Here is a 69,447-nt window from a genome sequence, read left to right as displayed (position 1 = left end):
TCCTACAACTAAGAAGTTAATCGTAAAATGATGTTATTCCGGAAGAAGTTTAGAGCTATAAAACAGTTGAAATTTTAATAGTTGTAGGAGAAGTTTATAAGAAATATGATATATTACCTGTTGTTAAGACCTCGTATGAATCTTTTCATATTTGAATGATTCTAATTTAAGATATTCTAGTGATATTGTAATATCTCTAAAAGAATTTTATAGTCTTTCATATATATATATATGATTTTATGTTTTGCTTTAAAATTTACTTGTTTTAAAGTTGTAATTCAGAAAAAAGAATGAGTACAAGTAGTGAAAGACAAACTATACTCTATTAAAAAAAAAACTGAGAGTTAATAAATTTGCCCCTACGAAACGAATATATTGGACTTAAATGGGAATATAAGATAAAATTTAATATTTATGGCTTACTATAAAAATATATTTAGTAGCCAAAGGATATTCTCAAATTTCATGTATTGACTTTATAGAAATTTTTTTCTCTAATTATTAAAATTGATACAATTAGAATAGTATTAGTATTGGTAGTCCAGAAAAAATAATAGGTTTATCAGTTTGATATTAAATCAATATTCTTTAATGAAAAGTTGTAAGAGGAGGTTTATGTAAAGCCGGTCGAAGGATTTAAAATTAAAGGACAAAAATATATAAATTAGATATAATATTATATGATTTGAAAAAAGTACCGTGAGCATGGTATAACATAATTGACAAGTACTTTCTTCAACATAATTTTAAAAATAATTTAAGTGAGTCAACTTTATATATAAAAGCCCAAGATATGAAAATCCTTATTATTTGTTTGTATAAGAAATATATGATTTATATTAAAAATATTATATATACTTGTTGAATTTAAGAAATATATGATGTTAGAATTTGAAATGACTTATCTCGGGCTTTTATATTATTTTCTAGAAATAAAAAATATTTAATATGCAAATAAATTTCTTTTACCAAAAAAATATACTAAAGATTTATTAAAAATATTTCATATAATAACTTGTCAACAAATGAATACTCTAATAAATATAAATAATAAACTTATGTAGATGATGCAGCTAAAAAATAGATGAAACAAAAATAATATATAAGTTTAATTGGATGGTTAATTTATCTCATATATTTAAGGTCAAATATTATATTTGTAATTAGTTTATTATCTAGATTCATGCATAAACCTAGCAAGTATTACTTTAAGACAACTAAAAGGGTTCCTAAATAAAAGATTTTAAGTTATATTCTTATACAAATAACACTTTATGATTTATATCGAGTCTTAGTTTAGAGATAATTTAACGGACAATAAAAATGTAAGAATGTATTGATAGACGATATATGTGTTATACAAGTCAAATATAAGTGATGACACGTGTGACATGATACATATTCTTTTTACTTAATATATATTTGATATTTTTTTCACTTTATATTGTCTGTTACATATATTGTGATATTCATGGATATGTGGGAATCGAATCATGATGAGATTATGATCATGAGACCGATTTACCTTTAAACACAGACCTTAAATAATCTCGATCATAGTTTACTCGAGAGAGACTGGTGTGCTGTATACTCGTTCATATGGAGGCGGTTAGTCTCATAGTTGCTCGTGTGAGGACATTAGGGATATAGTGCAAGTGCTAATTGGAGAATGAGTTTACTAATCGATCCTGTTGTGGGAAATAACTTTTTAAGCCGTGGCCTCGAGGCCGACGCGACTTGTTCGGGGGTCCGAATGGCAGGGGTTTTGCGTAGCGTCCCTCGAGGTCTCCCGGCGATCGGTCGCGGTGATCGGGTTGGGATGTCGCACCGGGTGGAGAGCTTCACCGCAATGTCGAGAAGAGGCAACCCCGTCTTCGCACCTGCACACAGGTCGGGTCGGAAGCTCGGCCCGACCCCTCCGACGATCAAGTCAGTGAGGTAGAGGGGGTTTAGGGTGAAGGAGTGCCTCTCTCTGTATGTGTTGTGGCTGTGTTCGCCCCCCCTGTTTGTCTAGAACTCCGGGGTATTTATGGATGAGCTCGATATTACCTGATGTGGCTGCCAGCAGGGGCAGGACCGTACCTCCAATGGCGTCTGACATTGCCACAGGGGTGGCGTGGAGAACCGACTACCGCAGGGCATGGGCGAGCCTCGGTCGACGTCCTCCTCTGCCTCGGCCGAGCGCGCGGGGTCAGATGGTTGGATCGTTGACCGGGGGCGGGTCACGCTGGCGCATATCAAGTCGGTGTTAATGCCCATTTCCTCGGGCAATGTGTCACCCAGGTACGGCTGACGTCATGGCGCATCACATCGCCACTTTTACCTATATCAGATCCGCTCATAGAATGTTGAATGATTGATAATACCTCATTATCAGACAATGATTTCGTCATCCTAGTGGTGTATTTGATCTAGACTTGAGACACCAAGGATGTCCTGTATGAATACTCTACTCTTTGATACATGACTTATAAGCTTAGAAGTTTTAGATCTAGTATAGCTGGTCATCGGGAATGGTAGCCAACCTTATGAGGGCTATTAAATATTGATAGAGGATCATCCACTCTCGGTGTCATGAGAGGAATATCTTATGTATTTTGTATGAATACTCTACTCTTTGATACATCCACTCTCGGTGTCATGAGAGGAATATCTTGAGATACCAAGGATGTCCTGAATACTCTACTCTTTGATACATGACTTATAAGCTTAGAAGTTCTAAATCTAGCATAGCCAGTCATCGAAAATGGTAGCCAACCTTATAAGGGCTATTAAATATCGATAGAAGATCATCCACTCTCGGTGTCATGAGAGGAATATCTTATGTATTCTTATTCAGACAATTCCCTAATCAGGGTCATTCGAATTGAGAGAGAAAGAGTTCTCCAGGAGAATCTGATTAGAGCGAGGCTCAAGTAGAAACTGTATGGACCTGACAGCACAATACATGAAAAACGATCTCTGGGATATTAGATGAATGAGGGACTATAGATACACGGTAACTGAGGATAAACAAGTCCAATAAATTGGATTCCCCTATATCATCATGAAACTACGGTGTAGTGACATAGTACATTTGCAATCGATGAGTCGAGTGAATTATTATAGAGATAATAATTCACAGAGTCAGAAAGAGTTTTGATAGGTTTAACTCATGACCAACTCGATATCGAGCCTAGAAGGTCATACACATATGCTAGATATTGCCACGAATAAATATTCAGATATGAGATATCTACTAGAGCCCCTATCTTTTTAGATATCCAATAAGCTCCTAAATTATTGGATCCTATGGATGAGATCCAATAAGAGCCAATGAGAGATTATTGGGTAGAGATCTACTAATCTAATAAGTTTGGGTAGTTGGATGAAGATCCAATACCCAATAGGGTAAGATTCATTATGGTAAGTTTATAGAGACCTCTATAAATAGGAGGGAACCAAAGGGCCATAGGCCAAACACCTTTTAGTTGCTGCCTCCTATTCTCCTCTCCCCCTCTCCTCATCAGTCAATAGCCTTTGTTTAGGGTATGTGGACAGCAAGAAAGGCTAGCCCCTTCTTGATCTTATGGTGCGCGTGAAGAGGAGGATTACGCAGCGATTCAGTTTATAGATCTAGACTACACTCTTTTTCTCTATTAAAAGGTGTTTTAGAAAGGGCTTTTGACATCAAAATTATTGACGCAAAAGTGACAGGGCAGCAATTATTATTACCCTATAGGATAGCTAAGAGCTCTCAAGGGAGCCCTTAACTTAGCCACCTACAACAGACTAAGAGCAGCCATGCTGCTCTCGACTTGAGTAAGGAAGACCCCCCGCAGCTAAGTTTCCTAGCTACAGGGGCACCCCTTATGGCCAGGGTTTCTTAGCCACTAAGGAGACCCTAGCGATCAAGATTCCTGGCCACATGGGGCAAATGGACAATTAGGTTTCCTAGCCACCCAAGGCTACCCTGTAACCAGAGTTTTCTAACTGTAGAGGGCTCATTGTGCTAGTTATAGGTGCCCTACAAGCCAATCACGTGAGTGATGCCACGTGTGACATGATATGTATTCTTTTTGCTGATTATATTTTAATATTTTATCACTTTATATTATATTTATATTTATATTATATTATATTATATTATATATATATATATATATATATATATATATATATATATATATATATATATATATATATATATATATATATATATATAGTGATATGTATGGATCTGTGTAATGGGAATGATGAGAACACGATTATGAGACCGATTCACCTTTAAACATAGACCCTAAATAATCATGATCATAAGTTACTTGAAAGAGACATCAAGATAACCGGATAGATTGATGTGTTGTATACTTGTCCATATGATGGAAGCAACTAGTCTCATAGCTGCTCATGTGGGGACACTAAGGATACAGTGCAAGTGCTCATTGGAGAATGAGTTCACTAATTGATCCGCTCACGAAATGTTGGATGATTGATGATGCCTTATTGTCAAACAACGATTCCGTAGTCCCAATAGTATATCTGATCCTTAAACTTGAGACACCAAGGATGTCATGTATGAGTACTTCATTCTTTGATACTAGGCTTATAGGTTTGGAAGTTTCAAATCTAGTACAACCAGTTATTGGGAGTGGTAGCCAACCTTATAAGGGCTATTGAGTGTCGATAGATGATCATCCACTCTCGGTATCATAAGAGGAATATCATATATGATCTTACTCAAACAAATCCTTTGAGAGAGAAAGAGTTCTCTAGGAGAATCCGATTAGAGCGAGACTCGAGAAGAAATTATATAGGCTTGACAACACTATGCCCGATATATGGTCTCTGGGATATTAGATGGTCTTTGGGATATACGGCAACTGAGGATAGATAGGTCCAAAGAATTGGATTCTCTTATATCGTTTTGGATTCCCCTATATCGTTTGGGGACTACGACGTAGTGGCCTAGTACGTCCGCAGTCGATGAGTCGATTGAATTAGTATGGAGATAATAATTTAGTAAACTAGAAAGAGTTCTAACAGGTATGACTCACGGCCAGCTCGATATTGAGCATAGAGGGTCACACACATATGGTAGGTGTTGCGACGAATAGAGGTTCAGATATGAGATATCCGTTAAAGCCCATATCTTATTGGATATCCAATAAGCCCCTAAATTATTGGATCCTATCGATGAGATCCAATAAGAGTCAATGAGAGATTATTGTGTAGAGATCCACTAATCTAAGAGGCTTGAGTAGTTGGATAGAGATCCAATACCCAATAGGGCAATATCCATTATGATAAATTTATAGGACTTCTATAAATAAGAGGGAACTAAAGGGCCATAGGTCAGACCTCATTTGGCTACCACCTCATATTCTTTTCTCCCCCTCTCCTCCTCAGCTAGTAGCTCCTGTTTGAGGCATGTACATAACAAGAAGGGCCAACCTCTTCTTGATCTCGTAGTACGCGTAAAGAGGAGATTTGTGCAACGATTTTAGGAACGTCTTTGTAGCCTCTACCATGTAGATCACTGCTAGACAGAAGAAACAGTTGACCTCCATCATCCTCTCTCACGGATCTACAAGTTTTTAGGAATATACGATCTTTCTAAATAATATACATCTCTTAACATGCATAATTGTTTGTTTTAGATGTTTTTGCACATCAATTTTCACACGATAATAAGAAACTATTTTTTATGGAAATCTATTTTTTTTGTTTTTTATCATTTCGTTGCGCATGTGATACTACCATATGTTTTCTAATAGTACGATGCAACTATAAGTACAATATATTAAATAATTTGACTTCAAAAAATTCTAACAAATCTTAAAGATAAATAAGATGAACTAAAATCTACAAGGATAACAAGTCAACTATTATAATAATAAATAATCTTATTTTCCATGGGTGTACTAAACGCATAAGTTTGACATTGCTTCGTTCATTAAGGAAAATTTTAAATGGACTATTAAGATCAACTTGTCAATATTTTTACAAAAGCTTTAGTATTATTTTTTTGTTATAATTATTTTGAATTAAAGGAGTGTAATAAAATTAATTCAAATAGTTATTATTAAATATAATAAAAGATAAAAAAAAATTATATTAAAATAAATAGATGAGTGATTGGTTTTTTATCAAGTAAATAAAGAGGCAGTCAGAACATAAAAATCCTAAGTGCTAACTTAACCATCGAATCAACAATTCTCATGATAAATGATCGGAGTACAAACTTTTAAGTGCATCTGCTGAGAATCTTATCCTTCTTTTTCTTCTTTTATACACACTACCAGTATTTTATGTGACTGAACAAAGTACAAAATTACAAGGCATGTTGAAAGGATTGTCTGGCTTATCCAAGTCAGAAATGTCAAATTTTGGCAAAGAACTCATTAAAAATATTGGTCTTCCACTCACCCATTCTAAATACTGTCCTTGAAATCCGTGGACAGTTTGGACAGAGTAATGACTTTCACATTTTAATCGTACAGTCTGAAAGTGATTGAGATCCAACCTCGTAAAAATCAAATCTTGTCCTCATTTACAGACATGTTTAGAATAATGTACTGCACAGACATGTCTTATCTGAGCTTAAAGGTTTAAGTTCTTCAATAAATTATTGTCTGAAAGAACAATAATAACAAAGCAAGAACAGAAGTGTAAGAAAAACCCCCTCAATTTAAGCATTCAGATCAGGTCTCTTACCGCGATGAAACACTGCCTACAAGAAATGATTAATAGAGTTCTTTGCTTAACATTTTCCGTACTTATGGAACAAAAAATTTGCAAAATTTTAAAGAATGTCGAGTGACAAGGTCAATTAAACTGTCGCATACGCTTCAGATTGTTCGGAAACTGAAGAGTATGAAGAACAATAAAGATGGTTCAAATAAGCTGAGCAATGCTACTACTCAGCTGGACTAGCAACAAGATCTATAATACGGATGTGGTAAAATGGAGAAAGGGGGAAGCCATCTTCTACCTGCTTTTATGATTTCATTTAGAGTTATGGAAGTTCCAAAAATTTGTCTAACTTCTTCCTGCCAGACACCCTCGCTTTCCTCTCTGACATGATAAACTCTTAATCATCATGGTCATACACGCATCCTATGCAACTGTGACTTCATGCTTGTACTTTCCACTGCTTCAACACAGCTGCCCATAAGCATTGCTATGGCAAGTCCTTTCAACGACTCCAAAGTCTAGGTCTTTGTTCTTTTGTGAAAGGACGCCAACCCACATGATCCTAACGAGGAGTGAGGAAGGGAAGACCAGTAAAACAGGAGAAAGAGAACTACAGCATGTCCCACGCTACAGAAACCTTAGCGATGATCCAAGCTGAAGTCAATTTTTATTTTCAGAAATGAGTGGTACGACGATCACATCAACCTTGTGGAATTTCCTTACCAAGAAATCGCAATAGGGTACGGAAACACTGAGACACAGCATGGGCAAGCAAAAGTTTCAAGAACTCTACTTTTCTAACCAATTTCTACACTTGCATAGCCAATTAATGAATAGATCTGATTAGCTTAGTTTCCCAGCTAGCCTTTATTATAACTGGATACCAACAAGGCAAACAAATAACAATAAAGAAAACCAAATCACCATTCTTCTATTCCAGTGAAGAGGGAGGAAAGGGACCATATTACCTTCACCATGATCGTCGGCATTGAGAGCGATGCAGACGTACTTCACGACCCCAATCAAAGTAAGAGTCCAGAACATGATGCCGTATATACCCAAGTAGTCCTGCTCAGTGGGGGACTTCAAGTTCATGGAAGGATACACATAGAGAGGTGAAGTGACAAGGCCACCGAAAACAACTCCGAGAGTCCTGTAAGCCAAAACCATGTCCTTCCATCTGCCACCGTTCTGTCCACACAAAAACACTTGCTCTTTTCAGGATTATGAAATATCCAGCAAACGAGAGCAGCCAAAGCATGCGACCAAACAGTTGGATACGCAAACCAATCTAAAATCGAATAAACATCACAAGCTTCAAAGCGAGAGTCCATTAAAACAAAATCGCAACGGGAACACAGAGTGGACTATCTTTTCTTTTCTTCCTTCGTATAGGAATCTGGGAAGATTTGCGTTGAACAAGTAAAGATCAATGAAATCGGAAAGAAAGTGGGGGAACACCACTGGGACTGAGTCACAAAACTAATCAATCGAAGGATGCTGAGAAAACAGGAAAGGGAGAGTTTCGGCGAAAGAAGCCATGGCTCACATATCTATCGGCTCCATGGACGCGACGCCCGTCGGAGGAACCACCGCCGACGTGGAGGCGGCTGGGTAGGGGTACGCCCGTCTCCAAATCCATAAGAGCGGGAAACGTTAGGGCGAATGCGAGGACGAGGCACCGGTTCCGCAAGAAATAGAGTCCTCCATACCGGAAGCTGGTAGGAGAGGGCCCACCGGTGGGCGAGGGGGAGGTACTGAAGGCGGTTGTATTGGTGGCGCTATGGTCGAGAGGAAAGCGGGTCTCCTTCTCTCCCACATACGATTCACGAGCGCAGCCGATAGCCAAGACCTACAAAGAAACAAATGCCAACGAAACGCAATGAAAGTGTACTGTTTTTTGTATTTTTAATATCAGGCAGTAATTTTTTATTTTTCCCAAATCATCTTATTTTTGAAATGACAAGATTACCCCCCCAAATAAACAAACACTTTTGTCCTCCTTTCTTTTCTATATATTATTTTTAATCCGGTCCAAGAGTGGATTAGACAAGCAATCGAGATTAAGGACAATTGTATAAACGTGATGATGAAATATAATTTCTTTTCCATATTTTTTTATATAAGTTGGATACAAACGTTTGTGTTGTTTTTATTTTTCAAAAGAAAAACTAATATTATTTTATGATTCTAATAAAAGAGCATATGACAACTCACACGTGAAGAATTCCTCTAACAAAAAAAAAAAACAAAATAGATTTATTTATGTTAGCTTTCTTTGCAGCTTATTATATGGATGGAAATAATGTGAAACAATGATTGAACTTAGTTGCGTCATGTCTTTGCCATCCACAATGATATGATGTAATACATGATGTCGGTGTCACCTGTACGGTTGTAAATCGAATTGGATTCTCAACCAAATAAAGTCTTATTAGGGGTGAAAGTGTTTTTGAGAACGATTGGTTTCGGTTTTGAAATCGTCGATTTTGATTTTTCAAAATCAAAAATCAAAATTGAATCACTTAGATTTTGATTATTTTAATTAATTATTCTTATTTTTTATTAAAAAAATTATAATAATATTATTAATTTTTTTAAAAAAATGTACAACTATAATGAGTGTAGTAACATAAAAAAAAAATTGATATAAAAAATATAAAACTGTAAAAATTATAATCAGCCTCTACTTTTAATTGCAAACTACTGTTTCATTTCATATCCAATTACTTGTTGTAGACATAAAAAGTCTGCTGTGTAGTAATAATTCCTATGGTGAAAATTTAAATGGTTTATCCAATATCTTGCTCATTTTTTATGGGATTACATCCCAATGTTCCATATCTTTGTCAAGGAGATCTCTTTTTATTATTTTTATTATAGAAAAAAATCATAAATTAATTAGGAAAAAAAGTACATCAAAAGAGTAAGGAGCAATGAAATCTGTCCAAAAATAGGATATTAAGTGGATTCTTCCAACAAATAAGTATTTATATTTAGATATCTAGAAAGGTAAGGAATACTGAGCACTTTTAAGTAATCTAAATCGGTGTTGAATGTGGAGAATAATGGACTTCAATTATTATGGAATCCCTTCTTGAAGATTGATATACTTGATGATGTTGATGCCATCCAAATAAATAATCAATTAGTGTAGTGAAAAAGAATTAGCAAATTGAGAAGTTACCTGTCACCTTCAAATTTTCTTATCTTAGTCATATAAGTTTTCAATAAGAAAAAGAGTGACGAGTAGTACATCAAATACATACTCCAATTATTCTGAATATGACTTACAAACATTCAATTACTACTTATCTTAAGTTGTCTAACTTTAGTGAGTTCATTGGCTATTTTTAAATATTATAATTGGTTATATGAGTTTTGATGTCCGAGAAGACAATTGCATGTGTTGTCCAAATCATATGCACATTATAGATCTTAAAATCGAGGAGTTGGTGAGTAGAGGTCGAGGTCATGGGATCATAGGTCGTCACCGAAATCGATGTCACTGTAGGAGAGTTATAGGCGGCCAGGTTGAGATTACCGTGTGGATGAAAGAGTAGGACAATAATAGAACCTGATCTAAGAATTATCGATTTGTGCTGTTCTATTAAACTTAGAAATCTAGGAAGTCTTCACTCACACTTTTAGTTGACAATTGATTCGGAGTTAATTAAGATCCGTTTTTACTTGTCCTAAGTGGTCACGGAATAGTTTGTCTTTATTCACTTTTGAGCTATCCGAAGATTGCATCGAATAATAAGCCCTTTTATAATGACTTCGAATTTAATTATTTTTACAATAGACGTGAAGGTAATATGGTAATACGCTTCTCTCGAATTTGATTATGATCATGATACACTAAACTTAGAATATGATAATATCCAACCTGTTAAATCCTTTACTTAGGTATTATTTATGTGTTAGCGACATCGACTATATGACACAAAGGTGTCACGCTTAGGTATTGATTACATGACGTCAGAGTATTGATCATATAGCACAAATCTATCAGTGATCTGTATCAGTTATTTAGTATCAAAAAGTCGATCATCTATTAACCATCGAATGTTAAGGTATTGATCATATAGTATTCCTATGATATCAAAATCAACATGTCAGCCCTGTCATTATTCTCACATTATAGATATTTAATGAGGAAGACTTGTTTAGTTTTGACATAAATGAGTTATTTAAAATTATATTTAGAGAATGACAAATTTCATGTTTTTAGTTCTCAGGGTCAAACCACTTGATCTGACATCAACATTTCACCGTCAATCAAAGAAGACTCATCTAGTTTTGACATGCACAAACGAGTCATTTAAAATCATACTTAGAGGATAATAATTTCAAATTTTTAATTTTTTGGGTCAAACCTGAGAATGATCTGACAGGAACATTTCCCTATCAAGAGAAAGAAGCAATAATACTATGATTATAATCTATGGATATCTTAAATTTTGATTCAAATATAGATTTAGTTTTACTCCATTTTGGCAAATTTTCAACGTGTCTCTAATGACAAATAAGAACATAAACTTTCAAACTAAAGGTAAAAGACATATATATTATTTCTCATAACTATCCCACCAAAGCCATTCATAAGCAATTTTGACAAGAATTGAAGGGAAAGAAACTCATTTTAATTGCAATTGCATGTATTTCAACTCTTCCTAAAGATCAGTAAGACTCTTCTGAAAGTCAATTACCATTGTCAGGATTAGATATAAGTTCAATCAGATTTCTAAAAAAATGTAATTGAACATATAACTAAATAAGTTGAATAAAGTGTTTTCCTATGCACTCAGGAAAAAGTGTTTTCCTATGCACTCAGGAAAAAGTGGAACAACAACAAGAAGGATAAGTTGTATTTTTTCATCAGATGATTCACCTTGAAACCAATAATAATATAAATCTAAAGCTAGTGTACAAGGAATGAAGAAGAAATCTTTCACACAAAGAAATATTCGATCACCAGTAATCCCCACAAGAACATGCTCCATCTTTGAAGCAATGAAACCGACTTGCATCCCTTAACACAATCTCCCGTGCGACAACCTTTGTTATATATTTGATCGCATTATGGCAATCCCCACAAACACGCAAGTTCTTGATAACCCGAATCCTTGATGCTGGTGTGGTACTTATGAGACCATAAGCAATGGCAAGTTTCTCGCTGTGATAATACAGTGTACGCTCCTTTTCTTCTTCTTGAAGATCTAAAAGCACGTAATCTGTATCAGGGATATAGCCCTCACCTTTAATCTTTCTTATCAAGTCTTCTAGCTCCTGATATATCGCAGTGGATTCGGGGTGTGATGTATCATCTACTACAAACAAATGCACCTTGTTCTTTATCTCGATCCAACTATACCCAGGATCTTTCTTGACGTTCCTGTTTGCCATTGTTTTTCTAGCTTTGTGTACATCTTCCCATCTATTTGCAGCAGCATATGTATTTGAAAGAAGAACATATGCAGAAGAATCAAGTGGTTCCAAACCCAAAAGCCTAGTTGCAATCCGCTGTCCAACTTCCATGTTTCCCCGAATCCTACAAGCACCGAGCAGTGCTCTATACATGGATGCCGATGGATCGTAAGGCATTGTCTCAATAATCTTTTCTGCCTCATGAAGCAAACCTGCACGACCAAGAGCATCAACGAGGCAAGAATAGTGCTCTACTTCAGGCTCAATGCAATAATCTATGCGCATAGTGTCGAAGTGGCTGTAAGCCTCAGAGACTAACCCTGAATGGCTACAAGCTGAGAGCACACCGACAAAGGTGATCTTGTCAGGTTGTACCCCCTGTGACATCATATTCTTGAAAACCTTCAGAGCTTCTTTTCCATATCCATGCTGGGCAAGTCCAAGAACTAGGGCATTCCAGGAGGCTGTATTTGTAACATTCATCCTCTTGAACAGACTATATGAATCTTCAATGTTTCCACATTTAGCATACATATCCAAGATTGAAGTCCCTACAAAGGGATCTGATGCACAACCAAATTTGATGGCATTTCCATGTATCTGCCTTCCCTGACCTAGTGCAGCCAAGCAGGAACAAGCCTTGATCAATGAGGCTAAAATAAATTCATCAGGCATGGCTCCTGACTGCCTCATTTGGAGGTATAGGTTAAGGGCATGCTCCTCGTCTCCAATCTCCACACATCCTGAGATCATTGCTGTCCAGGCAACATCATCTGGTTTAGAGATATTGCTAAAGATGGCAGATGCATCCTTAACGTTACCACATTTAATATACATGTCTAATATCCCACTACAGACACACAAGTCTGAATCATAACCAACTTTTATTGCATGTGAATGAACCTGCATCCCATTTTCGAAAGCAACTAATCCACTGCAAGCTTTTAGAACAGTTGCCAAAGTGAAATCATTTGGTCTTTCACCAGATCTTGTTATTGAACTGAAGAGATCTAAAGCCTTATTTGGGTAACCATTTATTACATAACCAGCAATTAATGCATTACACAAAGCCAGATCAAACCAAGCCATGCCACTAAAAAGGAGCTCGGCTTCCTCCATTTTCCCCTTCTTTGCATATGCATCAACTAATGCAGTCAATACAAAGATATCCATAAAAATACCTTGTTTTAGGGCAAAACAATGAACTTGTTCAAGCATGAGATAGGCTATGGTGATTCCTGAGCAAGCTCGTAGAGTGCTTGCCATTGTAAACTGATCAGGAAGCACTCCAAGCCGTAACATTTTGATGAAAAGTTCAACAGATTCTGCCTCCAAGGAGTTTTGTGCACAGTTAGATATCATTGTGTTCCATGAAACCAAATCGAACTCCTTCATATCCTCGAAGACATGCCTTGCATAAGCCAAGCTACCCATTTTGGCATACATGTTTATAAGACTATTTGATACAGAAACATCTGAACACAATCCTGCCTTAGTGACCATTGCATGAAGCTGTTTGCCTGCTTCAAAATACTCGCCGCTAGTAACTGCGCTCAGTGCAATCACAAATGTCACATTATCGTAACCAAAATTCAGCCTCTTCATCTCCAAAAAGCATTCCAGAGCTGCATCATAGTCTCCATTTCTGACGTGCTCAGACATTATCTTGTTCCAACTTTGGACATCAGCAAAATCATCCAAGAGACATGTTTTGATTCCATATGCCAGAACTTGCTCAAAAAGCTCCCCTGATTCTCCAATCATAAGAATGCAGCGGACGCTGGTTTCATCCAGATGGAGTGTTTCACTCCGGTGCAACTCAGAGAACATAAAGAATGCATCCTGGAGAAAACCCAATTGAGCATAACCTTTGATCATGATATTCCACAACACAACATCTCTTTCATCCATTCCATCAAAGATATGTTGAGCCTCTTGTAAAAACCCAAACTTTGAGTAAACATTCACCAAAGCACTAGACACCATAGCATCAGAGCCCAAACCAATCTTGATAGCAAAGGAATGGAGTGATTGTGACGTGGGAAATAGGTCAGCGGAAGCCGAGCACAGCTTAAGGAGGGGCGTGAAGGTGAGGCGGGTAGGAGCAACGGTGGGGCAGCGGAGAAGGAGGCGGAAGAGGTGGATTCCGTCGGCGGTGAGGCCATGGAGGGCGTAAGCAGATAGGAGGGAGTTCCAGGTTACGGTGTCCCGGTGGGGCATTTGATCGAACAGGCGGCGGGCGCAGGGAAGGGAGCCGCACTTGGAATACATGGTGAGGAGGTTGTTGGCGAGAAAGCGATCCTCGGCGGCACCGGACGTGATGATGACGGCATGGGTACGTCGACCGAGGCGCAGATGGCCGATGGCGATGGCGGAGCGGAGTGCAGGGAGCCATGTGGGGTGAGGTAGCGGTGCGGTGGAGAAGTGGGAGCAGGGAATGCGGAAGGGTGTGCTTGACCGTGCGGTGAGTTTGAGGAGAGTGTGGGTTCGGCATGAGTGCAAGGTAAAGTGCATTTGGCTGGTGAAGGGCTCATGGATTTGGTGGGTCGATATTGGGTGCTGCCACTCCTTTTGGCTTATATCAAATAATACAATTATTTTAATTCTTCTATGGAGTAAAAGAAATGGGCAATTAATTTACAATTTTAATTTTTTTAACTTAGAACATTATACTTTTCTCAGTATTTAAAGTACAATAAAAATGATTCCAATTTTTTTATTTATCATCTCTCCATTTAGTTTCGCGTCTAGTTGGGTGAAAACCAAAATTTAAGAAAATAGTAAAATTAATCAAAAGCTATAATCTAGAAGTATGAGATAACATCTTGTAAACTAATATTATCATTCATTATTTATTCTTAAAAATAAAGATTTCCATATTATAACATTATATTAATGAATAATTTCTATTACAACTAGTGAGTATTTATTTATCCATCATAGAATCAGTGGCTACTTGCAATGTGAAATCTCTAATTGTCATTATTCAAAATGTTCAATCCCAAAATAAATAATGATAATATAATTATCTAACATTTTTAAGTCTATTTAAATATTCTCCTACTTGCAAAGTGTAAATTATCATTTTTTTTGTTTTATTTCTCCTATCAATGGCAATATGAAGGATTCTCAGAACATGAATAACAAAACTAGTAATGATACTTATCGTTGGAAAAATATGCCTCAAATAATTTTTAATTGCCACAAATATTAGTAATATATATTTTATGTATCATTCATGACAGTGATTGGTTGCAATAAGTATATTATTATTATTATTGTTATTAAAGAAGCATCTTCATTTGAACTCACATCAATCTTTTGTTGCAGTCTGTTTATATTGCTTTCCACCTGTCCGATTGGTTCATGCTACCTATAATTGTGTTCGTTTACGTGCCTGTCACGCAAAAAGGAAAAGGAAGACTGATGGGTGATGCTATCAGGATAAAAAGACGGATGAGCCTCTTTCAGCAAGCGAGCACAACATTGACGAAAGCCGGCCTGTCGAAGCACTAGGCCGAATTGGTAATCCGAGTGGATAAGCACATTCCTGTATCCTATTAGGGAATGATGTAATTTCCCACGTCGAAAGGTTAATGGCGCCCTTAGTTTCCCTGTCTTATTCACCGGTGATCTCTCAACTAATGGAATCTGAAGAGTGATAGACTCTCACTTTTAGGATGTGGTTTGGCCTTCTTTCTCCGAATGGTACTATTGAAACTTTACTTCACCCTTTGCTACTCGCAAGATGGCATTCTTCACCTTTGATTGCAAGTGGCCGTCTATTGGACTCTAAAGAAAGATCACGATAAAAATGCACCCGATATTTGCTGTTCATGGAAAGGAAAAAGCTTCAACCTCAACTGGAGTTGATGGCCACAAAGCTTCCACCTCCACTCGACAAAGATAATGTTCGAGCACTACCTACAGTCCATTCTGCTCCTCGCAAATTATCGTCTTAAGAGAAATCAAAGAACTTAATAGCCGTGTTGGCTGATCTATTATAAGGTGGAAGGATCTCTAGCTAGAGAGTTGCAGAAGTGATCAGCTCCATGGGCACCTTCGTTGGACACTTCGTCCCCGGCCTGGCATTCACCTTCTTAGGCCTATGGCACACACACAGTACCATCCGATCCTACAAGCTCAAAGGACCCTCCAACTTCTCCTCCTCAACATGGTTTCCTTTTCCATCACCCATCTCCATCCTCCACCATTTGGAGCTCTACCTCCTCGTCTCCTTCTCCATACTCGCCGCCGTCCTACAACTACTTGGCTCGGATCTCCTTACCCTCTCTTTCAATCCCGTTGACTTCGAGCACGCCACCATGTTCCTCCACGTTGTCATCTACTCCGCGGTCGCCATTGCGGTCGACGTCTCCGCTTCGGAGACCCTCTCGGGGCTCGTCGGCGCGCTAGCTGCATCCGTCTTCGGTCAAGAGCTCTTCCTTCTCCACTTCCACTCCACCGACCACGTCGGGCTCGAAGGGCACTACCACTGGCTCCTCCAAGTCATCGTGGCCGTGTCGTTGCTGGCTACCATCGTCACTACCGGCGCTCCCAACAGCTTCGTAGCTGCAGTGCTCAGGTCGGTCTCCGTACTGTTCCAAGGGGTGTGGTTTATAGTCATGGGGTTCGCGCTATGGGTGCCGAGTCTCGCGCCGAAAGGGTGCCATGCCGTGGGCTCGGGAAGCACTGGGCATCGGCAAGGGGCCATCGCGTGTGGCACGGAGGAAGCCGGCGCGAGGGCGATGGCATTGGCTAACTTGCAGTATAGTTGGACGCTAGCAGGAATCTCTATCTTGACGGCATACTTATGCCTAAAGCCGAATATTAAGTGCATGGAGTACAGAAGGCTTCAATCACGAAGTTTGGACAACAGCCCGACCTCAGGAGATCCAAGCGAAGGCCTGAAACAAGTCCACGCATCAGTTTAGAGGATGGACTACAACGTGCGTCCACCTCGTCATCGTGGGTTGGATTTTGTCATCTATGTTGACCTGTAATTTTAGATGTTGAAAGTTTTAGCGTATTTATGACTTATAAGGGTTAGCTTATAGATTTGACATGTATAGAGAGTAGGCTGCAGGTTAGCTGAATACTCGCTGCAAACGCCATGGACACAATAAAATCTCCAAAGATGTCATTAAAATCTTGACCTATCTCAGGTGAAGGGCTTGTAGTTGATCACTATGGGAGGAAGTGTGGAGGAGATATAAAACGAAACCTCAATCAATTACAACACTAGCTCAAATCTTACTAATCTTTTTTTGAAGGATTAAATACATATCTACGTGTGTCTGTTCCTTCCTTTTATCTTGTTGATATATAATCCCATGTTTCTTGGATGATCTATCGGAGAGGCTGTATCAAAAACAAAATTTTCACTACCAAGAGGAAAATTAACTCGCAAAACTGCAGATCGGATAATTTCCATTTATTGATATACGTTAGCGGATAGCTACGTAATATTAGTTCTGGAAGCGTAGAGTGCATGAACTGCTCAGTTCCACATGAAGACTACGGGACTCTTCACTTGATGGACGCTGTTCTCCCAAATGATATACCCATACTCCGTTCCTTTATCAGTTTGATCGACCACGATGCTCTTGAACTCCACCTTGTAGCTTCTCAGTTTGTTCTCATCGTCAAAGGCCAAGATCTGCGGCTCTACCGTCACCTCTACCTTATCCGGTCTCGGATTCACCACGCGCGCCGTGTACGTCTCCGGCTGCTTCGACACCTTCGTTAGAGTCCTCTTCAGCATCCCTGCTTTGGTCTCGTTGTCAAAAATCACCACGAAAGACGGATAGTTGAGGCCGCCTGCCCCTCCCTCGAGGTTCGAGCACGTGAAGATGCCAGGGACGAACTGCGATATCTGCCCCTTGGTGTAGTTCATGGTGCACATCAGGTCGACGTAGTCCTGGACGCTGGTGTCGTATACCAGCCCTGGGTCCCTGGCCATTGGAAAATGGACTAAGCCGGCGCCGATCTCGAACGGCGTGGCGACTCCCAAGCTCTGGTCGACCGTGGGCCGATAGTAGTTGTCGAGGGTGACGGCCGTCGTCATGATCGCCGATCGAATCATGGCCGGCGTCCACGTCGGGTGGGCCTCACGGAGCAATGCAGCGATGCCAGCCACGTGAGGGCACGCCATGGACGTTCCCGAGATTATGTTGAAGGCCTCCCTCCTTGGGTCGTCGGCCAACCGTGTCAGAGAGCTCTCTGTAGGCCACGCCGCGATGATGTTGACCCCCGGTGCGAGGATATCGGGCTTGAGGATTTTCGGTTGGATATAGCTTGGGCCTCTGGATGAGAAACCAGCCACAATCGGAGCTCTGTTTTCGCCGATGATCGTTTCATGACCGAATGCAAACCCGGCCACTGGATTTGCTGCCGAGGTGATATAAGACAGGATCTTCTTTCCGTCGATGTACCCGACCGTGAGAGCCGGCAACGTGAAGCTCTTAACAATGATGACTTGGCCTTGCTCTTCACCGGTGATCGAGATCATGCCCGCTCCGCCGGCAGCCTCGACGTAGAATCCAGTGGCAACAGAAGCTTCAGTGCACACCACTATCTTCCCCATGATAACGTCGGGCAGCAGGATATCTTCTGTGCAGAATCCGACGTACAAAAGAGGGAACATATTAGTGCCTTCGGCCATTTCGGGGTAGAGGGACTCGCCCACATACACCTCGCCATTGCCCAGGGTGACGCGAGCAGGGAACTTGCGGTCGATAGTACCCGCGCCCACCGTCGTTATCCACGGCGACGTGTTCGTGACCGTGGATTCTGTGGGACCGTTGTTGCCGGCCGAGCAGGCGACGAATATGCCATTCCTTACCGCGGCGAACGCCCCAATGGAGATCGGATCGTCATAGTACGGAGCATCATTGTTGCTGCCGATGGAGAGGGAAAGGATGTCTACACCGTCTTTAATCGCCATCTCCATAGCAGCGAGGATATCCGCACTGCTGCAGGATCCATAACCCCAGCATGCTTTGTACATGGCGATCCTCGCCCTTGATGCCATGCCACGGGCCTTGCCGTTGGCGAAACCGAAGAGGTTCGCTCCGGGCACCTCAGAGCCGGCTGCGGTGGATGCCGTATGCGTCCCGTGCCCATTGGCGTCCCTCGGAGACAGGAACTCGGAGGCTTCATCAATCAGGATTCCTTCAGCCACAATTCCAGCTTTGAAGAACCTTGCACCGACCAGCTTGTTGTTGCAGTTGGTAGCGTCGAAACGAGTCCCGTTCTCGCATGTGCCCATCCATTTGGATCCAATGGGAAGGAGATCGGAATCGTCGAAGCTAAGGCTTTCCGGCCAAATGCCAGAATCAACGAGGCCAATGACGACATCTTGGCCGGAGTTGGATTCTCTTACTGGAGGCCGAACGCCGGAATCGCTAGAGGTGACGCCGAGGAAGTCCGGCGACCTCGTACTTTGGAGCTCCAGGATTCTGTTCTTATAGACACCGATGACTCCTTGAATTCTCGATATTCTTTTGGCTTCCAAGGGAGTCAGAGTGGTGGCAAAGCCATGAAGTACAATGTTGTAGGTGTACAAGAAGGGGCGTTGACTAGTTTCGGTCAACGCGGCAGCCACCGTGGAGTTGCCGGCGAGAGACTGGAGGAGGGAAGAGTACCATTGTTCTTGTGTGGCAAAGTGAGACGGCCTGCTGAAGTTGCTAGTATGGATGATATAGAGAGCAGGTCTGATCAACGTGGGTGGAGCAGGGTGGTCGGCGACCTCTGTCAGCTCCGACGGTGGGTCGGTGACGGTGGTCGCTACCTCGGGTGGTGAGGCTGCTATCTGCAGCTTGGGTGACGAGGTTGAAGTAGCATTGGTTGGACACAATGGAGCCTCAAGAAGCAGAAGAAACAAAAGTAGACACGAATACAAGGTGACAGGAAGAGTTGAGGAAGGCATCGGCACAGTGAAGTTGTAAGGTCGAAAGACTCTGCTTTGGACGACGATGGTCGAGAGTGTGAGAGGGTACTTATAAAGCATACGAGTCATTGAGAGATCAGAGTGAAACGCATGCAATGCAGAGAAGAGATGCTAAAGGAACAAAGAACACCATTTGGAGTGCGTCAGTTCTGCATGAAGGGACATCATTCAGCTTCAAGCTTTTCAGTTGGTGGCTGGAATTGGTTCATTGGAGCACTCGGGGCATTAAACTTCGTCAGGGCAAGCTACTGTATTTGAGTGAGACAAGGAAGCTTTGGTGACAAGAAGCCAAATGGAATTTAAAGTATGCGTCTGTATACATACACAAACTTCGGGAATTCTGAGCAAATTTCAATACCTCTGCCAGTGACCACTGATTGATCCAAATTGGATGTTCCTGTAATGGTCCTTTTAGCTGTATGGGCTACTCTGGCAAGAGTAGGAACCTCACTATTACTGACAGGGATCAAACTGTACTGTTCAAACAGCTCACACTGATTCCCAGTAATCCTAACATGTATATGAAGCCAATCGTACACATATAGCAATGTGTTTGTTGCACCTGAACACGAGGCCTGTCGGTTCTACAGAAATTTCTGAGAAGATTCGCACAGCAGCTCATATGTCTTTGGCTGAAAACATGCTCTGTCCAAGAACACAACAGAACAGAAGAAGAAGAAGCTTCAGTTGTCAAAAGTTCTATTTTTCTTGTCGACAAGCTGAGCCTGTTGTTTCCTGGTTTGTATACAAAGCCAAACAAACAGCCTAAGAATGGGTTTAGAGCATTGTACAATACTGATCGGGGATGAATCGAAGAAACATGATATAGAATCATTGATAAGGCAATGAGATGCTGCAATAAATTGAGTCTTGCATCCGTAACATACAAAATTTACCACACAGCACGAGGATGATCAGACTTTTACAGCTTGAATTATATATCCATACATGTATTCTTAGGCTTGATTTGAGTTTGAAGAGAACTACTTGTACATATATAGATATCATAAGCTAAGCTCGAACCTTTATGATTTGTCATTTCAATAGCATAGAATAAATCAAAATTGATTAGTTCCACATCCAAATGAGTAAGATCAAAATTGACTTATGATAATATAATAAATATATTATTATAAATTTCAGCTTAAGTATATTGATCATTCATTTGAACTAAATATAATTGATATGTCAATTAACTCATTAGGTTGAGTTATGACATTTGATATCATAGTCGATCTAGTATTAGAATATAATTAAGATTTTAAGTAGAAAATAATTATCGATGTAGTCGATATTAGAATATAGTCGATGTAATCGAGAGGACTCGAAGAGTTATATATGACCATTTTATGCTATTTAATTTTGATATAATAACAATGCTCTAAATATTTTTGGGAAGATTAGCATTCCATTCTATTTTTTTTTTATTTATGCACTTTGTTGCTTGTGATATCATGTTGTCCATTAAGTACTAAACAATCCAATGATGTATATGAGTTTTTTTTTTAAATTTTCATGTAAGAATATTTTTTCAGCAATTTTTCTTATATCTTAGATATTTCTCGATATTCCTCTTTTGCATTTTCCCAAAAAAATTTTGCTTATTTTTTTTTTATCAATTTTAAATTGTTACAGTATTTTTATTTGGCTCATTTACAATGTTTTTAATAGTACTTGTAGTATTTTTATTAAGGTACTGAAAATATTATAAAATATCATCATATTATGTCTCTTTAGTTGTCTTGTAAACCATTACAATATCAAATTTTTATACTTATAATTTATTTGGTTGAGATTAGAAGTCTATTTAAATCATTTTCAGCCTTTTTAAGTAAATTTTATTGTGTTTTTTTATCATGATGGTCAAAATACTGTAACAAACTAATTTTTTTATTTGGGTAATGTTATTCGTAAATTATGATAAATTCATATTTGAATCCTAGTATAATATATCAAATGATTTATAATGTATCATAATTTCATTTGATTCATTTATAGTATTTTTAAGTTGGCTTTATATTATTTTTATTGCGATGATCAAAATATTAGAATAAGTCAAAAACACCGCCAAAACACTATATAAAAAGAAAAATAATTGAGGGATAATTTGAATATTTTTTAAATTAGAGATACTATTTGAAAAAAAAATTAAAAAAGAAAGTATCAATTAGAAAACACATAATAAAATGAATATTTTCTAGAAAAATTATCCGTATTTCATCAATTTAACTTTTTATATTGAATATCAAATTAATAATAATATATATAAGATATATAAATATATGATATATGTTATTTACTGATAATATTATTTTAATTAAAGAAAGTCAAACAAAAGTAATTTAGTCAATGATGCAAAGATCGAATCTCAGCTAGATGTTGAAAGTTCCATGCTCACCCTTAAAAAGAAAAAAAGATAATTTAAACTATAATAAAACTTAAAAATTAAAAGTTTTAGATTAAGACCCAAGTGGAATTAATGAATACATGCTCTAATAATAAATACTAAGAGAAAAAAAATTAAGGATGTAATCAAGATTGGATAGTCATTAACGTCAACTATGTTTTATTTTTTTGACTGTTGAAAAAATGTATAACTGAAATAAGAAATCTAAATAAATATGCAAGAAACTACTAGGAAAGATGGAAAACAATTAAGTTGACTTTTGATAGAAGAGAAAAAAAATCACTAAAATGATATAAACATGTGATGAACATTAATAGCGCCAAGAAGGAAGAAATAAAAAAAAAAGATTATACTAAAACAATAATTTCTTTATTTAAATGAAAATTCTCTTGTAAAGAGCTCAACGGCGACATTACCATCGGATATCGGGTTCGGATCTCGTCCGCGTCCGTGCGATGAGATTACTATAGAAAACCGAGTCCACTGTTACCAGTATAAACCCCACTCTCTGGATTTTGGTCCGACAGCCCGGAGCGCAGTGTAGGAGAAAGGAGGAGGAAGGGCTACGGCGACCCGTCCACCGACGCGACTCCGATGGCGGACGCGAGCGCTCTCATGGAGATCGATGAAGACGCGCCGGACTCCTCGCGGCCCAACAAGGGTAAAATCGCCCTCGCCTCCGACCCTAAATCCGTCCCTTGGGTCGAGAAGTACCGCCCCCAATCTCTTGCCGACGTTGCCGCTCACCGCGACATCATTGACACTAGTATTCACCTCGTCTCGCCCTTTGTTCGCTTCTTCTTCTTTTTCTTTTTCGATTTATCTTTTCTTATTCAAACTTCGATCTTCTCGAGGGTAGTCGACCGCCTGACGAGCGAAAACAGGTTGCCTCATTTGCTTCTTTATGGGCCGCCCGGGACGGGAAAGACGTCGACGATCTTGGCCGTCGCGCGGAAACTTTACGGAATGCAGTATAAAAATATGATTTTGGAGCTCAATGCCTCCGATGATAGGGGCATCGATGTTGTTCGGCAGCAGATTCAGGATTTTGCCAGTGCACGAAGCCTTTCCTTCGGGTAGAAAGATATTGAATTCTTTCTTAGTTAATTCGTGGTTTTAGTCAGATATTATTCAATAGGTCAATTATTAGTTTATGTTTCCCATATCATATAGACTGCCTGTCTAACTGTTGTTCTTGCTTCGTTTTTTCCCCCCCTTAAATTAGTGTTCTTCATATTAAATGTGCTGCTGTTGTTCTTGTCTTATTGATTTATTTAATTTTTTTCCCCTTCTTAGTGACAATATGACATAGTGGCCCAGTTACCTGGGAGCTAAATGGATCCTTTATTTTCATTGAACTTTGTCTAGAACAACGTTCCTAGTTAAATCAAGAGCAGTCACATATCTAAGTATTTTTTGAGAAGTTTTGTTTTATCTTCCTCATCTCTCTTCACCACTAATCTTAGTCAACTCATTTCATCTAACACAACATCTATAGCTCTTTTTGAATATGTCCCTACCATTTTAAGTGGGTTCCAAAATCAGGCTACACCTAGTTGTTTGTGAATGACAACATTTTATATTCAGTCTTTTCCTGTAAGTTTGCACATCCACCTCATTATTCTTATCTCGACTGCACTAATATTAGTTACATTATTTCTTAACTGCTCGACATTGTCATCTGGATTACACTAACTTCAATCACCCACTTTTACTCTTATTAGTAGTGCCTTTATTTGTTTCTTATTCCTGTTGGATAATACATCCAAGATGTTTAAAACCTTTACTTTGTCCATTGGTCTTAGTTATACCTTTAAATATTTGTTTTTATTTCTAAAATTGTATTTCATATATTATATATTATTCCTACTTAGTCTAAAACTTCCAATTTTCAATGTTTGTCTTCACACAACAAGTTTAAACTGAAATTCTATCAATAAAAAAAAAATCATCAACGAATGACATGTCATGGAGGTCTGTATTGTATTGTATACAACTGTTAAATCAATTGGTAATCGGTGTTTAAAGATAGAAGCTTAAAGTTGATTCTTGATGTAACTATAAGGCCATAGGAAACTTGTTATACAATTTGATGCAGGCTTAGGCGCTTAGCGTAGTTATTACTGTCTCTATTATTGTTTATTTAATATAACTGTTGGATGTTTCTTTCTATTGTAAACCCACCATAATATATCTCTATGAACTTGATAGGTTTTTCTGTCAAATTAAGACATATGCAAATATCTTTCTTCTCTCTATATTTTTATATCGATAATCTTAACAAATAAATAACATTTGTGGTTGATCCTCTGAACATAAAACAAAATGATTCTGAGAATACTTGTCTTTCATCTCTTTATTCAATCTTCCTTTCTCAAAGTTTTATTTTGTGGCTCACTAGCTTAAATCCTTACAATAGTACAATTTTGATGACCACTTTTGTTCTAATATATAGGTAGCAAACAGATTCTATCAAACTCATAAAGCATATTTTTAATTTTTAAAATTTCATTAAATAAAGTTAAACTGACTAAACTATTTCTTGGTCTCCTAAACTCTTTGAAATCTCAATACAGATAACATCAAGTTTGATGCCTTTTCTGTTTTCCTCATCTTTAGCTTCCTTTACCTTATTTACTTCAAATTGATGAAAAAATTCTAAAGTTATCAATGTTCTATATTTCTAAAGCTAATTTCTCTATAGTATGATCATTCAATAATTTATAATAACAGTTACTTCATCTTTTCTTAATTTTTTACATTTGTAGAAAGCACCTTGATCTTTATTCTTTATGTGTAATTTTGCTCTTCTTTAGCATTGACAATTCAATAAACAACTTTTTCTCTTCCTTAGTACATGACTTACTGCAAAACCATCAAAAGCATTGTATTTTTTGGCCATACTTGTATTTTTGCCTCCTTTTGAGTTGCTATACATGTTCTAAAATTCTTCTCATTTTTTACAAATTTGCTAATTTTGGAGTATGATGTTTTCATTTTGATTTCTTTTGAGTCCCTCATGCCATCACCAATTCTCTTTTGAAGTTACATTGCTAACCTTATACTCCTCAAAATCTCTTGTAGTATGTTACTAATTTAGTTGCTAGAACGTCCACATAGTATTAGTATTACTTTTGTGCGAGTTCCATATTTCTTCTTTTCTCAACTAGACTCTAAAAATTCTTGGATTGTGATCCTTAAAAATTTTTGTAATCTAGATCTAGAAAAAAATACTATTTTGTATGTTCTATTTCCTATAACATACATTTAATGCCGTCAACTTATGTTGATTAGTTAAAACTCTATCTAGTGTACCTTTAAACTCTTATATGCAATCCTATCTACCTCTCAAATAAGTAAAAGAAAGTTATAATTATATCATCTGATCTTCTGGAAATGCATATGGTCATTTCTTTTTGTTAAGCCAGTATTAAATATTATCAGATCAGATGATGTAACAAAATATAAAATCATACCATCTGCTTCATTCTTCTCCTTGTATATGTAATCCCCACACACTCATGTTAAAATTTTTCATTCTTATATGACATATCAAGTCCTCTCAATGCTAAGTTTCTAATAATGCCAGTATTTGTCTAATGATATTATCTAAATTTTCATAGTTTCTCTTTTTTTTTTTTACTTACATGCTATTCATAATGGAGACAATTCAGACTATTTTGTGTAACTTGCTAATTGGTAAAGTGTGCAGTATTTTTGGGGATATGTGACATTTGGCTGGTTGATCATGCAGATTATTTTTTATTGTTTAATTATATGTACTTTGATACTTTGAGGAGTAAATTATGTAGGTGTTTCTTCACTAATTCTATCAGATAAAAATGCAGCTTGGTGTATGAGTCTCCTGCTAATATGGGGTCCTACCATTATAAGCAGAGAGGTTATATCTGTGACGAACCTTGGTAACCCAAGTCACAAATGGATAACCATACTATTATTACCAAGACTTGCCCTCTTTACTAATCCTAGCAGGTACAGGTTATTAAATTACTTTAGCGGAGGGCAAACCAGGAAGGTGTTTCTTCACTAATCCTATCAGATAAAAATGCAGCTTGGTGTATGAGTCTCCTGCTAATGTGGGGTCCTACCATTATAAGCAGAGAGGTTATATCTGTGACGAACCTTGGTAACCCAAGTCACAAATGGATAACCATACTATTATTACCAAGACTTGCCCTCTTTACTAATCCTAGCAGGTACAGGTTATTAAATTACTTTAGCGGAGAGCAAACCAGGAAGGTGTTTCTTCACTAATCCTATCAGATAAAAATGCAGCTTGGTGTATGAGTCTCCTGCTAATGTGGGGTCCTACCATTATAAGCAGAGAGGTTATATCTGTGACGAACCTTGGTAACCCAAGTCACAAATGGATAACCATACTATTATTACCAAGACTTGCCCTCTTTACTAATCCTAGCAGGTACAGGTTATTAAATTACTTTAGTGGAGAGCAAACCAGGAAGTTGTGCTAAAAATATATATTGCATGATGACCTTACAAAAATTAAAACTGAGGTCCACGGGGACATTATTTACAGTGAAGATTTTACTAAGATCTTAATTAATGAATTTCTTTTGATATACATGGCATATCTTGGTCTTTTTGTAAGTAGTAGGTTGCTATGATTTTATAATGAAAGTCTATTAGTAGCCTTTTTTTAAGAAAACATGGTCATGCTATACAGAATGTTTACTTAACTGGTTTAGTTAGAAGGGAATTTTATTGTTGCAATAAAAATAGATACCAATTAAAAGTACAATAGGACAAAGAACAGTGGATGAGAATCTTTTGTTTTAATGAGCTTTTGACAACTGTGGGCCTCATCTGTTAGGTCTTGCCACTTGATTTAACTCTTCTAATGAGCATGTGGCAGTTGTGGGCCCCATCTGGTAGATCTTAGTTTCTGGAATTACCAGGAATGATGCATGCAACATGTACCTAAATAAATAGAAGCAGAAGACAAGTGTATGGGTTGTGTCATCTAATTATCTATTATTTGCTAATAGCCAGTCAACCTTTTCCACTTCTCTGCAGACCAAAGTCTACTGTAAAATTGGTCTTACTGGATGAAGCAGATGCCATGACCAAGGATGCGCAGTTTGCATTGCGGAGAGGTTTGTCTCTGAAGTTTTTTTTATTTTGTTGTCTTAATTCTACAAATACTTACTGCCTTTATTTTTGTGATTTTTCTCTGCATGAAGTGATTGAGAAACATACAAAGAGCACCAGATTTGCTCTTATCTGTAACCATGTGAACAAGATCATTCCTGCATTGCAGTCAAGGTGCACACGGTTTCGTTTTGCTCCACTTGATTCAAGCAACATTAGAGAACGGACGGAACATGTGATAAAAGCAGAAGGGTGAGGTTTCCTGTTTATTTTGATTTACACAAAATTTGATCAATTGTATTCTCCAAGGTGTTGGCAGCGTTGCATCTCATTTTCTTAAAATTGATCTTTTGTTTCATATTTTGGTTGCTGACCATCTATTGTCAGCATAATCTACATTATCTAATGATTGCTGGTGCCCACCTTGTTTCTACATTTAATATTTTTGAACGAATCTAGCTTTTTGCCATTAATGTGGTGGTGTATAAATGGATTTTGTCTTGCAAATAAGTTGATAGCTGATGCATAGACTGAATTTAACATGTTGGTTTTCAATTAACACACTTGTTTACTTGTTTAGGTTGATGCAGTTGCCTAAATTTTCCTTATTTGTCATCTTCCTTTGAATTGATGGCATTTGCATTATTATATCAACTTATTCAGTTTGTGAGGCTTTGATATCTAATACTTATCAGTAATTAAAGTAGTTATTTGTCATTATGCATAATTTACATTGAACATCAGATATTCTCAGGAGTCAGGACAGACCTGAATCAACCTGTGTGCATCCTCTTACTACATAATGGATCTAGTGGAGATGCTGTGAGACAGTTCCCACTTAATCCAGTGCTTTGCCTATTCTTTATTTTGTGATTATTGGATTCACTATTTTGCCTTTATTTGCTTCATTATTAGATCTGAACCAGTGCTTCTGTGCCTGTAGGCTGCATGTTATTGGACCCAGAGGAGAGGCTATGTGATAGATTTTACTGGATCCAGTGTTTTGTCTTCTTTGCTTTTACTCATACTGACTCGTGGGTGTTTGCTGCACCTACATATTATCATTACTGGTCTGTAATATCATATGCCATTGAAGAAGCTGCCACATCTATATGTTTGCCAAAGCCTAATCTAGAGTCCTTTATACTGATGATTTTTAAAGACCTTCCCAAAGGCCTGCGATGGTAGAAGCCTTATGCCATAGGCCATTTACAATGATTCTTTTCACCTTTGCAACTGCAACACATTCAATGTTGGTGGTCTACAACATTTTTTGTCGCCAAGGAAGCTTGGGACCCCTTGGTTGCAGACGTGGATGCAACACTTAGCTGCAATTATTCTTTTTTTTTAAAAGTAATTGCGAGTGGTTCTTTTTCGACAATAGAATGGTGCATATCTTCAACATCTTCCATATTAGTGTAAATCAAGGGCTTTAATTTCGTCTAGACCTGTCTATATCTACTGGTCCAGGCATGAATTGAGACATGGACAACAACATTTTGGGTGGTTGGGTCCTTTTTAAACCAACAACTAATCTATTTTTTGATTTTTTAAGACAACAATGGGGCATTTAGGGTTTGTGGGTGGCCCCCAACCCCATCACAGCCTCTGTCGCCATCTCTGCTGCACTATTCATTGTCCACCGACCATCGCCTGCCCACTATCTGCTGCTGCCAGACTGATATGACTTCTCTTACTCCTTTTTCTTTCTTTTTCTTTCATCATCTTCTTCTTCTTCTTCTATTTTTCTTCTTCTCTCAACCAAAACCAGCAAAATGATACTGCAATACATGCCAGCACATTGTCAGTGCGCCAGCATGAACACTGGTACCAGTCTGGACATTGACAGGTATGTAGCCAGTGCCTGAAACTACATTCCTTTGTGTAAGTCATTTTTAGGTGTTTCATCTTTTGTTGTTCTTAATTTTGTGTAAATATAAGAACATAAATCTGGCAGTTGAATCTTCACAGAAATTTGCTATCATCTAGATAACATTAGCTATGCAGCATGCCAAATTAATTCAATCCTTGGTTAGTATCATACACCTTGGTTATTTTGTTTAATGAAATTGCATCCTCTGGATCTGTGCGTGAATAAACTTTGGGTATGTCAGGTTTCGCTTGCAACAGTATAGAGCCAATGTTTGGGGGTCAAACCAATCTCAATTAGAATTGGATCAATCTAAAATTAGGTCCAGGAGCTTAAAAGACATCATCTTCGAAATTAGAGAAAAAGTTGGGTTTTGTAATGTACTCTTTTCTCTTTAATTCAATAACTTTAATCTTTAGAGGATGGTTCATTCATATGCAGTGTACTGCATTTATTGCAAAATATTTGTGTAATTGAATTGCCTAATTATTCTTGATTCACTATTAGTAACTTTTCATGACATATACTTGAAAATATCATTACATTTATATACAAGTGTGTGCCAATATACTCATATGTGACATACAACAACTTTAAAAGCTATGGCTGATCAGAAAATTGGTAATTTATTATTTCTCATTCTAGGCTTGATGTGACTGAGAGTGGCTTGACAGCATTGGTGAGACTGAGCAGTGGCGACATGAGAAAGGCTCTGAATATTTTGCAGGTTAATCTAACTGGAGTTTTCTATATTTATTTTTCACTGGCATCGACAATTGTTCTCATCTTGGTTGGATAAGATATCTTGTGATGCAGAATTTTGGTGTTTCTCGTGTATAACCTTTATAAAATATTTTCTCATACATGACTTTAGGTATATATATTATCTATCAGGTATATACTAGTCCAACCAGGATTGAATAATTGTACATATACCTGGGTATGACACGATCATCTTCTTAATTATTTTCCGGTCATAAGACATGTCAGTATGCCATCTGGTATGTTGGTACCGTACCAATCCAATTGTCTGTAGAAACTGGTATCAGATGGTATTGAAATTCTTGATCGAAATCCAATAAGAAAATAATTTAGGGGAAAAATTCAAAGCTGCATGTTCCTCTGATTAGTTTTATTGCAAACATATTCCTCGGATTGTTCTCTTAGTTGGTATTGTACTTTATGGAAATAATGTGCTAAATTGTTTTATCCTGTCCTAACTGAAAGTTTTTTTTTTTAATTTTTGTCTAGCAATCAATCGGACTTGACTGTTACATTTTCTGCAAAATGTCAATACCTTATTTCTGCTCAGTTTACTTCTGCTGTGTTGATAATGTTGCCTATCTTCTGTTGTGTGTACAGTCAACACATATGGCTTCTCCACATGTGACTGATGAAGCTGTTTATCTGTGCACTGGAAATCCAATGCCAAAAGACATTGAGCAGATTGCCTATTGGCTACTTAATGAGTCTTTTACAGCTGCTTTTAGATGTATCCTTCAAATGCATTTGAAATCTTTTTCTGCATATCACTAAAATGTGAGCTGTTGGTTTCCATTTATAATTTTTTATTTAACTTGATTAGATATTTCTGATGTCAAAATGAGGAAAGGACTGGCCTTGATAGATATTGTGAGGGAGATTACAATGTAAGTAATTGGAAACCTAGTTTTGCTAGCTAGTATCTTTTTGCAGCCTCCGATGCTAATTTCTTGAAGTGTACCTACAGGTTTGTTTTCAAGATCAAAATGCCATCCGATATTCGAGTTAAGCTAATCAATGATTTGGCAGATATAGAGTACGTTATTCACTTAAGTGCCTGCCAAGGCCTTGGCTGGTCATCTTTGGACTGCTTCATATTTTATTATGCTTAAATATCTAAGAGAATTCTTGAAGCATAGCTGCTAGTCATAGCTGGGATTCTCTACTGCTATGTATTCTATTATGCCTAAGTTTGTGATATGAAATCTTGAAGCATAGTGATGCTAATAGCAGTTGGGATTCATCTTTAGAAACTTATATTCTGAAACGGGTTTATGTGTTGATTTGGCCCAAGAGCATAACAATTTTAGAAGGGATCCCGTTATAGCCAATATTAGGTGGGGCACAGCAAGATTGTGCAATGTTGTTAATTTTGATGAGTGTTGAACAAGGGTGATGTAGTGCATATCTAGATTTGAATATGAATAGTTTTGAGAGAATAATATGGCACCATTGAGTTATAACAACAATAAGCTGTAAATGTCCCAATTGTTTCCGGTAGGTTCCTCATGTAACTAAAACAGCATCGTAAGTCCTTTGGTTTATTTATTTGTTCCGAAATGCTCTTTATGCCTGCTGCTTGCAGCCTTAGTCACTTTCTTTGAGAGGCAACTAAGTGCCCTACAGGTGGATCCAAAAGGGCTCCATGTTGCCTTTTCAATCACCATAAAAGGAGTGAGGCAGGTAAGGCACAGAAAAAATGTATTATTTTCTTTGGTTACTAAAATGACTTTGTCCACTGTGATGTTGTAAAATATGTTCTTTGTATTCACAGCTTTAATTGGTCTAGCTTATTGAATTTGTTTCCGAGCAATGCATGGCTTTCTCGTCTATTGAATTTACATGGCGAACTTCTGGTTTGCTCTTACCACGACTTTGGCTTTGGTTGAATCGCAGATACAGATTGTGCTTTGCATGCAACGACAAGTTACAGCTTGGCTCACTCATCTCTACTTTCACAAATGCTCGATGTGCCCTGGTTGCTGCTGCAAAGTAAGGTCATGTCTCGAGCCTGCTTATTTCCTCAACCGCACGTTTGCCTCACTTCGGTGTCAGGTTATGCGATCAGCTGTACACGTTTATGGGGCTTTTTGTACTATGGTTGACCATACTTATATGTGATACCAGACTGATGCTGTAGTTTCTAGGATTTGGTTTTCCTTGTCACATGAGAATCTTGTCTAATGAGTGTGTAATCCCTTTTAATGGGTTGATTAGATCCATGGCTCTATTATTTCTCATGCTGGCAAGGAAATTTGTTGGTTGTTTTGGATAAACAAGTTGACGTGGACTGGCTGACAGAATTATGATCCACTTGGATATATTCTAGCACGCTCATGAAAGGTGTAGGTTCTCAATATAGCGGAAACATAACATGTCTACCAGCCTTTCTTTAGTGCTATTGTTTCTTGGAGGAGAAAAAGAGGATTGTTGGATTTTTTTGCCTTACCAATGTTTTAACTAGTTTTGGTTTGTCTTAAGAAGCTGCAGTCTTAGCTTTTCTATTTTCCTTGCAATAAATTAGTAGGTTCTGTGGTTTTTTAGAGTTTTTGTTTGGTATTGGAAATATCGACATGAAAATTATCTGGTAGGAATCGTGACCATTTATTTTAAATCTATATAAAAAAATAAATTTCCAGATTAATTGAAGCTGGTCTGAATTTTCTGGGAAGATGAAAGATTACTTATAACCTTAATGATTAACTAAATTCTTAATGAATGGCAAATTTATGAGACAAGTGAAAAATCGACTAACATTGTTCTTAGTTGGAGAGTCCAAGTCATCCAGTGGACGTGGTGTGTGCATGGCATCTTAATTTCTATTACGAGGATTAGAAGCCTAGATAAGGTCCATACCTTACGCCCGGAGAAAAGAATCATGCAAGCACACTTCCTTCCAAGCAAAGAAAACCTACAACGTTAGTCAAGGAAGGCACAAGAACAAGGTTTGTCCAACTTATATATGACGTCGAAACCAACAAATTAGAGATCAACCAACCCTCAGAAGCCATGGTGTTGACCATCGTTCAACGGCAGGAGGAGGAGTCCCTCGGCCCCATCTTCGCGTCCAGATACGTTCAAGACCCTGTTCCCAGGTCCCTCCCATATCGCAAACGATGTTGGCCTTCTTCCAATATAGATACACTAATATGTGGTTTCATGCTTCACCAATATATATATTTACATGTCATACAGGTATGCTTTGCCAGAAAAATCAATTTCCAAGGACGCCGCGTACCAGATAATTCACGATGAACTGTTACTGGACAGCAGCCCAAGGCTTAATCTAGCCTCCTTCGTCACGACATGGATGGAACCTGAGTGCGATAAGCTGATCATCGAAGCCATCAACAAAAATTATGCTGATATGGATGAGTACCCTATAACCACAGAGATCCAGGTTGGCATTTCAGCAGAAAATAATCCAATCCAAATATTAGATTTTGATTTGGCGGTCTAAGTTCTATATATTATTGTGTGCTCATGCTCTTTTCATAGAACCGTTGCGTGAACATTATAGCACGCATATTCAATTCTCCTGTAAACGAGAAGGAGAGCGCGGTGGGGGTTGGGACGGTCGGGTCCTCGGAAGCCATAATGTTAGCCGGCTTAGCATTTAAAAGAAGGTGGCAGAACCGGAGAAGGGCCCAAGGGAAGCCGTGTGACAAGCCTAACATCGTTACAGGGGCCAATGTGCAGGTGAGTTCGGATGCAAATGCCTAGTACATACAACTTTCGATCGCATTGTTGATCTCAAGCGTGACAAGTACAGGTCTGTTGGGAGAAATTTGCGAGATACTTCGAGGTGGAGATCAAGGAGGTCAAGCTTCGGGATGGCTTCTACGTGATGGACCCTGTGAAAGCTGTGGAGATGGTGGATGAGTGCACCATTTGCGTCGCGGCCATTCTGGGCTCAACGTTAACCGGGGAGTTCGAAGATATCAAGCTTCTCGATGACCTCCTCGCTCGAAAGAATATGAGAACTGGGTAAGCAGGTTTATGTTCACGCATTGCATTCTAATTTGTTGGCTTCGATTACTGACATGTATGTGACAGGTGGGACACTCCAATTCACGTAGATGCTGCGAGTGGCGGCTTCATCGCACCCTTCTTGTATCCTGAGCTGCAGTGGGACTTCCGGTTGCCGCTGGTGAAGAGCATCAACGTTAGCGGTCACAAGTACGGCCTTGTGTATGCCGGCGTTGGTTGGGTGATATGGAGAAACAAAGAAGATTTGCCGGAAGAACTCATATTCCACATCAATTATCTCGGAGCTGATCAACCAACATTTACCCTCAACTTCTCCAAAGGTTGGTGATGAGTCTTAGATATGAGAGATACAGGCATGCAGATCCATTGACCGTCGCAGGTTTTGTTGCACAGGATCCAGCCACATCATTGCCCAATACTATCAATTCCTACGCTTGGGTTATGAGGTGAGTCGCATCTCTAGAGTTTCCCGTGTCTAAATCCAGGCGAAGCAATGCTGGATTTTGTTCTGCAGGGTTACAAGAATGTGATGAAGAACTGCATGGAGAGTGCTAAGATCCTGCGGCAAGGGCTGGTGCAGATAGGGTGCTTCCATATCATCTCCAAAGAGAAAGGGGTGCCACTCGTGGCCTTCTCGTTTAAGGACGGGAAGAAGAGCTCCGCCTTCAAGCTATCGAAGATCCTGCGGCGGTTTGGTTGGATTGTGCCGGCGTACACGCTGCCACCTGATGTGGAGCACATGACGGTCCTCAGGGTGGTCGTCCGGGAGGACTTTGGGCGAGCCATGGTCGAGAAGTTCCTCTCCCACATGAAGATTGCGTTGAAGGAGTTGCATTCGGTGATGGAAGCACCGATACCGACGATTAGGTACACGATCGAGCTGAAGCCTTGTGAAGCAGCGGAAGATGAAGCCCTTCGTCCTCTCCCAAAGGTAGTAGTGTTGAGTCAGGAGGTGGAACCGGTGGATAGAAGTATACATTTAAGTGGTGGCAAGACTAAGGGTGTTTGCTGAGACACAGATGCAATGTTACTTTGCATCAAACAAGGCTAAACTGTGCCAAATATATTTCTTCTCAAAAGCAGCAATAAATTTTTATCGAATTAAAATGCAGGTTTAGATCAATTTCCTATTCTAACAATCTTATGCAAAATTTTCTTCCTATTGCCTTGTGATATATTAATATTATTATTCTATTCATTCCTTTTTGATAAAAAGTATAATTTTTATTTTGAGAATACATTTTCCCACGAATTCACAGAAAGCTCCTCTTTTTTAGCTTTTCATGAGAGATGATGGCCTTTTCATCCTTACAAGGCATCCTCTATCTAAATACTATAACTGAGATAAGTTGACTCAAAATATAAGGGAAACTAATTTCTAGACAAAAATTGGGCTTTAAACAGATATCCTTATTGGTTTAGGTACAAGAACAATCAAATATAAAAAATGATTTTTTAATGCCATTATAATACTATTAAATAGATTTATAATATTTTGAAAAACTAAAAATGAACTTATAATATTACGAAAAACATTATAAATATATTTAAAAATATTATAACCAAGCAATTGAATTGGTTCATAGCTTGTGTGTTCCAATATCTTAGGCAAGAGACATTTAAGGAATTATAATGAATAGGGAATGTATTTTGAGAAATATGCAAAAACGACATGGCAAAAGTCTTAAAAATATATATATTTTTTAAATTCACCCTATATTTTCTAAAAATATTTTTATTTTTATTTTTAAGTAAGTTTGTTAGTGATATGAAATCAATAACTTGATAGATACCCCAACACTATGTGAGCGATACATAGATGATAAATCGATAATTCGAAGTCCCCACTAACACTTTAGTACGGATAAGTTGTAGGTATTTAATAATACAATACTATTTGAGTAACACTTGATTGACATATTACTAATTCGAAACTATAAAGATAATACATAATTGACATCTCAACATCTTGATTAAGTCAAATCAATCAATATCAATTTTGGATTGAATGCAATACAAACTTAATTTAGGTCCAACAATAATGAGTAACTATTCCTTATGGCCATCATTAGACCCGTCGGTGTATATATATATATATATATATATATATATATATATATAGAGGGGGCACCACTCTCAAAACACCATATAGTACAGGATCTAAAGAAGGTGGATGACCACTCAAAAACATGAGGTGAAGAACCTCTCCACAAAAGCAGGAGTATTCTGTTTCACAAAGTTGACCCACTTATTAGCTGGTGGTGGTGATATAGTATACATTTAACTGGTATGGCTCCATTGTGTGACCTCAGTGGTGATATAGATTACATTTAACTGGTGGTGGTGATATAGTATACATTTAACTGGTATGGCTCCATTTTGTGACCTCAGTGGTGATATAGAATACATTTCACTGGTGGTGGAAGCAGTGAATAGAAGTATACATTTAAGTGGTGTTTGTTGAGAGAGAGTTGCAATGTTACTTTGCATCAGACAGGGCTAAACTGTACCAAATATTTCTTCTAAAAATAACAATAATTTTTTATCAAACTATTTTTAGTTTTCTGAATCAAAATCCATGTTTAGATCAATCTCATGCAAAATTTTCCTTTCTGTTGCCTTACGATATATATACATACTGATTTGTTCTTGTTAAAGTGTAATTTTTAATTTGGGAATACATTTTTTCTCCAATTTTTTTATCTCTTGTTTTTTAAATAAATTTGTTAATTTAAGATCAAATTGGGTTTAAATAAATTTCTTGTTTCAATAATTTAAGCCAAATTCTTTTCCTCCAAATATTGATTTCGAAGCTCATAGGGAGCTAACCATTACAAATTGATTGCAACTAATTATTGGTTCATTCACACCACCACATCAAAAGGGAAACCATTAGAATGAGATGTTGAATGCCATAACAATCTTACACACTGCCATTTATTCCAACAAGAAAAGACAAATCAGTCATAAAAAAAAAATCTCACAAAGAGAAATAAGTAACTAAGGATTGATGTTCTCTACCCAACACAAACCACACTGACAGAAATATAAATTTTGTTCATTAGCGATTTAAGCGTGAAGCAGACAGTTCTTCGTCTTCGTCTTCGTCTTCATCATCATCTTCTTCTTCTTCTTCTTCCTCTTCCTCCTCACGGGCAAAGAAGGCAAGAGGGACAGACACAGTTCTTTAGTTGAACAAAAGAACAAGTAGAACGAGAGAGAATGTCCAGAATCCACCATTCATGCTCATTCCCAACCTTCTTTTGTTGGCTTCACCACTCTTACTCAAGGAGCCATTGCCCTTTTGATCACTTGTCTTCCCTCCCGTGGCCATGCTCGTTGTCGAGTTGCCTTCACCACAAAACAAAATGATTTTAGTGCAGGAATTAGTTGCATACAATGCAATTAGGTCCACTCAAACCATTGCAATTAGTCGCTATCGGTTTGGTTGGACAATAATGATTGGGTCCAGGAAAAAGGACAGTGGATCATAATGGCTGCATGTAAATCTTATGTAGCGTAACCCTCTTCGTGGAGACATCATCGTCGGTGCACCCAATCTCATGCAAGAAAATAGAGGCTGAACGTGAGCCTCTATATCTTCGGATATGATCAAGACAAATGGAGAAAGAACAAAACATATATTATAGTCTAAATAAAATCTTAAAAACAAAAAAGCATTCGATGATTACCTTACCAACTTCTGTTAAATGCCTGGATCAAAGGCTGTTTTGTTGTTGTTTCCTACCTAAGGAGAAATAATTCATGCAGAAGGTTCAACTCAAGACGTGTGGCACGCAAGAGTGGTCATATGGCGATATATAGCAGCAATGTAAGCTTGTCCAACCATGAACAGTGAAAGATGGAGCTCTCTTGCAATTGAATGCTAATGGCATCCAAGATAAAGAAACTGTCTTGTCGTCTGTTTCTTTGTTGCCAACTATTTAAGATGATCTATTCATTTATTTGTATTGATGCTGTTCATTCCATTAGAATGAACTCATCCTTTTAGCATGCAACAGTGCTCAAGTCTTTTTTTCCTATTCATCGAAAAGTTCTCTTCTTAGTTGAGCACTATATTGTAGCATTAAATGGTTTAGTTGGCTTTCTTAAGATCATTCATTCATGTCAACTTGTTTGGTAGCAAGTGGTTGGATTACTTGAATATATTGTAGAGTGGTAGATAGCGTCAATTAATTCTATTTCCGATGATGCCTACGTAGGTTGACCCATCCAAATTATTAGGATTGCAAAAGCGAAGAAAAATTTACACTTGGATAATTCCCTAAGAAACAAATTATAAATCTTCCATAGTAGGTATTAAAAAAAAAAGTCGACTCTTTCAGAACTTAATTTGCATAAAAATACTATTAATCCTACTTACATGCCTAAATTCAATCTCATCAGCTACATATAAAAATATGGGAAGTTATTTGTGTATACAAAGACACATGAGGAGTGCATATATGCATATATGTAAATGATAAGAAAAACTCTCTTCTCTGATCTTATGCTTTGGATGCTTCAATCAAGTAGATCAAACTTTAAAAAGAATGCTCCAAAGATGTCCTTTAGATATGAGTAGTGATTCATATCTTGCAATATACTAATAAGAATAGATAATAACATCCGGATTAAAAATAATCTCTTATATTTTCATGCACTTATCGAGCATGGATATATTATGATAATTTATTATGTGTATATATACATATATACATACATACATACATATTGGGTTAGGTGGATCAATGACAGATGATTAGTCACTTTGATAATTTTCTGTAGGTTAATTTTGGAGTTAGTAACCACAGCTTCAAGAAAACCAGCAATACTTCAATTACCGTAACTACTAGCAGCGTTGGCCTTAAGTTCTTCTCCAAATTCCTCAAAAACCTTAGCCTCTGCAGAATTCTGTGGTAGGTTGAGTAATCCTGCGAAAATCCAACAAAATTATGAAGGATAGCATCGGCCATATGAGATTCCTTAGAAGAAGCATCATGGCAAAGGAGGAAGTTGCAAAGCACATATAAAAGCTAAGACAGGTGTAGCTGCGTGTTAGATCATGCATCCATGAGATACGAAGACTACTCACTGGGGCACTCTGTAACTTGTGCAGGAGTATCGCATTTGGAAGGTAGAAGTAGAGCCCGCGTGACGTTGATTTTGAAGCCAAGGTTTGGGTTGTCCCTGTTTCTGATGAGAACACAAAGGCACTTGAGACTCTTGGTCACGACTTGCTTGAAGCCGGAGCAGCAGTCGACGGTGGGTGCCTTCGCGCTGCCCCCGATGTAGGTGAGGCATGTCGCTAGACCGATCAACTGCCCGGCACACTCAGCTCGATCGCTCGCGAAGTCCGACCTCACCGAGCCGAGCAAGCTCAGACCCAGAAACACCAGCGTAGCAGCAAAGTGCATGCTGCGTCTCGCCATCTCTCTCTCTCTCTCTCTCTCTCTCTCTAAAAGACAAAGAAGCTGTGATGAACTGATCGCACCTCTCGAGCTTTTATAGGTGCTTGAGAGCGTCGAGTTGACAGCTTCATTAAAGAGATACATAGGTTGGCGTATCATCTTGCCTCCTTACCTCTTGTATGAAGATGAAGAGGTTTTACCTCGAGGCCAGTTTGTGATCTTGAATCTTTAATGCAGAATGTATTTTTGGTTTTAAGATGCATGCTCGATAGACCTCGCAGTGCAGGCAACTTTCTGTGAACATAAATGATCTGCAACGTACACACGAAACATCAAAGAAGAAACCACAGCTGTTCAACTATGTATGTTGGATTCATCACGCTCAGAACTGATGAATCTACACCCTATCTTACCATCTGACCCCAATATTAAATGAGATGGTTGAAGCCTGAAGCAGGAACAGCCTACCTAACCCAGTGATGATTCGACGTGATGCTTAACCACCACTCTGTTTATTTGATTGCTACTCGATGTTATCCACCCCATAAGGAGGCGATGGATCAAATCCGTCTCCTTCGTGGACTGGCATTACAGAGAAGCCATGCAAGTCAGTCAATTGAGATGCTCTGAATAGGGTGGCGTAAGAGCCTGTCAGATTGGGTTGATGCGAGGATGATGTCACAGTTCGATGTGGTGCTTAACCGGAGGACAGATTCATGCATGGATAGATGGATGCGACCTCTCCCCGTCTTGACCACAAGTCTTCACCAAGCCCGTAATAGCTGCTTCGTGTCGTCATCCTCGGGACCATGAAACCCTCACCCATCCTCATCATTAAATACAATGCACACAGATCATATCGACACCCGAAACCAATAAATAATGGTTGGTAATTGGAGTGGATAGATAAACTGTAGAACCGACATCAAACTCGATCGGTACCCGACAGTCATCGGGTGTGGATTCAACTTATTGTTAGCTCTGGATCTCTGTCCATTTCATCGATGAAATGCGTTGAGTATGATTGATGTGATCTGAATTTGACTCGATAAATCATAGGTCAAATTAACAAGCGAGTCGATGTTCGATCGATGTCACCATAAAATGTGTGATTTAATGTGACACATAGTGGATTCGTTGCGCCTCCATGAAAAGTGGTCTCCATTCGATTGAGCAACTAATTGCATTACGTATTGTCATATATATAAAGACTTTGAAGTATTGATTCTCCATTATGATGTGTGGGTCCAATTGAATTGATACCTCCAATCTTCTAGCATGGTTTTATACAGTGCTCATCATATCTATAAAATTTTAATGAACGAATCTGATATAAATTTGAAGGCAAGGAGTGACCCATGGATGAGACCCAACATGCGTGTCACCTAATGGTGATGACACGCATCGCAGCTCCTTATCACAAATATTAGGAGATCGCCGTCGCTTCCGACGACTGTTCTTGGTTTAGGTTTTGATCGTCGATTCGAAATCATAGCATGTAACCATCTTATTGGTTTTGTTCTTCGAAATCAAAACCATTTTACAGAGGATATAAGTTATTATTATCAACCAACACGTCCACTCTACAATGATAATTGGAAGATAAATTATATGTCAAGCATTTACAAGTTCTCTAATCGTGATTGAATAATATATAATAAACTAATACATAGAAATAAATTTATCTTCTTTATTCTTCTCTTACCCTCCTTTCTTTCCTCTCTCTCTCTCTTCTCACTTCTGTGCTTACTTCGCTCTCCTATTTTTCTCTCTCCTCTTCTTACTTTCCTCTCTCCTTCCTTCTCCTGTGAGCATGACGACAGGTGTCCGTCCATGGTAGTCTGACACAAGCAGGATGTTCCATTGGGGGACCAATGCAGAAGACTATGAAAGGAATCCAATTAGAAGTGCATTAGGCTACACTTGCCAAAATTACGTCACCTGTTCTTGAAGGTTTCTGATACTATATATTTTGCATGTGCATTTATATAATTCTAGGCATAAACCTATGGAAATTTTTTTTTTGAATTTAGGTCAGATCTCAAAGTCATCATAATTTTCTACTGTTTTAGATGGAGATTACTATTTACAATCCATTCTTATTGTTTAAAACTCTATGTTAAGAACCTTAAATATTCCTAAATTATTTCTTTTATAAATATATATATATATATATATATATATATGTCCTTAATTTATAATTTAATTCTAATAAAATCTTCTTACTCCTTATCTACAATTCAAATTTTTTTTTTTACCATCTTCCTTTTTCTCATCCTCCTCCTGTTAATCGTTTGAGGTGATATAAAATAATGAAAAAAAGAGAAGACGAAATGAGACAAATTGAAAATCTAAGAGAAAAGGGTGAAAAATAGTTTTTGACATTTATTATAATAATTTAATATTTTTAGGATTATATATATTTTGTAATAATCCAAGAGATATCATCTTCTAAGCCAGTTGCATTAAATCGAAAGATATCATATTTTAAATCTTTAAAAACTATCTAGTAAACTGCATGAGCGGTAAGAAGGATTATGGAAAAAGGAAAAAAAAAAGAGAATTAGAGGGATTATAAATAATAAAAATATTATTTTATTAATTTTCAAAAATAATGAATAGTAAGAAAAGGCGTCTAAAAAGTAAGCATTTTCTTCAAAAATGTTTACACAATTAATTCTCGACCAACTTCGTGCTTTTTGTCCACGTGTTCACCATTTACAATGTTTCGTATTGAAATTGTCATCCTTGTCATGCCGTCAATCGTCCTTCTTATTTACTGTCTCGTACGATCTTCTTCAGTGCATGAGATATGGATAGGATTTCTATCACGAACAACATTCTTGTCATGATTAATCATAGACTCAACAACTCCAATAATTGCATCACTTCCATGTATCTTCCGGTCTTCATCAACTACTCTTGTCATGATTTAAGAATTGAAATCTGTATAGTTACCACACCTTGCAGTGAATGTGATCTATACAACACCTTTATAATAGACTTGGAGAGCTTTTAATTGGATTTGAGATGTACCAAATATATATATATATATATATATATATATATATATATATATATATATATATATATATATATATATATATATATATATATATATATATATAATATTTGGCATAGTCTCACATCGAAAAGAACTGAAAAACGAGTTGAATTGACGTATAATAGATGGTTGGATATGCTATTAATAATTTAAACTTAAATATATAAGATAATATACTATAAATAAAATAAGAGGTTCCAATAGGAAAGGTGATCATCTTACATGCTGTCTTACATTTTAGATACGTTGGAAATGCTTTGTGGATTTGGAAGCTGATGTTTAGACTAATCCGTGATTGATATGTCTTAAGATAGATTGGACTAAAGAAATAAAAAAGAGTTTATATTTTGTTGGTTAGATGATTAGATGATCAAATTGATCGAATGCACTTACACCTCATGATTGCTAACTCACAAATCATTATCAAAAGAGAACTTTCTTCTTGTCAATTAATCGAATAATAATATGCTTTCAACAATTATATATCTATTAATCCCTCCATTGGCACATAATAAAATACTATTATTAAGAATAGATATTTTGAGTTTAATTTTTGAAGGTATTGGATAGTCTGAATCCATCCTAACATGAAAGATTACGAGAATCCAACTTGATTCGGGTGTGATGGAAGGTGTGTGCAGAGGAATAGAACAATCAAGGTTGGAGACAGTGACAATGTTCAGATCTGGTCCGGGAAGCAGGCCGCTGCCTTAGATCCAGTCTTTGCTCCTCGGTCCCCTCAAAGATATTGCAAGAAAAGAAGCAATAAAGAGAGGATCGAAAGCAAAAGCGCAGGTTAGAAGAATTGCCGGTTTGGATCTTCTCTTTCTCTTTCTCTCTCTTCTTTTCTCTGCTTTGGGTTATTCCCAGCTAACAGTAACCTCAGAGAGAGGCTCCAATTGTTCTGCTTTAGCTGCAATGGCAACAACGATGAAGAAAGCTAAACACGTCAAGGATGCCTTACCTTTACCTTTAATACATACAATTCCACCATGGTTAACGAGCTTGAACAGTTGCTACAATCACTTGATCAGCAAAACTCCACCGCTCTCTTCCTTCTCTCTCTCTCTCTCTCCGGCGCTCAAAATAAAAGGAGGTGGTCAGTAAAGTACTGCAACATCTCTTCACATCTTTGTCTGGAACATCTGAATGCGTATCTTGTGAGAGGGAAGATTGGACTCTTCGGACATCCCACCGCAACCAGCACTTGGTAAAGCAGAGCACTTTGGCAGAGCAGGAATATTAGAGCTAATGTTTTAGGAGTGTTCAAAGCTGGTCCATTTCCTGTTACATGCAAGATGAGACTCCCATCCTCCTCTAATCCATCTTCCGAGCGGGAGCTTCCCTTCTTCCTCGTACCACTAGGCTCTCGCAGGAGGTCGGCTTAGCTTCCCTGTTCTCCTAAAAATACACACGCATAGAACCGTGGTTAGGCTCGGTGCAGTAGGAACACCACAGATGAAGGAAACTGGTGACCGACTCCATCGACCTATGGGCCTTTGAAACAGTAACAGTTGCAAGTAAGAAACCTACTTCCTTGTGTTCGTTGCTCTTTACTACACTGTCTGACGTTTGCTCAATCAATCTCAATCTAAAGGACAAAGCATCTGTCTGTGCTTGAATTGTCTTTTACATTTACTACTTTAAGGCATGTTCAGAACACACCATAAAGACCTAAATCTATGTCTAGTTTAAGCCCCTAGTAAAAATGAAGAATTGAGCTTAATTCATCTAAAACTGTAACGGAGTCATCCCTTTGTGTGTGGTAGGCAGTAATATCTAACCTAAACCTAAAAAGAAAGAAAAATAAATACTGTGTGTAAAGATTTTCCAGTACGAAACCAGTTAGATTCGTTGCATTACAGTTCCAAGAAGCTTAATGCAGTAAGAATCAAGAGAAAAAGAAGAAGATATACACTGTTAGAATTACCTGTTGTGGATGGGATCAGGTCCCTTAGGCACTCTTCTCTTGCTAGCATAGAAAGGGTCGAAGCTCCTGTCCCTCATGTGCTGCCTATCTCTAGAGGAAGCCGCAATTGCAACAGTCACCGGTGGCGGTGCTTTTGTTCCTCCACCAATCATAGACACCGACAGCATGAGCCCCAAACACAAGAAGAATGTTAGGCCAGTGATCAACGCCCTCATGAACCTGCTACCACACATCCCTTCTCTTTCTTCTTCTTCTTCTGTTTCTTCTTCTTCGTTGACGCACGCCCGCCCCCTCAGCAGGTGGCGGAGGAGTTGGAAGGGCAAAGCTGGCAGTAGCAGTGAGGGCTCAAGGAGAAGAGTGAGGCAGTAGTGGGGTGTGCTTGTTTTTGGGCAATTCTTATATTTCGGATGGTGTTTGTTTCTTGAAGAGAGATTCTTGTGCTCGTCTTTTTTCCTTTGAACCTTCTCCTTTAATCATTGGAGTTGGAGTAGATTCTGTTGCACTTGTGTAGGACCACGAAGGGAGTTCATGTATATACGCACATACATATATTAAAACGAGCTGGGCATGATGATCTTCTGTAAGAGATGGCGACAAAATAATGATGGTGACAACGACATGTCTTATACGCAATACAATGATTAAGAAATCCACAAACCTTTGTCACTGATCAGATCAATTGGTTGCCATGCTTTCATATGATTACCTAAACATTTTTGTACTGTTTCAGTAACATTATCATGAGCTCTTCACTCTCTTTTCACCAGAGAGACAGGTTCATCATGGTCCCTGGAAGAAAGCACAAGCAAAAAAGAAGACTGGGTGACAGAAACATCTGCCTGAGCAAAGGCCTTAAAGTTTCCACAACAGCAGGGGAACGAAATCATGGTTCACTAACCTCCAAGTCCTTAGAACAAGGGCTGATGCAGACATGATACTGGCATCATGTCTCTGCAGTGTGTGTATGTATCATGCATCGGATGTAGCTGTAGAGCTCGACGTCACTGATGCTGCCCTCTTTGTTGCATCTTCTTGCCTTTCCAATCTATCCAAATCATTTCTTTGGAAGAGGATTATGCCAAGCTATAATGCCATGATTGTTAACAAGCTTTAGAAAAAATACATTATCGTAAATAGATCTATATAACATGCTCTATAGATGTTTTGACCCATCAACGGTGCACGAGCGACTTCAACGCCTCAACCAAGCAATACTATCTTGCGACATGTTGTGTTATGGATCGAGACCAATGACATGAAGAGTAAGAAACGTGCTCGAACCGGAAAGATACGGCCCACAAACCCCTTCCCAATCCAACCACCGGCGAACCTAATAGCTTAAACCGGCTTTTGTTACCCAAGCCAACGGACTTTGCACTTTCCAAAATGGATACTGTGTTTTTCCACCCGATCGCTCCTTTACCGACCTCATTGCGCTCACAGGCGCAGCGTGGGTCCTGCGGTAGTTACTCGCGGGTATGCGTGATTTCGTCGTGGCCCGGTATGCCACACCAATTGGCTCACCGATTGCGACGTGGCAATATTTATATGGTGACACGAGGATCTCCACCGAGTCCATTCCCAATGTGGACGCCTTCCCGTCCCGATTCTTCGACTCCCGTTACTTCTTCTTGTCGTTGCCTCATTTTCACGCTTCAACTCGCCTTCCCATCTCCGCTGGTCGTCCTCAGGTGACTTTCAAGGAAATAGAGAGAACAGAGATGGAAGGAGCAGGTTGGAAGAAGAGAGGAGGAGGAGGAGGAGGAGGTGAGAAGAAGGATATGTTCCATGTGATCCACAAGGTTCCGCCCGGAGACAGCCCTTACGTCCGCGCCAAGCACCTCCAGGTAGTTCTTTTGCCCCCCTACCTTGTGCACAAAGGTTCTGTTGTTCTTGTTGTGGCGTATGGTGTAGTCTTCTCGGTCTTAGCTTTCATATTGTTTTTTCGTTGTTATCAGAGAAGTAATTGTGTTTGTTAAGAACATTCACTTGCGAACGAGATTCGCATTAGCTTCTTTTCTTCATGTGCATTCATTTTAGAAGAAAAAATGGGCAGAAGATTTGGGAAGAATTGCTTTCGGTGGAGGAACATGAAATTTTAGCATAAGAACAGACGACAAGAGAGAATTAGTGCTTTCCGGATCAGGCCCAACTTTCTAGTCAACTCATATCCTTCTGTAAAGCCAGATGCTGTAGTATAGAGAATAGATCCAGTAAACTGACCCATTCAGGACTGAGCTGTTGATGATTTCCTTCTTGGCCATTTGTACCGATGCTTGTCTTATCTGCAGATCCTATCAATGAACAGGGGGGCGAAAATGGCACAATGCATCGCGTTGGGAATCATGTTTATTTGTTTATCACGTTAATCTATGTATCTTATCTAATACATTTGTTTCTAACTGAGATTCTTACACAAATGTACCAGTTAGTAGAGAAGGATCCGGATGCTGCGATTTTATGGTTCTGGAAAGCGATAAATGGTAGGGATAGGGTAGACAGTGCTTTGAAGGACATGGCAGTGGTTATGAAGCAGCAGAATCGAGCAGAGGAAGCAGTTGAAGCCATTAGATCTTTCAGGCACCTCTGCTCCAAGCAAGCACAGGAGTCTCTTGACAATCTTCTTATTGATCTTTACAAGGTACAGCGATTGTTGTTGTTAATCTAGAGAGGATCACAAGTTATAGAAGTATCAGATGGTCAATTTTATTATGGTGCTAATTGCCATGCAACATTTTGCTGCTCAGAAATGCGGAAGGGTAGAGGAACAGATAGAGCTTCTGAAGCAGAAACTGCACATGATATACCTTGGGGAGGCTTTCAATGGAAAGACAACAAAAACAGCACGCTCGCATGGAAAAAAGTTCCAAATCAACATTAAGCAAGAGACTGCTCGCATCCTGGTAACCTTCTTGTTCTTGATGTCATTGCCCACTGTTAAGAAAAGTATTAATTTAATTGCATCAAGATAGATTTGTTTCCTAATTATGCTGGTATGACAAATAAGCATTGAGGTAGCACTAGAAGCTGCATGTTGTTTGCATGCGCGACAATGTCCTTGGAAGGTAAAAGAGAACCGTATTTTGTTACTTAATTATGTTGTGGTTGTATAATCTAGATTGCACTAGCTTCGGATGCATACTTTTCATCTCTATGAGCTGGTGTTGGGTAGATGAATGCTGGTCAAGCTAGTCTACAGAGTACTACTATATCCATTCAGAAAAAAACTTTTCATAGTGATGAGCCAAAGTTCAGCTAATCATGAGAACAGCTTTATATGGAATAGATGTTGCAACATTTTAAAGATCTACTGATACGATTGCCAAGGAACATGTTCACTTAAATGGCAAAATTAGCAAAACTCAGTTGGTTCGACTGTGTAATATGCAGCTACTATTCTTTTAGTTAAGTCATTGTTCTTTATGACAATCAACTAAAAGCAAGGAAATTTATTACTTGTGTTTCCTGCCTGTCTTGTGAAGTTTTGGAGATCGAACCAGTGAATAATTTTGGGGTTTCATTTGCAGTTCCTCAAAGAATTTAACCATACGGAAGTCTTTACATCACTGATTTTTAATATCGTATCTGACAGGGCAATCTAGGCTGGGCCTACATGCAGCAGAGCAACTATGATGCTGCTGAGGTGGTCTACCGCAAGGCTCAGATGATTGAACCCGATGCCAACAAGGCCTGCAATCTTGGGCTATGCCTCGTCAGGCAAGGCAGATATCATGATGCCCATCATGTGATCGAGGATGTCATCCACCGCCGGTTCTCGGGTTCTGATGATTGGAAGACCATAAAGAAGGCTGAAGAGTTGATGCATGAGATTGATCTGCGGCCAGCCACATCAACATTAGAGATTGATTTTGGTCAAGAAGAGGAAATCATGGGGAGAATCGACCTCTTGATGAGTGATTGGTCTCCCTTCAGGTCAAGGAGGTTACCCATTTTTGAGGAGATATCCACCTTCAGAGATCAGATAGCTTGCTGATAATTGTACTGTTCCATTTTTTTTTCTGTGCATAAGAAGGTTGATTGTACAGGAATTAGTAATTTTATATGGACTGAATGCCCTGATATCGATATAAGTTGGCAGTGAGAAGAAAAAAAAAGGTTGATTTTTGGTTGAAGCAATTTTTTCTTTGTGCGTCAGGATGCGGATGCTTTTGCCTCAAACCACTTGTACATTTAGAACACGGCTATGAATATTCATCTAGTTTGTGGATGTTTCTTTGTCTATGTCATCTCAAGTGAGGTGTGGTTGTTAAACTGTGAACTGGATGACCAGGTTTGCATATGTTGATCTATATCGAGCTACTGGTTGAGTGATGCTTCCTTCAATCTTGCCGATTGTCGGATTGCTGCTGGTTTTGCCTTCCCCTCCTTTTGCCAAACATCTGAGTTGTTTACAGTAATTTAATGGACGGAAGAAAAAGTTTTGCAGTTCATGTTCTTAGAATATTCGACCACCAATGAATGCATCCTACAAATTTTAAAGAAGGATACACCATCCTATAGATACAAAATGAAAATAAGATGATAGCAAAATACAAAACCATGTTTTGCAACTCAAGTACTCATCCATTGATGCCCGTCTAAAGCATGCAAAGAGCATCACGGCTGTTCGTGTGGCCTATCATTAATTAAGATACACAGGACATGGGAAGGCTTAAACATAGATCTGCCTCCACTTACCACTCACAGCTAAAGCCTATACCAAATGAGAAGAGTAATCATGACGAGCACCAATCTCCCTCGGATGTTGTCAAGTTGACCTGCAGCTGAAGACAGGCCAGGAGTTGAACCCTCAGTATCAGTTGTATTCTCCTTTGGGCAAGTGTAGTTACAGAGGCTTGGCCGGACAACCCTGTAGACACCTTTGCTGGTTAAAAGGAATACATCCTTTCTATTATCCTCGCCAAATGAGTATATATATCCCAGCGATGGGAGAGGACTTCCAGCAATGGTATCACAAGGAATCGGGGAGTTCTTGGAACAACTAAAAGGAATCCTACTGCCCGTGTAGTTTCCACTGTTTTCCGGGATCTCTGTGCCTGCCCACAGAGCTCCAGCATACAGATCTGTGTATATGTACCTAAAAATGCCATACACGGAACAGCAGGTCTTACAGTCCAATTAGAGATAACTTTTAAAGCTGAGAAGTGAGATTAATCTCTATATCAAGTTACTTGCTGTGGTTAAAGTGTCCACAAGTTCTTAGTTACCTTCCATACATGCAGGGGTCTGTGGTTGACCTGTATACATAGCCGCCAGTAATAGATGCAGAGCCCACGTTTGTATTCACATCGGCGTGAGTATAGCCCATAATAGGAAAGATTGGGTTTATGGAGTCGAGTGATGTATTTCCTCCAGGTGCCCATGGTGAATGATAAAGATCAGGACCCTCGTACACGCGCCATCCGTAGTTTCCACCTTTTGAGATCAAATCTACTTCTTCATATGTTTCCTGTGATTACATTGGTGTCGGTCATCTGACTAATTTATTACGCAAACTTACTTATCTACCAGCAGGAGAGCTTTTCAAACAGAGAATTGTGTTATACAACGGTATCCAACTTGAATGATAGAATGCAGCATATTACATCAGAATTAGACTTTATGAACTAGCAGAATTAAACATCTAATGTCATACATAACTAGAATGCTATAAAACATCACAAAAAATAGTTCATAAGTATGTACATTAGATGCTTAGAAAAGGAACAAACATATTCTACAATGAAGATAGTGTAATACGCATCCGAAACATGCAAACATGCCGAAAGGAAAAGAAAAGAGACCTGGCCAACATCTGCGCAGAAGAAATAAGAAGGCCTTTCTAAGTCAAAACTGCAACGCCACGGGTTCCTTAGACCATATGCCCATATTTCAGCCTGTAATTCACTATCAACAGTATAGGCATTATCCTTTGGGATAGAATAGTTTCCCCATAGGCCAAGATCAGTTATCTGACTCTGACCTAGAAAAAAACATCAGCAGTTAGTAGAACTGATAATAACACTCACGACAAATTTACATGACAGGTTGCATTAACTGATCCAATATCTGAAGAATTTTTAAAGCACAGTTATCACATTATTCACAAAATTCAACAAAAATTCTCCAACATAGCGAGTGAATGTGTTTTAAAGATGCATAAAGCATACTTGTATTATGTTGGAAACTCTTGGAAAAAATAGAGGTTGTTTTAAAGATTAATTTGGCCAGTGGCCAGCTTCACATGCACAGCATACATTCTTACACACATGTTCGTGCCAAGCCAGTCTTTTTCTCATGAGTAATGGAATATGATCCAAGATATGCTGCCACGATACCAGCATAAAATATATTTTGATCCTAAAAAGACAAAGTACAAGAGCTGTTGCCCTGACAAAAGACAAAATAATGATTCTTATGTACACAGTGAGATTTTCTCCAATTCATAAGATGGTATTTTATTCATCATGTCATGACTGACATAAAACAATAGAAATCTCAATCAAACAATTAACATGACAGAAGCAAAAAAAAAAAAAAAAAAGATTTTAAGTACTTATTCCAAGCAGTAACAAGTGTCATGTAATTGGAAGACTGTTCAATTTCTTATCTAGTTGGAAAAAAAAATGATGGTGGCAGATTTGTAACTTGTTAGAATGGTAACACAATATTAGAACTTATGGGTCGCATTGGAATTAATATTGTCATTGAACAACAGCATACAACAGCTGATTTGCTTTACATATTGACACGGACTTAGCTGGTTTTGCCTAAGTCGTGCGGCACCCTTGCGTGTCCGTCCGCAAAGGTCAGCCTCCCCGAAGACTCCCATTGTCCCTTAGGACCAACAAAAGAGAGAACGGGCAAGAGAGAACGCCTCAATCGGGATCCACAAGCAAACATCTCCGAAAAACACTTCATAGACAATGCAAATTACAAACAGACTTTACAAGCTCTGAACAGTGGCACAACAAAGGGTAAAATGGTCCATTACAGACCGAAAAGCTCTCTCACGTGTCCACATGACACAACCTTTATTTACAAGCCTAAAGAGGCCACCAACCCAACTAAAATGAGACTTATAAGCCTTCGGCTGCCCCTCTACACGCTGTACAAGGCATGAACATGCCAACAGACACGGACAGATATAAGCATTACATCAAACATCCTGTTTCAAAGTTTGTCCGTGACATTCTCCCCCACTTATCCCTTCGACGTCCTCGTCGAAGCCTTTGTGAACACTGCAACTCTTCGCCTTTGCTGAGTCTTCAATCTTCCGCTCCAGCTGCAATGCGCCTCCTGGCTCCCAGCTGCTCTCCGCTGCTGTTTTTGAGTCGTCGAACTTTGATCCGCCATGCTGCTTCAACTCACCAATGACTCTGACTCTGGTGTGGGGTTGGCTGAGTTGTGTTGATCCTCGTTGATTCCTGCGGATCCACGAAATGAAGGAAAAGACCATCCTTACTGCGCCAGTCTCTCAAAATTTTCACATGCTGCTTGAACTGGGTGGATGCTTGTTGGAGCTTTAACGAGCATCGCCTCGCAAACTTCTGAAGTTTTGGGTCCTTCCTCCACAAAATCTGCTCATTGACTCTTCTTTCAGTTAGTTGTCACATCCAAGTAGGTTCGCATTACTTCCGCTTTCGATAGGCATTTCGTTGGGAAATGAAGCGGACAATCTACTCTCAGTAGTACTGATCACCGTTGGTGAGGATTTGACAACTATTGTCTTCCATTATCTTCGAAGGGTCTTTGAACTTGTGCAGAGCTCCTCTGCTGGATAGATAAGAGAATTGGGGTACTCGGTTTCGCCCATTCTCTTAAGAGTTGAGAAGGCAAAGGTTACTTGACTTCGCCCGCCTCCTCGAGGTTGTACTTCATGCATCGAGCTGGTTACTGGTATTCGCTTGCTCTTTGCTCACACTTCTGAAGCACTTGAAGTGTTTGCACTCCTTGCGTTGAGTTAGCTACTGTGATTCACCTTCTCAATGCCATCGAACTTCTGGAATGCGGGAAGTTTTCACCCCAACTTGGAGTAATTCTCTGATAGATGAGGTCGCCTCTGGGATTATACCGTCTTCTCCATCAACCCTGCCGCCTACTCCACTGAGTAGCAAAGGTACAGCACCGCGTACTGCTTGCTTCGTTCCTTGGTCGTGCACTCTTGCATGACCCGAAGTCCTTCACTTACGGCTATCTTGATGAGAAACTTGTTGACACCGGTCTTACGAAGTTTCTTGGCCTCTGCCCTTCAGCCTTGTCTCGGTACTTGGAGATTGCCTCTGCATACTCCACCTCCTCGGCCCCTTTCACGACCAAGCGCTCTCCCTCCATGAGAGCAAGGGATCAATGACTTTCACGGAAGTCCCGCCTCTGCGGTACCATGGCGCTGCCATGCCCATGGCCCTACTATCCGTCTCCTCGCATCTGCATCCCTTTTCTTCACGATCAGTAGATATGTCTCCGTGGCACTCCTCTGAGTCCACCTCCATTCTGACTGATGCTTGGTTTTGGGTAGCTAAGTCCCTCTGGACTCGTCGTCGCTTCCTCGCCCCTTTCGACCTCCTGCTTCAACACCTCTGTGTTCTCCAAGCAGTCTGTTTGGTCGATGGAAAGACAGACTGCAACTCCCATGCATGGCCTCTGCCATCGCGTTGTAGGGTTTGCACCAATTCTGTTCTCCTTAGCTTCCTTGGTAGCAACGTTCACTTACTCGACCTTGTCCTCTGACTTGTCGGGCTCCCTTAAGCGAATATGAGCTCTGGAGCAGTCCAACTCTCCAGCTGCTTCGATCATACCTCTGCATGATCAAGTCCCCCCCATGGGACTACCTGGTACTTGCATTCGAACTTTTCCCTTGGTGGAACCCAGCCCCCATATGCTGATGACCAAGGTTTTCATCCGATGCAAAATTCGGTGCACGCTCGGAAGACCCGCCTCTGCGGTACCATGGCCTTCACTCCTTGAATCCATAGCCCTTCTTGCCGTCGTGTTGTTCACCAAAGCGGAGCTCCCAGTAGCTCCCGATCATACCTCCATATGATCTCATCCCTCACGGGACACACTGGTGTGTATCGCATTGCCACGAACTGTTCCACCACGATCCGCTGCACCATGTCGCCTCCTGGTGACATCTCCATTGCATTCTGATCCTTGTGGAATAAACTCGAATTGTGAACCCTCCATGTGTGGCCTCTGCCAATACATCACAGGGTCCCTTCCACCTTCGATTTTGTTCGCTCCTCTGGCAATCGACCTTCATCCACCCACTCTTGGGTCACACCTAGATGAAGCACCGCTCTAGGACAGTCCGTCGCCTAGTAGCTCCCGAAGTCCACCGACTTCACTGTAATTTGTGCACCATTGTCTGGATCCTGGGCCTCTGCCCCTACCAGCACAATCTCCGCTGCGCACCGCTTCCTTCCTAGCAACTCGAATGGCAACACTGTGGCATATTCTTCAAGAGTACCCGCCTCTGCGTCCTCTTGCCCCGTGCTAAGGCCTTCTGAACCCAACTTCGCCTCCGCAAATTGAGTCGCCTTAGTTCCTCCATCAAATGCTCCTCCGAGATAAGGTGCATGTGCCCAGAAGCTCCCTTCGTCTTTGGCACCATGCAAGATGAGTCCATTCCGTCAGAATGAAGGACCCATGGAACAACATGATCCTGCTCTTGCCTCTGCAAGAGCTCATGTCCTTGACCTCTGTCTAAGAAAAGCACTGTGCCTCTGCTCCATGTTCCAACTTCTCTGCTGGCTCCCTTCATGCGGCTTGGGAACTTCGCCAAGTTACACCCAAGTTGCTCCGCTCCTCGTTTTCGCATTGAGTCGATGGTGGCCCTCGCCCACCATTCCACGGGTCAGCCCTCCCTCGAGTCCGATCTCCATATCGACTCTAAGTGTGCCTTCATTTAAGTTGCTTTAGGTCGCTCCCCCACTTGATCTCGCAATGCATCCACCAATGCATTCTCTCGAGCGAGATCATGCGGCAACTCCTCGCTGCTTGCTCGGTCCATTGAGCTTTCGTGGAGTTGTTGTTTGTGAGGTACTCCTCCTCAACATGTGAAGTCCGTCTCATATGATTCTCCCTCTGGAGTGCCGAGACTTATCCCTCCTGGATAACTATCCCGTTGGAGCAACATCTCTCTTCGTTTCGGAGACCACCATCCCCTTGGACTACTCCGATCTGCTGAACAAACTGTGCATTGTTCTGCCTCTTGCAAACGCACTTGCTAGATTGGGCCTCCACGTCAATACAGCCACCGCTGCACCCCTCAAGGCCTAGCAACATGCTGAACTCGTTGCACGCTTCAGCCTCCTCCGGACGTATCCTTCGCATGCCGAAGAGAAAGTTTCAATGCTCCATGGCGCCGAGTCTCGACCGCCTTGGGATGGCCACGAACATTCCATCGTCCGCATACAAGCCCATGCATGAGTACCAACTTCTTCGAGTTAGCAATTCCCCTCACCTCTGTGAGCTTTGCATAACTCTTTTGGTCGTTGAGCAACTCATTCCACCTTGGATGGTCTCATTCTTGCCAAGCGCCTTGCTTGCCTAGAGCACCATCAAGTATAGTTGTCAACGTTGAGCCGTAGCTCAAACTCAGCCATCCCAACCTTTGTGCGCTCCAAATTCTTCCAAGCTTGCCTGTTCTCGTGGTGCCTCTTGCGCGAAGGGTTGGCCATTCCTCTGAATGCCAATCTCAGATGCCCGCTCCTCTGAGCGACTCTTTTCCCTACATCTCCATGCCCGTTTTCCCTCAAACGGTCGCGCGTGTGCTGACTGCCCTCAATGCAGTCCCGCTAGGTCCCCCACGTTTGCATGCTAAGTGTTTCTATGAGTGCTTGTCCCGCTCTGATACCATATGACACGGACTTAGCTGGTTTTGCCTAAGTCGTGCGGCACCCTTGCGTGTCTGTCCGCAAAGGTCAGCCTCCCCGAAGACTCCCATTGTCCCTTAGGACCAACAAAAGAGAGAACGGGCAAAAGAGAACGCCTCAATCGGGATCCACAAGCAAAAATCTCCGAAAAACACTTCATAGACAATGCAAATTACAAACAGACTTTACAAGCTCTGAACAGTGGCACAACAAAGGGTAAAATGGTCTATTACAGACCGAAAAGCTCTCTCACGTGTCCACATGACACAACCTTTATTTACAAGCCTAAAGAGGCCACCAACCCAACTAAAATGGGACTTATAAGCCTTCGGCTGCCCCTCTACACGCTGTACAAGGCATGAACATGCCAACAGATACGGACAGATATAAGCATTACATCAAACATCCTGTTTCAAAGTTTGTCCGTGACAATATGTCAAGCCAATTTAAGGAGTCCAAACAAAAGAGGTATAGCAGTACATTCTTTGGCAATGCATCAATATGGGCCTCACATGCAGCACTTAATCTTAGTATGCCACATTGATTGCATGACTTGAGATGTGCATCAAACTGAAACTACTTTGTTAGAACAGATCATGCTTTTAGAACATGATGATTATCATTTATATTTGACTTGAGCAAATGATGACTAGGTTGTGCATACCAACATATCTGTTCATACCCAATGATTTTTGAGGTGTATTACCCTATTTCGAAGAAAAGGAGGGTTATGCAACAAAGAATAAGAATTCTTGACTATCGGCATATACAAGACCTATGCTTTGTTAAAAATATTTTGACAATTCTGTTTAAACACACAGCAAAGTTTATAATTATTTTTTAAACAAATTAATATTCTCAAGGTCCAAGAAAAAAGAAAAAAATCTGAACGAAAGTTGAGTGTCTGTCACCCTCTACACACAGAAATCCTTCCTTGGCAACAGTGGAATTAGACAGTGTTGAATAAGTCGGCTTGATTTTCTTCAGTAGCATCAATACTGATTTATCTCAGTCAACAAGGAGCTCTTCAGGGCTTAAACATTTTTATGCACTTAGAGCTTAAACATGATAAGTTACATATAGTAGTAATATAAGAAGCATAGATGATGCAAAATTATAAAACTTATCCATAAAACTTATGATGTATTCACTAATTGCAAGACAGAAAATGAAAGAAGAAAATATTTCAAAAATTTGTCTAGAGACTTACTTGGTATATTATTTATGTCGAGACGCATAATTTTTCCAAGCAATGATTTCTTATTTTGAGCAAAATTAAAAGGATCTCCCTTATTCCCACCGTCACCCATCATAAAGTATAAATATCCATCTGTTGGTCCAAAGAGAATCTGTCCACCATGATGAGATGTATATGGAAGCCCCATAGTGAAAATCCTCCTTACTTCTGATGGACTGGCGGTTGTTGCCTAGAACCAAGGAGCACATTATGTACCATAAAGATCTGGATAAATAATATAGAAAATAAATTCAACTGAAAGAGATTAAAGAATATACTGTGGAGGGTGTTGATGAGGAACCATTAGCAGTAAATTCTGCCACAACAGTTTGATATTGGCATGGCTGGGCACCATTATCATTACCAAGCTTTGAAGGATCACAACCTACATCAGAATTACATGAGCATCTTCCGGAACAACTTGCTGATTCAATCTTATCACAGTTGTACGAAACAAAAAAACGTCCATTTGTTGCAAAGTTTGGGTGAAATGCCAAACCCATTAAACCAAATTCAGTGTCATAATGAACTTCATCAGTCAAATCAAGAAATGGGTTTGACTCATCAAGTTCCAATGTTCCTCCTGATCCATGTTCTGGAACAGTTGCCAACCATATTTTACCAGCTTGGTTTGACAAGAAGACACGATTAGATCCATCAGGGTGAGCAGCCATGTTAAGGTAAGATCCATTGCCAATTCTCTCAAGACACAGACCTTTGGGGGTAGTTGAATCTATGCTTTCATTAAACGAAGCTGAGTTGCCATTGAAACATAGTGTATTATCACTAGATGACCCTCCAAATGCTCGACAAAAGTCCGTTTCAGATTGCCAGATATCAGTAAGTTTGGATGAAGAAACTGGTAGTCCAGCAAATGGAGAATTCTTTATTGAAATATCTTTGCAAGCATCCCAAACTTCTTTACAGAAGTCTTTGGTGGAGTCCTTGGATGGAGTAGAGCTTGCTGAGCTTGTAGAGTTGCAGAGGTATGGAACTGTTCGAAGCGTTGGTTCAGTATTGAACAAATCGGCTGAAAATGGATCACACTTCTGCAAGATCAAGGGCAACATGACCACATGTCAAGAAACATGTTTTAAATGCATGGAACAACATATTGATGATGTGAGACACAATTATTCAGGATAAGAACATATTGACATCAGGGTATAAGAATACACACATTATATAAAATCAGATTGATATAAATAAAGCTGAAAGATACATCAAGTGGCATTTAGCAATATCTGCATCCATCTTGATCTCAAAAAGATACACCACATCAAGCATAAAAAAGTGAAAGAGTTAATAATTGCTCCAGAAATTTCTTGCATGGATTGAGGATTTAAAATGTAAAAGTAAGCAGCAAAGATGAACCAAAAGAGAAATAGTTCAAACCTGTGAGAAAAGAGAGGAAGAACCTAAGCAAGAGGGGTGAAAAATTCCAATATTTAAAAAGCAATTTTAAAGCTTGTAAATTACTGGCATGACTTTGAAAGAAAAGTAATATTCATGTGTCAGTATGCTTAATCTAAACACTTACTCCAGGGCTAACTCCAGCTGATATATACCAGAGAAACTTAATTCCACATAATAATGATGTTCATTTTACTGATAAAGCTTTTATGATGTGGCTGACAAGTTAATTTGAAGAATCATCATCAATGAGATCTGTGATTTTTTTTTTTTTTCTGTTCAACTGCGATTCAATTAGTTCCCGACTTAAGACCAGTGATCTTTACCAGCACAAACCATACCACCATTTACCAACCTACAAACACAAGATCTGCATTTACTCGGTATGAAGCCCCTAAATCATAATAGGTGTCTATAGAAGCAGAGCAAATAGTTTCTCAGAGATTCTAAGCTTGGTCAGCCACAGCACAATTAGATTAAAGAGAAGACAGTCCAAACTGAAGAACGCTAGTTAGAATTGGGGGCTAAAAGTTCACCGCGCAGAGGATGGATTTCATGACGGCAGCGCAGGTCGAGTCAGATATGTTCATGGACTGGAACTGCTTCTGGATTGCGGCATCATCGGTCGAGTTGCAGCAGCTGCTACTATTGTAAGCACAGAAGGATAGAGGAGCCTTTAGGGTCACAGGCGCCACTGACCAAAAAAAGGGCAGCAGAAAAAGGGACATCATATCAGTCTAAAACAAACCTGCAAGAGAAAAATAGAAAGAGGCGGCGGCGATTCGACACTTACTTGAATTGGTGCACAGTTGGAGGGCAAGACAGTGAGGGAGGAGGAAGAGAAGGAGGAAAATAGGCAGAGAAGCCATGGCCAGCGGCCTCATCTCAGCTGGTAGGGAAGCCTGCTTTGACTCCTATCTCTGATCCAAAGACAAGGAAAGAGGGAGGAGGCTTTACATTAAGTTCCACAGGGCAGATGAAGAAGCCATCCATCTATCTCTGATCAATCAGCCATGACCCGATCCGAGTACAACCCCGCAAAATAAAATATAAATAGAGAGACCAAACACACCACATGCTTCTTGGTGGCCGATGGAACATTCAAGGGATGGACTTTGACTTTGCATTACAGTTTAAAGATTTGGCAGCATCAGCTGCGATTGGATGGGTGGCAGTGATCACTCCCTTTCAGCAAAACTCTGAGCTGATGCGTTTCAACAGGCCTCATAATGGTCCCAAAGTCAGATTTAAAAAAGTCGAAACGTGCATCTTGCGTTTGCAAGACGGACAACAAAGTCATCAGATTTGTTTTTTCTTTGTCGTAATCTCGTTATGCATATCTTCCGACAACCAAATCTCTGCTGATGATTGGTAGCTGCCAGCGCTCTGTCAATATCCGACCCAAACCCAATCCTATTATTTCCATACCCATTGAATCTTATTTAAATCGCTTCAACAAAGAAAGAAAAGAATTGATGGTTAGTTCTTGACAGACTCCGGAAAGACGAACCTCGTCTTCTACCCGTGCAGACTCTTCTTCTTAGAGCAGGACTTCCTCTGCCGGCTCCGTGTTTGACTCATGCCACTAAGATGAGCTAATGAAGAGACAAATGGATCCATTACGGTATCAACTAGGCGAAGACAGCACACCGGATTGTAGCCGCCTTTCTTGGCTGACGGCAAGAAAGCTAAGCTTTTGTGCTTAGTTCATGTGAGTCTGAAAAAGGTTGATTGCCAAGCAGGGGATGAGATTCCGATACACGGATCGTACCTCAATGAATCCAAATGGATACTATTTTCACAGCAACTCGGTTTACCAAAGCTTCAAGATCGTGGGATGGAAATATGCATATCGATCACTAGAGTTGACTTTTCCGAAGAACGACACTGGAAATGTCCATAAATAGCTACACGACAAACATTGTGATGGAAACAGACAGATTCATCCGTTTTCTTACGGGAGCCTAAGTTGAAATTTTAGTCCCACATCTGAACTTTTATAAATAGTAGCCCTCCTTGTAGTCGATAAATAAATAAAGATATTTTCTCGCTCATTGAAAACATACCAAAAACTCTTTTTGAGTTATATTGTGGGTGCATTTGGGGATTAGGTTTGGTGGGTGAGAGATTATTAGTAGAATTCTTCTCGTCTCCGTCGAACCATGTAAGTTTCCTGTATTTTTTATTACTGATATTTATCTACTTTTATTATTTGTTGTTCTCTGCTTTTTCTCAAATTCCTAAATTCCTGGGATCATGTGATATGTGATGACAGATCACATCTACTTTTATCGGATAGATTGAATCGATAGCCCTTCATAACAATCACCTAATGCACATAAATCATACACTGTTGATACAAATGCAGGCTTTATCAAATTTGGTATATGTTAAGCGAAACAAATGAAAAGATTTTTAGAAAAATGAGAGGTCGGTTGGATGGATTAGCACAATCACAAACATTTTCCACGATTCTTATAAGAAGTTATATTGAATTAAATGAATAAAATCTTAAGAAGAGTCAAACTCGTTCGGAAGGTATCACTCGCACTGTTATAATTAGTTTTTCTTGTGATATGAAAAAATTATGAATAATTTTTTAGTATGATTTTTTATTATTTTGCTTAGTGAAAAAGATCAAACTATTGGAATATTTATGTACGAGATAGAGATTTGAAGTATATCCAGAATAGTATCATGTTCGAAAGTGTTACTGAATTTGACCAAAAAGTTTATGATTGAAATTGCATCGTTCAAATCCAAAGTCTTTTTTTGTTTTTCGCTCGGGCATCACTAGCTACTTAGTTATCAACTCTATCTGTTAAATATATGAGCATATTTATTACCATTAATTAAAGCAAAACATCTCGTTGCAAGTGTATGAGCATATATTCTCCCTCATGTCATCTCTACTTTTTCTTTCCGTAACTTCACTTTTGTTTCTGTTTCAAATCCGACTTCCTCATCAATATTTCTATTCTGTCTTTCGTATTCTCTTTAGAAGTTATCATATACTATTGAAGAATAAGTGCATTTGATAAAAAATATAGAATGATACAAGTTAACAAGTAAAGAATCTCCCTCTGCAACCCATATAGATTGCAGAACCTCACTGTGAAACTCTTTAAACTCACCAATTTCTTGAGACTCCAACAAGCATGAGTACCCCTCAACTCAAAAGTCAGACTTTAATTGAATCTATCTTGCACATGATGTAGAAGTGAGTAGAGACACTGCATGATATAGTTGCTTGTTCCTTTGACTCTAAAGACCATCACATAGGCAGTAGCCAATCTCTTGACGAACACAGAATAGACTTCAAGAAATTTTAATATTATTAGAGATATGTTCCAATTAATATTTGCTATGATTGTAAAAGAAAGTATGTATTTTGAGAAGTAAATTGTGTTGTTAATTAGCTATTCAATCATGTTAGGGTCAGCAAACTTTTTGATCTTTAAAGGAATTCATTAGCACTGGATTTAGATTTTTTTATTCGTGTTGATGCAGGATTATTTTCTTTCATCAATAAAATTCTTTATTTTTTTCAAAAAAAAAAAACTAAATTTTTGCTGACTATATTCTGCCTGTATTCTTGCTGCTGGAGAAAGGGAAAGCAGTTTGATGTGTCCCAAATCTGATTCTAAATTTTCTCCTCTGCAAATAGTTCTGCGCGGTTTGGTTTATTTAATGTGAGTGGAGATCATTACCCGGAAATTTTTGGTCTTCCAAAGTGTCTCGTTGCTTCGATTACACACGAAAAACTTGGAGCAGAGATTCCAACAACAACAACAATAACAACAGCATCATGATATGGATATGTTATTAGAGCTGCAAATGTTCACATGATGAGATGCATGGATATGTTAATGAAAGAAGGTATTCAGCCGACGCATATGACGGATGGATCGCAGCAACACTCGTCTATCAGACAGCAACAGCACAGAGCAGCGAGGCTGCACCGAAATGAAATTGAACATCAGAAAGATGTGTATGGTAGAAAAGAAAGGAAGAAGGTGCTTACCATCCTTCGAGAAAACCCGGCTCTCTTCTTGGTGGTGGAGCTGCATACTGAGGTGGTGCCATCACTGGCGGCCCCTGATAATAACCTTATATCCCAACCCAACAATCAAAACACTAAGAAACTGGAACAGTAGATGCAGAAATCTGATGGGAGTGTTAGCTTACCTTGACGAGGGTACGGGTAGGCATACCTCGGGTCATTCATGGTGGTGGAAGGAAGTGATCGTGAAAAGAATGATGGAGTGAGTGGCTGCCACCGGAAGAGATTGGGGATGTTGGTGACGGAGATGGTAATTTATAGAGGGAGAGAGAAGCCGGGAAAAGAGTATAAGATTTCTTAAGGAAACGAATTTATTCCTCCGCGTATGGAAAAGCAGATGCTGTCGTGCTGTAGGCAATGCCGGTCTCTCTACTTATTCCCCCCCACTTTTTATTTTTTGACCTCCCACTCTCTTTTCTTGGAAGAATAGCCGGAGAAAATAAATGGATTCGCTTTTAGGGGCCATTTGTAGGTAAGGCATTCGAAAGAATGGCGTGAAATAGAACCCTAATATTTGGGATTAAATTTTTTTAATAGTAGATATTTTGAATTATTTGAGATTTATACTGTTTTCTGATTTATTAGAACTAAGCATATATTTTTGTTATGGGTCCTTCTAAAAGGGAATTTAAATTTTAATCACCATTTTTTCATCTAAAGATGATAGATTTAGAGGATTTATATCATTTGAGTTACAACTTAAGAACAAATGATATAACTCGATGATATTAGTGCGAGACAAGTATGTATTAGATCATGAAATCGATAAACTTTTTTTATCAATATCTGATTTTTTAAACTAACCATGTTCTATTTCTTAGGATATTATTGTCCAACTTGTTGGGAGTTTTTTTTTGTCTAGTATGCAAAACAAGTCAGATACTCAGTTTCCTCTTGTGAGACTCATATCTTCTTAGACCCCTTTGGTTATTAGAGACCAAAGTGGATTTTGTGGGTAAAGAAATTTCAAGCTCTACACAGATTCCAAGTATGAGGAATATTGAATTGAGACTTTTGTTATATGGAAATGATGATATGATTTATATTTGTTAGCATAACATGATGGGAAAAATATGAAGAAGACATGTGCGCCCTCAAATATGTTGGTAACAAATTTTGTTTTTTGTTCATAATTATATTCTTTCAAATATTATTGGTATTTTGTTATATTTGCTGCCAGAGTTAGCTGAATATTTTCTATAATAAGTGAAATTAAGTATTCTAAACATTTATGCATTAGTAACAAACATCCCATTTTGTTTTCGATGTTTTATTTTAATCGATTTAAAAATTGAAGTTTTATGAAAAATCAATAGAAATTATGGGGTACAATAAAAAACTCCTTTCATCTCCTCATCATTTCTTTTTTTCTTTTATGAAAAAAATATATCTTAACTTAGATTAAAGAGTTCATACAGAATAGGAGGAGGCAAATTGCCTCTCCAAAAAAAGGTTAGCAATATTTATTCTAGCCAAATTTGCTAGTTTGTGAGCGACGGAGGTGTGTTGTTTTGGAATATTGTTCCATTAAAAACGTTGCATGTTAAATTTTTTCGAAGGTCTATGAAATTTTGTTGAGTTATGTAAGAAGTGCATAAGTTGTTTTAAGTCTGACGAGACATGCAGGAAAATGATATATTTTCGAGAGATCATTTGGAGACATTTGATTACTCATATCTTCGTTATAAGGGATGACGGTGATGGTGAGATGCAATAACTTATTAGGATAATATTATATTCTTGATTGGAGATTACAAAGTGGCTCATGCAAACTTGAGATAGAAGAGAAAAGCCCATCACATATGATGATGTCAGGAAAGGAAAGGTTTGAAAAGTGATGAGAAAAATTATTATCATGTCGTGTTGATTGGGAAAGAGATAGTAATTTTGATGCTCCCATTCTTTTTTTTTAGTGTCAGAATCTCTCTTATTTAAAATGTTTCGTCGTTGAGTATCATTGGTAGACAACTAAAAGAGTCGTCGATATAGTCTAAAAAATTATAATCAAATACGAGATTAGAGAATTAAATATGTCAAAATGAGTAATTTAGATAATTTGAAGGGGATGATGATTATTACATTTATGGAGATAAGAACTGTGGGGGATGATGTAGATACATGGAAGATATATATCGTGGGAGCAACCAATAGGAGCAAATTGAAGTCTGCAGGATGACAAGGATCAGTGTTACCTGAGGTGGGTCATTAGCAAATGAGGTCTTCGTTGAAGGAGGAGTTTGGCAGCACTTTGTGTGGCAGCGATCGACAGCAAGTGGCGTGGAAGTGGTTCCAGTTTAGAGTGCAGTTCAGAGAGCACAGAGAAGGGTTGGCTGCAACCTGTGCAAATGGCAGAGGACAAGACCACGCGGAGAAGATGTCCGCCAAGCTCTTGACTGGTCGCGGTCGCAGCTGCTCGACCCAAGGGGAGGCGGGCGTTGGAGGTGAGACCCTTGGAGAAGGAAGAGGATAGGCGGCCAGCGGCGCTGCGGGAGACGGGCTTGCCCGTGGTGAACTCGGCGAGGCAGAGAGTCTGCGCCTTCTTCTTCTCCTTGGGGATCTTGGAGGCGACGGCGGCGGTGAGGAATGGTGGTTGAGATTCGGTGTCGGGATGTTGGGGATCGAGTGGGTGGACGTCGTTGGTGAGGAGGCCCTGGAGGAACTTGATGGTGTCGGGACTCCAGAAGCGGACGACGGACCGGGACTCGAGGGGGCCCTGATGCCGCTTCGTCCAGGCGGCTCCCCGACGACGGCTGGGCGTGGAGGCGCCGGTGGAAAGAGGTGGAGATGGCGGCGCGGCTAGTGGGATGAGGCGCCCCTGTCTCTCTCGAGCGGGATGGGGCGGCGCCTGCTATCTGTTGGGATTTAAGGAGAGAGTTATTTAGAAAAGACTAGAGAGAATTATTTATTGTTATAAAAAAATGCATTATATATATATATATATAAATAAATATAAAGAGAGAGAGAGAGAGAGGCGAACAATCGCACAAAGTCGAAAGGGAAGCATGAGAAAGTCATAATAGGGTGGAGAGAGAGTATCAAGGAATGAGTATGTGCGTAAAAGGAAATGTGCAAGAGAAGAAGAAGATTAAGTTAAATAAATTGAAATAGGTATTCTTTTATTGGTTGTGAGAATTAAATCCTCTCCATGTTAATCTTATATTATTTGAATCTTTGATCACTTTTGCTAAAATAGTTTCTCATACATTAAAATCTGAACTAAAATACTTTACCATATTATATGTAACATAATAAATGAGTTTAGCGAATAAGTATCATAAGGATCGGGTCAAACTAATCACGACTTTAGTATCATAATTAAATATTAATTTTGATCCACGAGCTTAAGTCGACTATAGAATGGACAAACACTAACAAATAATCGAACTCTTTATTCACTTAGCCATGAAGTTGTTTATACTCATCTAAATCTGGATAATGTGAACAAAGCAAAAGAAAAAGAAAATAGAAATCCGTGTAATGCTTACGGCCATCGGAACGCGCAGGACTCGGCGAAGGACCGCCCCTTAGGCTTCAAACACGGTCGAGTCACGCGCGACTCGGTCCACGCGGTGCCGGGTCAAACATGGAAACCCGTCCGTCGTCTTTCCCCGTCGCAAGTCTCGTCGCTATGGCGTGCGGGCCGCGGCGGCTGCACTCAATAACGTGGACCCGTAAGGACTTTTGTGCATTTACCTTCCCTGTCATCGGGCCCACCCTCCCCCCACCAATAACCACTGAGGTACGCTGAAGGTAATTGCGCTTAATTAGATGTTCTCGAACTCCGCTTGCTTCAACGCTACGGACGTTAAATACATCATTCTATTTGAACACAATTTAATATAATATAATCTAATAACGAGTACATTTAATTTGCGGATAGCGGAAGGCAACAGCCGCAGTTGGCTAAATAAATATATGCAATTAAAGGCATGACTTTCTCAGAAACCCTCTAATTTGATTGTTGAACATTTCGAAACGCATAAATAATTTCTAAAACCAAACAAATAAAATGAAATACACAACAGAGATGATGGCTGTAAATTCTGTGGTGCGATCCACATCACCTTAGAGATGCTCCAAGAAAATAGTGATATTGCAATCTGTGATAGGACGGACACCCGTTCGATTGATATGATTCGAGTCTGTCAATGATTTATTTCCCTCTTTTATACAATTTTATACAGTTCTATAAAATGAAATTATACTTAATAATAAGAAAGATATGTATAACAGGAGGTGACACGCATTGCAGCTACGGTCATTTCGAGGGAAAGCGAGGAGAAACAAGCGAAGAATGGTGCAGTAAACCATAACTGTCGTTTCCTCGGTGCCGTGTCTTCTCTGCGCCTTCCAAAGTCAATCACCGTCCCAAAGAAGCCCAACCTCTGCCTCTCCGTCGTTCTTAAAAACCCCTTATCTTCACTTCTCCTTCGTCTTCCCTCCAAACCCAACCACTCCTTTCCTGTGTTTGAATTGAGCTGATGGAGTTGTTCGACCGGGCGAAGGCCGTGCGCCTGCGGGGCCACCACGGCAAGTACCTGATGGCCGGGGAGGACGAGGAGCGCGTGATACAGAGCCGTCACGGCTCCGACCACGCCGCCCGCTGGGACGTCGAGTTCGTCGATGGCGGTCGTGCCCTCCGCCTCCGGAGCTGCCACGGCCGCTTCCTCGCAGCTACCAGCCAGCCCTTCCTCCTCGGTGCCACCGGCAAGAAGGTCATTCAGGCTCCCGCTGCCGGTTCCTTTAACGATTCCTCCCTCGAGTGGGAGCCCGTCCGCGACGGGTTCCAGGTCAAGCTCAAAAGCTACTCCGGCCACTTCCTCCGCGCCAACGGCGGCGTCCCACCCTGGCGCAACTCCATCACTCACGACGTCCCCCACCGGACTGCCACCCAGGATTGGGTCCTCTGGGACGTCGACATCGTCCAGATACACCCCACCCCCGCCAAATCGCGCTCTTCTCCTTCCAAAGTCCCCTCCGCCATGCCGCCACCCTCTGCCGCCCCCGCCGTGCTGCCGTCCTCGACCTCACGCACTTCTCCCCCTTCCGGGCCTTCTGACCCAGATAAGTCTCCGGACTATTCCTCCTCAAGGTCAACGTCGCGCTCCTCTTCTCCAGACGCTGTTTCATCTCCGCACAAGTCCACCTTCTCGCCGACATTGTCCAATCGACAGGTCAGTTAATTTTCGATATAACATTCGCCCTCGTGATTCCTTTTCAATCCTACAAGAGCATGATTTTTATTGTTGTTCATGGAATTTTGCCTCCGATAGGGGCCTGCATCTGTGACGATTTTGATCCTTGTTCTACAAATTTAGATATGATGAGCTCGCCTTGAGCATGCCGTTTTACATGTTTCATTCTTACAGACCCCAGCACCGGGTCGGACTATCCACTACACCGTCGCAGATGACAACGGCAATGTGGATGACAGTATGGAGTGGTCTTCCTTTACTTTTATAGGAACGAGTGTGCCTGAGTTGACTAGTAAATTGAAGAAGATGACGAGGCTCGATGATATAATTGTGTGCACTCGCAACCCACTGAACCACCGCCTCAGCCCTCTTTATTTGCAGCTGCCTCCAAACAACAGAACGATGCAGCTTGTAGTGGTCGATGCCGAGTCAAGTTGTGAGTTCTCCTTAACCTTGCGAATTATGCTATTCTTGTGATTTCATCTTGTTTTCAGTTCCAATTATGTGGTGTAATTTGCTCCAAGTGAATCTCTATCTTATCGAACAATAAGTGCTGACCCAAATGTATTTACATTCATTTGTGTCATCATCCAGCTCTGTTCATGTCGATAGAAGTTCTCTAACTTATTGCATGTTTTAGATATACCAAACAAAATTCTTGTGCACCACTCTACCTTTTATGTCATCGAATGAGAAACGCTTGCCCGAATTTGTTTGTACTCTTTTGCTTATTGCCTTTTAAACTATAAGGTTAGCTAAGAGTGTATGGGAGAGGTATGTTATGGTAATCTAAGTTCATAGTACCCAGTTCTCTCTAAGTTGAGGCTTGACTAAAGAGAAGACATCAAGTTCTACATATTGGAATTCTTAAGGGTCAAAGACAGAACAATAAACTTGGGATCTAGAAGGTGGAACAACGACTAGGTGGATTGATCAGGATGGTGCATATGCCAATGAAATGTTTGATTATACTTATCGTTTCAAAGTTAGGATGACTCACAAATTTAGCCATCCATAACCTGGTTGGATTCTTATTGTAAGCATTCTAGCATGTTAATATGTTTATCTACCATACTATTCTTAATTCCAAAGAAATTTATGAAGTCCTTCAAGTCAAATATGGCTACTTAATTCATGATCTTTTGCCAATAGCACCTTGCTATTTATAAAACATTTGTGTCATTATGCTGTTAGCTGGATTTGGTGTCTAGCACTGTTTCTAGTCTTTATCTCATCATTTTGTAGATTTTTCCCTTGCGGTTTTCACCGGCTACTTTTAGTGATGTGTTGTTGACAGAGTCATATTGCAATTTCCTATCTAATGCCTTCAATATATTCTCATGTACAATACTGCATTAATGCATTTGACAGACTTGATCTTCATAAATTTTCTCTCAATCTCTAATTCATTATTTTTCTGTGCGCCTTTTCAGATGGAGCAAGTTTTGATATTTGAAGGATGAACTTCTACCGTACCGTCGGAATGGTTTCGTCTTTGTCCAAAGCGTGCCGGACGAAAATTTCAATCATTCTTGTCAAGCTGCTGGTGTGAGGTCTTCATCATACGCTACGCCGGGGATGCATTCGAAGAGAACTGGTAAAGTCTGGTCAGGTCATGTGACTTGCTAATTTGTATAATTTACTTTGGACACCAGAGAGTCATGCTGAAAGATAATCTCCATTGAAAATTTTCACATTGTTTGTGGAAGACTTATTATTGTGTTTCATATATGTATATATGTGTGACTTATTATTGTTCGAGATTTTGGCCACTTCACATTTTTGCAAAGACTGAGAAATACTTGGATGTCTATCTCGTGGAAGGGAAACATCCAATGGAATTCTGCTGGTTTTTGTATCTTGATTTATCTTGCTGTGAGATGTTTCTATCTTGTTACTGAAGTGATGATGATTTCTTACCAACACCACTCTGTATGCTTGTCATTATAAGCTGCAATTACTTGTGGTGAATTAGATAGACTGTAAGCGACCATTACTTGTTTCTTCTCAGCTATAGCTTCATCCCGCAGATCGGAAAGGTT

At 39.4% G+C, this 69,447-nt stretch overlaps 10 protein-coding genes and 2 long non-coding RNA genes across 12 annotated transcripts in view; 5 read left to right on the top strand and 7 right to left on the bottom strand.

The window, feature by feature from the left end:
- LOC135642550 (probable potassium transporter 17) overlaps positions 1–8,509 on the bottom strand; it is a 13,608-nt gene extending 5,099 nt beyond the window's left edge. The window contains exons 1-2 of the mRNA XM_065158791.1: positions 8,225–8,509; positions 7,644–7,866 (exon numbers count right to left, since the gene is read on the bottom strand). Of these exons, the coding sequence (XP_065014863.1) occupies positions 7,644–7,866; positions 8,225–8,317 (316 nt within the window). The 5' untranslated portion in view covers positions 8,318–8,509. The remainder of the gene's footprint in view (positions 1–7,643; positions 7,867–8,224) is intronic.
- Positions 8,510–11,519: 3,010 nt separating this feature from the next.
- LOC103991484 (pentatricopeptide repeat-containing protein At4g33170) lies at positions 11,520–14,648 on the bottom strand. The gene has a single exon (XM_009410963.3). The coding sequence runs from the start codon at positions 14,617–14,619 to the stop codon at positions 11,650–11,652; it is 2,970 nt and encodes a 989-aa protein (XP_009409238.2). The 5' UTR covers positions 14,620–14,648; the 3' UTR covers positions 11,520–11,649.
- Positions 14,649–16,037: 1,389 nt separating this feature from the next.
- LOC135642685 (uncharacterized) lies at positions 16,038–17,161 on the top strand. The gene has a single exon (XM_065159030.1). It carries the CDS (start codon positions 16,158–16,160, stop codon positions 17,037–17,039), a length of 882 nt encoding a protein of 293 aa, XP_065015102.1. The 5' UTR covers positions 16,038–16,157; the 3' UTR covers positions 17,040–17,161.
- Positions 17,162–17,605: 444 nt separating this feature from the next.
- LOC135643781 (subtilisin-like protease SBT1.7) lies at positions 17,606–20,035 on the bottom strand. Its single transcript, XM_065161134.1, has one exon. It carries the CDS (start codon positions 20,033–20,035, stop codon positions 17,606–17,608), a length of 2,430 nt encoding a protein of 809 aa, XP_065017206.1.
- Positions 20,036–22,956: 2,921 nt separating this feature from the next.
- Positions 22,957–32,465, top strand: LOC103991482 (replication factor C subunit 3). The gene is made up of 9 exons (XM_009410961.3): positions 22,957–23,229; positions 23,323–23,539; positions 27,519–27,598; positions 27,686–27,845; positions 30,109–30,190; positions 30,826–30,955; positions 31,049–31,112; positions 31,193–31,261; positions 32,122–32,465. The coding sequence occupies exons 1-9, from the start codon at positions 23,058–23,060 to the stop codon at positions 32,219–32,221; spliced, it is 1,074 nt and encodes a 357-aa protein (XP_009409236.2). The 5' UTR covers positions 22,957–23,057; the 3' UTR covers positions 32,222–32,465.
- A 740-nt stretch (positions 32,466–33,205) lies between these two features.
- LOC135642066 (glutamate decarboxylase 4-like) lies at positions 33,206–35,332 on the top strand. Its single transcript, XM_065157855.1, has 7 exons — positions 33,206–33,320; positions 33,421–33,625; positions 33,724–33,924; positions 33,998–34,212; positions 34,282–34,535; positions 34,609–34,661; positions 34,730–35,332. Exons 1-7 carry the CDS (start codon positions 33,235–33,237, stop codon positions 35,225–35,227), a joined length of 1,512 nt encoding a protein of 503 aa, XP_065013927.1. The 5' UTR covers positions 33,206–33,234; the 3' UTR covers positions 35,228–35,332.
- A 1,763-nt stretch (positions 35,333–37,095) lies between these two features.
- Positions 37,096–39,746, bottom strand: LOC135642540 (non-specific lipid transfer protein GPI-anchored 6-like). The gene is made up of 3 exons (XM_065158771.1): positions 39,311–39,746; positions 39,060–39,149; positions 37,096–37,566 (listed from the first exon to the last, which is right to left on the bottom strand). The coding sequence occupies exons 1-3, from the start codon at positions 39,645–39,647 to the stop codon at positions 37,403–37,405; spliced, it is 591 nt and encodes a 196-aa protein (XP_065014843.1). The 5' UTR covers positions 39,648–39,746; the 3' UTR covers positions 37,096–37,402.
- A 3,880-nt stretch (positions 39,747–43,626) lies between these two features.
- LOC135642177 (uncharacterized) lies at positions 43,627–45,371 on the bottom strand. The gene is made up of 2 exons (XR_010497886.1): positions 44,621–45,371; positions 43,627–44,091 (listed from the first exon to the last, which is right to left on the bottom strand). It is a non-coding gene; the product is annotated as an uncharacterized LOC135642177 (long non-coding RNA).
- A 712-nt stretch (positions 45,372–46,083) lies between these two features.
- Positions 46,084–48,848, top strand: LOC135642539 (protein SULFUR DEFICIENCY-INDUCED 2-like). The gene is made up of 4 exons (XM_065158770.1): positions 46,084–46,467; positions 47,049–47,261; positions 47,368–47,523; positions 48,213–48,848. The coding sequence occupies exons 1-4, from the start codon at positions 46,099–46,101 to the stop codon at positions 48,612–48,614; spliced, it is 1,140 nt and encodes a 379-aa protein (XP_065014842.1). The 5' UTR covers positions 46,084–46,098; the 3' UTR covers positions 48,615–48,848.
- Positions 48,849–49,084: 236 nt separating this feature from the next.
- Positions 49,085–59,208, bottom strand: LOC103991477 (HIPL1 protein). The gene is made up of 7 exons (XM_009410955.3): positions 58,941–59,208; positions 58,684–58,841; positions 57,013–57,783; positions 56,708–56,924; positions 50,425–50,603; positions 49,849–50,090; positions 49,085–49,718 (listed from the first exon to the last, which is right to left on the bottom strand). The coding sequence occupies exons 1-7, from the start codon at positions 59,029–59,031 to the stop codon at positions 49,328–49,330; spliced, it is 2,049 nt and encodes a 682-aa protein (XP_009409230.1). The 5' UTR covers positions 59,032–59,208; the 3' UTR covers positions 49,085–49,327.
- A 2,734-nt stretch (positions 59,209–61,942) lies between these two features.
- Positions 61,943–62,470, bottom strand: LOC103991476 (uncharacterized). Its single transcript, XR_672217.3, has 3 exons — positions 62,336–62,470; positions 62,172–62,256; positions 61,943–62,103 (listed from the first exon to the last, which is right to left on the bottom strand). It is a non-coding gene; the product is annotated as an uncharacterized LOC103991476 (long non-coding RNA).
- A 4,103-nt stretch (positions 62,471–66,573) lies between these two features.
- LOC135642205 (uncharacterized) lies at positions 66,574–69,166 on the top strand. The gene is made up of 3 exons (XM_065158147.1): positions 66,574–67,384; positions 67,580–67,841; positions 68,839–69,166. Exons 1-3 carry the CDS (start codon positions 66,692–66,694, stop codon positions 68,859–68,861), a joined length of 978 nt encoding a protein of 325 aa, XP_065014219.1. The 5' UTR covers positions 66,574–66,691; the 3' UTR covers positions 68,862–69,166.
- The last annotated feature ends 281 nt before the right edge of the window (positions 69,167–69,447 follow it).

Source organism: Musa acuminata, chromosome BXJ3-7 (assembly GCF_036884655.1).
Source record: "Musa acuminata AAA Group cultivar baxijiao chromosome BXJ3-7, Cavendish_Baxijiao_AAA, whole genome shotgun sequence".
NCBI classification, from domain to species: domain Eukaryota; kingdom Viridiplantae; phylum Streptophyta; class Magnoliopsida; order Zingiberales; family Musaceae; genus Musa; species Musa acuminata.
The sequence above is the reverse complement of the archived record's forward strand: the minus strand, read 5'-3'. Positions and strand labels throughout refer to the sequence as shown.

Bases quoted from the DNA above. Each gene is read 5' to 3' on its own strand.
- LOC103991484 (XM_009410963.3), bottom strand. From the start codon at position 14,619: ATGCACTTTACCTTGCACTCATGCCGAACCCACACTCTCCTCAAACTC.
- LOC135642539 (XM_065158770.1), top strand. From the start codon at position 46,099: ATGCGTGATTTCGTCGTGGCCCGGTATGCCACACCAATTGGCTCACCG. The intron at 46,468-47,048 runs GTAGTTCTTTTG...CAAATGTACCAG, and splicing joins TCCGCGCCAAGCACCTCCAG to TTAGTAGAGAAGGATCCGGA. The intron at 47,262-47,367 runs GTACAGCGATTG...TTTGCTGCTCAG, and splicing joins TTCTTATTGATCTTTACAAG to AAATGCGGAAGGGTAGAGGA.
- LOC135642540 (XM_065158771.1), bottom strand. From the start codon at position 39,647: ATGGCGAGACGCAGCATGCACTTTGCTGCTACGCTGGTGTTTCTGGGT. The intron at 39,150-39,310 runs GTGAGTAGTCTT...GGATTTTCGCAG, and splicing joins ACAAGTTACAGAGTGCCCCA to GATTACTCAACCTACCACAG. The intron at 37,567-39,059 runs GTAATTGAAGTA...TTTGTGGTGAAG, and splicing joins CAACGCTGCTAGTAGTTACG to GCAACTCGACAACGAGCATG.
- LOC135642685 (XM_065159030.1), top strand. From the start codon at position 16,158: ATGGGCACCTTCGTTGGACACTTCGTCCCCGGCCTGGCATTCACCTTC.
- LOC135642205 (XM_065158147.1), top strand. From the start codon at position 66,692: ATGGAGTTGTTCGACCGGGCGAAGGCCGTGCGCCTGCGGGGCCACCAC. The intron at 67,385-67,579 runs GTCAGTTAATTT...TCATTCTTACAG, and splicing joins CGACATTGTCCAATCGACAG to ACCCCAGCACCGGGTCGGAC. The intron at 67,842-68,838 runs GTGAGTTCTCCT...GCGCCTTTTCAG, and splicing joins GGTCGATGCCGAGTCAAGTT to ATGGAGCAAGTTTTGATATT.
- LOC135643781 (XM_065161134.1), bottom strand. From the start codon at position 20,035: ATGCCTTCCTCAACTCTTCCTGTCACCTTGTATTCGTGTCTACTTTTG.
- LOC135642066 (XM_065157855.1), top strand. From the start codon at position 33,235: ATGGTGTTGACCATCGTTCAACGGCAGGAGGAGGAGTCCCTCGGCCCC. The intron at 33,925-33,997 runs GTGAGTTCGGAT...TGACAAGTACAG, and splicing joins TTACAGGGGCCAATGTGCAG to GTCTGTTGGGAGAAATTTGC. The intron at 34,662-34,729 runs GTGAGTCGCATC...TTTGTTCTGCAG, and splicing joins TCCTACGCTTGGGTTATGAG to GGTTACAAGAATGTGATGAA.
- LOC103991477 (XM_009410955.3), bottom strand. From the start codon at position 59,031: ATGAGGCCGCTGGCCATGGCTTCTCTGCCTATTTTCCTCCTTCTCTTC. The intron at 57,784-58,683 runs GTGAACTTTTAG...TTGATCTTGCAG, and splicing joins TGAAATCCATCCTCTGCGCG to AAGTGTGATCCATTTTCAGC. The intron at 50,604-56,707 runs GTAAGTCTCTAG...GTTTTTTTCTAG, and splicing joins CGACATAAATAATATACCAA to GTCAGAGTCAGATAACTGAT.
- LOC103991482 (XM_009410961.3), top strand. From the start codon at position 23,058: ATGGCGGACGCGAGCGCTCTCATGGAGATCGATGAAGACGCGCCGGAC. The intron at 23,540-27,518 runs GTAGAAAGATAT...ACTTCTCTGCAG, and splicing joins GCACGAAGCCTTTCCTTCGG to ACCAAAGTCTACTGTAAAAT. The intron at 30,191-30,825 runs GTTAATCTAACT...TTGTGTGTACAG, and splicing joins AGGCTCTGAATATTTTGCAG to TCAACACATATGGCTTCTCC.